Genomic DNA, 72,089 nt, shown 5'->3' on the forward strand with positions numbered 1-72,089 from the left:
CCCTGTGCTTTCTTTTGTACCTATTATGCAGTAGAAGTTTCTTTATAGCCTCTGAAAACCATGAAGAACCTATTCCATTATGAACTGTTCTATGGAGTACATACCCTTTCCCTATTGCTTGAACATACAGGCTGGTCCACACGGAACAGTTTGCCAGCTAAGATACCTGCAAAAAACATGTTTGCATGCAATAAATCACCACAAATCTCATGTGTCTACATGCCACACTTTTAGTCCACTGCTGGGCCACCATCTGTGGGTTTAGAAAACAAATATCAGTCGTCACTATAGAAATCACTGGCACTATACTCTAGCAAACATATTTCACTTCAGGACATTTATTCAGACATGAGAAAATTCTTCTGTGCCATGTATTAACATTAAAAAAAAAAGTGCAAACAAAGTGTCAGAGGCAGAGGGAATGACCTAAATGGTTTAGTACAACGCTCCTTAAAATGAGAGAAGCTTTCACATATTATTGTACTTTACAAGTTACTAAGGGGACACAGTGACTGACAAAATTTGCAAATGGACATGTTGATGTACAAATATCAATTCACACTCATAACTCATCACACAATATGGCCAAATACTTATTTGAGGAAAACACATTCATCCCGTGAGTGGTTAACAGCAACATTACAATTCCTGACAACAGGATGAAGATTTAGAGATGTACAATTTCTGACTGCAATGTCCATCAATCATTGACCTAAAACATGTGAATCCGTTTAAACCACTCTGACGAAATGTCTCATGCAAGCACCTCAATTATGTACTGTATCAGTTGACAAGTTACAGAAAACATTTTTACATTTTTAGACACACCTTCAGAGTGACAGATATTATAATATGTTATGAGAGGTATCAATAAGGCAGGTTTTACTTTGTTTCCGAGTATCTGGAGATTTTAAATTCTGTACCTCATGTCTACCAGCACACATAAAAGTATGCCTCCTTGTCGGTCATCCAAACTCCCCAGCAGGATGGTGAATAAACACCAGAGCTACTCTAAATTTTACAAAATATTGGATTCAGTTACAAATTTGGCCTCCACAAAAGGGCTGAATTTCGAACCCATCCCGAGAACCGCACAGAAACAGCATGTTATTAACCTCCGCGAAAGGGCTGAACTTCGCACCCACCCCAATCACCGTACGGAAACAGCATGTTATTAGCAGGATGGAGGAAACTATCAAAGGCCTGCCAAAGGAGGAAGTAGAGGAGATCCAGTAGGAAACTGTAGGGTCATCCACAAGTCCTGAATTTAAAAAGCGAACATGACTGCAGTGGGATGGGAAGCTAGCCACTTACTGAGAGACAATGCTGACACTATCTTTCTTCCAGCAGACAAAGGGAATGCAACAGTGTTGATAAGCACTGATGACTACCATCACAAAATTGGCTTGCTGATAAAGGATCTAGCCTACAGGAAGCTCAAGAAGGATCCATGATGACCAGGACAACCGTGGTTGTGCTGAAGAACCCAGGTCCACCAGAGGCAGTGAAGAAGGGGCTGGATCCTAAGCTGCCAGTGACACCATGCCTGAACAGACTACCGAAACTCTACAAGAAAGGGATGCCTCTGATGCCATTACTCAACCATCAATTCAGACAATTACAGACAGGCAAAATATCTGGCGGTGCTTCTACAACCACTTGTGGGGCACTGTAGTCATCAGGTTAAGAACTCAGCCAATTTTGTGAACATACTTAAGGACATGTAGTTACAAAGAGATGACATGGATGTGAGTTTTTATGTTACATCACTGTTTATGAAAGTACCTCTGCAAGACTCCTTGGTGCTGCTGACTCAACATTCCGAGCCAAATCCTTTGAACATGCAGTACATCTACTTCAAGTGCAAAGATGAGTGTTATGAACAGATGGAAGGAGTGAGTATGGGATCCCCACTGACTCCAGAGATTGCAAATCTCTAAATGGAGCACACTGAGGAGGTGGCACTCAAAATGGCTCGCCAGAAACCCAAGCACTTCATCTGTATCGACAATACTTCTGTGGTATGGGAGCATGGCAGACAGACACTGGTTGAATTTCTAGGCCAGCTTAACAGCATCCATCAGAATATTGCTTTCACCGTGGAAATGGAGCAGAATGGTTGTCTCCCTTTCCTGAACATGCTAATAAGGAAGAAACCAGGGGATACTAGGCCTTTCAGCATACAGGAAGAAGACACACACAGACATGTACCTGTGGGCAACAAGATGCCACTATTCAGTGCAACGGTAGACAGTGCTGACCACTCTGGTACATAGGGCATACATCATCTGTGATATAAAGTCTTTTGGGTAAACTACAACACTTTACGGAAGTATTCTGCAAAAATGGGTGCAGTGAAGCATATATTAGTAGGGCATTCAAGAAAAGTCCAGATTCTGTAAGCCAGGAAGATGAAGAAGAAGACAAGAGAGTCACTTCCCTTCTATACTTGGAACAACTCTGAGCCAAAATTGCAATGCTACATGAAAAATCCTACATGAAAATCATATTCCAACCATCACCGAAGATGAAAGACTGGTTCACTTTGCAAAAGACCCACTAAAAAGGAATGTACATGGAATATATAACATTGCTTGCTTATGTGGCCAACAGTAAATTGGGCAAACACAGTACTGTATTTTGAAACACTGCAAGAAGCACATTAGGCTCATGCATCTGGGGCAGACAGCTAGATCAGTGACACCAAATTGCTTTGCTGATTAACTGGCCGTTGGGACACTGCCCTAAGGGAATCCATTGAGATATGAGTTCATGAGGATTAGGTCAACAGAGACAGAGCACACCAACCAAGTGCGACATGGAATCCCAATATGACAAGAGTGTGCCCAGCACTACCAACTCGCAAGATGCTGCTGGAATGCCCATACAGGGATGGGCACACCCGCTACAACCGCCACTGCTACTTAACCCCCCCCCCCCCTCATCCCCCCCCCTCAAATACACACACCTTTTGCGAGGACAGTGCTCACCCACCCACAGCCAGGGGTTACAGCATTCACATATGTCGACATTTTGCCAGAAGAGGATGAGCATGACACTTGTTCAAACATCATGGTGTTTTAACACTGCTACCTGGTTGGAAGACCAAGAGCTTCTCACCAAGGGGTAGAATGTTTCAAAACTGTGATAACTTATATACAAGGTAGCATCATTAATATAAATTCCACATGCACAGAGCTGCTGCACCCTGTGAAAAGAGACAGAACAAAATATATTACCAGGTGCAGTAGGAAACATTGTGCCTCTAAGAAGTGTTACATAATTTGTGTTAATTTAGTATCTGGCAGTTTGCAAGAAATTATACAATTCCCTAGGCATGGCAGTGGTTTTTGCAGTGTTTTACAATCATGCCAGATGTGAACATTGATTGATAGCTTTTAATATTGCATTCTAGGTAAGTGGAGGTTGGGTTTTGTGCAACCTATGGTTTTCATCTGTCTACCGTACTGTGCATGTAACAAGGCGGGTAGTGGGGCAATGGACAGTAGCAAGGAAGTCAGTGGGAACTGAACACGTAACAATAATTTTTGCATTAGAGCATCTATGGCAAAGACCAGTTAGCCATTACAGTCTTGAGTATGGCTGACAAAAACAAACATGTAAGGAGAATCAGAAACAATGTTCTCACAGTGGTAAATCTTGCAGCACTGCCTGTTGAGACATCTGCTAAAGTGTGTGGTGTGGCAGAGGGACAGAGAGCACACTGGTGATGTGACAAAATATCCTCTTTTTCTCTGTGCACGACACATTTCATAGTCACGAATGCATATATCTGTCTAGCAGCAGGAAAGTTGACTGATGATGTGGATTTCCAAAGGCATAGATGCCTAAACTAATACATGATACTCAGTCACATGAAAAAGAGTTGGCTGTCATGAAAATTTTTAACAATACTTTTGCGTTGGCAACAACCCAGAACTTGTCATCAATCTTGTTATCACAGGTTGTATGGCTGGGGCAATATCTGTGTATGTGTGTGTGTGTGTTTTTTTTTTTTTTTTTTGGGGGGGGGGGGGGAGGGGGGTTATACAGAGGAAGCCTAATGTACATAGTGCCTGTGAATGATGGTTAGTACTGACAACACTACAATCAGCTCTGTCCTTGATAGTCACATCAGCTGCTGCCACTGATTTGGCCCATACTCCAGCTCACTGTCAACAGGACATCATCTAGCCAGCCTCAACAGCAGATTTACTGTGAGGCCAAATGGAGAAAGCACCACATTGGAAAAGTAGTAACAACATCAATCTGCACCATACAGTCAAAATCTGTGCTGCTCATCACCTTTCCAGGAAAAATTCTCAAGAGGCACCATGTTTGCAGCTACCTATCTTCAACAATAACACATTTATGCTCTCCAGTCACACCAAACAGGCACAACTTGATCACACACTCATCATTCCACTGCATACGCCAGTAACTTTTCTGGCTGGATGTGCTGATTTTGCGGATGAGAGATTGTGCATCCACATAAATTGAAGGATGAAACTGAATCGTCTGCTAATATTAAAGTTAAGGAATCAGGAAGACTCTTGCAGTTCAAGATGGCGATGCATATAGATGTGGTAGTAAATCAGTCAATAAATTGCGAGTATTTAGTGTCAATAAGGTGCAAGTTATGCGACAAAATCGTATCAAGTGGCATTAGAATTTCTTCAGTGTTGCATATTTGGTATCATTCGCAGTGCTTCGTGAAAATAAATCAAGAAAACGTTTCGTGTGCGTGTGGAACAAAGTGTAACGGACGTCTGGCAGCAAGTGAAACGTGCTGCACAAATTGTGAAATCATAGTACTCGAATCACTGCAGAAAGAACTGAAAGCCACAAGAAAACATGCTCTGTTGTTGGAAAACATTATTAAAAGTCTATCTGAACAATTACATAAAGAACTCTGTCAACTTCAGGAGTACAGTGAACCAAAGAAATGTGCAAAACCTAAATTTGCTTCCAGTGAGTTAAGAGTTCCGTTAAGAAATCAATTTCAACGTCTAATTACGGATTGTGAACTTAAAAATGTTGAAACAAGCAACTCACACCAAGACTACGAATTGGAATTGGTGGACAGGAAATTTACAAAGCGTAATAAGTCAGTGAAACGTAACTGTCTTGATGTTGCAAACAAAGTGACTCCTAAAAACTTTAGTAGGCCTACAGTTTTGCTTGCTGACAGCCATGAGAGAGGTATTGCAGGAATTCTTCATTTCCAGCAGGATCTCAATGTTACAAGTGTTGTGAAACCTGGAGCAGGCCTAAAAGAAGTTTTGAAAGACTATAAAAACACTAATCACATGACACAAAGTAAATGCATTGTAACATTGGGCGGCGCAAACGATGTATATAAGAATGAACTAATAGTAGCAAACAGAGTGCTAAGAGCTGTGCTATGTATAACAGAGGATCAAAATGTTGTTGTTGTAGGTATACCACACAGACATGACCTTACTGAATCTTCTTGTGTGAACAGAGAAGTCCGAAAAGCAAACAGGGTGTATAAAAAGATCTGCAAGACCACTTCAAATGCTTTTTTCCTCTTTATTGACAATCTTGAAAGACAGCACTTCACAACACATTGGTATGCATTTAAATAAATGGGGCAAATCGCTGCTCAGTCAAAAGAGCAAAATGTTAGTGGATAGTGTTTCTCCTAGATGTAAGAAAAGTGATCCTATTCCACTACCACTGGTAAAGGAAGCCTGCAAAGTATCTTCCCTACCATGTACTCCAGTTGCAGCAGTAACACAACATCAGGAATCACTGATTACAAAAGAATGTGCTGGGAGAGAAGAAGCTGTAACTAAAGTTACAACAGGTAGAATACCTGTTGTAACTACAGTTACAACAGGTAGAATACCTGTTGTAACTACAGTTACAACAGGTAGAATAGCTCATTCAGGAACTAAGATAACAGAAACAGCAAAAGTGGCAGCATATTCAGCAACAAGTGTACCAACAGGTGACCCAGCTGTCCATTCTGCAGCAACATTTGAACTACCTACAGTGGGAACCCAGCCACTTAGATCATGCCATGAACAAGAAGAAGTGGAGAGACCTCCAAGAGTAGAAGCAGTATCAAGTGTAACGGGCAAACGGAAAACTGTACCTCCATTATGTCTAAATGATTTTTTAGTAGAAGGCAGCAAGGCGAAGAAGCCCATCAGATAAATAGTGCCATAGATTTAATAGCCTCTCAGCAAAATAGTGCATCTGTAAAGAAAGACAGGTTTGATTTTATAATCTATTATCTTAACATTAAAGGAGTAAGGGATAAAGAATTTATTGTCAATGACTTTGGATTAGAAAATAAGTTTGGTATCTTTTGTTTAAGTGAACACTGGGCTAGTGAGAGTGAACTTACATTTATTAAATTTGATAATTATAATCTAGCCAGTAGCTACTGCAGAAAATTGCATTTAAGAGGTGGTGTGGCAATATATGTTAACAAGTCACTTAGCGGTACAGTCAATAGATTAGATCTAGATTTTCTGTGTGATGAACAGAACTTTGAAGCTGCTGGTATAGTAATAGACAGTTTTAAGTTGGTTGAAATTTCTCTGTACGGGTCACCTAAGGGTATAACCAATGTATTTTTAGAAAACCTGGACCTGTTGTTACATGTACTTACAGATACTAGATGGATACATTATGATATTGTGATAGGTGGAGATGTGAATGTTGAATTCGATGTTACAACACAAAAACGTACTGTCACTGAACACCAAAAACCTATTAAGACAGTGCAACTTACATTCAGTCAGTAACAAGCCTACAAGAGAACATGCATGTCTTGACAATATTTTTGTAAATTTTAAAACAACTGAAGAATCATGTTTTGTGACAGTATTTCCATACTCTGATCATGATTCAGTATCTTTAAATTATACAAGTAGGTTCCCTCTTGATAAGAGTAATGTAAATAAGCCTGTCCCAGAAGTTGTAGTCACTAGACAAGTCACAGATGACAAAATTGACAGGTTTCGTACGTCCCTTTCTAACAGAGATTGGTTTGGCCTGTGTTATGGTGAGACACATTACATTCTAAGCAATTATCTGCCAGCAAAGGTACTATTTGATAGGTTTCTCAAAGCATTTTTGGGACATTTTAATGACTGCATACCAATAAAGAAATGCAAAGTAACTGACAGAGTCCTAAAAGCAAAAGTTTCAAATAGACAAAGTACATGGTATACAAAACAGCTGTCTACTATGAAAAATCAAGTAGTGTTGTTGTACAATATTTATAAAAATCTGAAAACCAACCATGCTAAATTAGCCTGTGTTAGATCTAGGAATGAGTACAAAAAAACAATTGTGGAAGCCAAACAAAACAAATTAGTATCTCTCCCCAGGAATTTAATGACTTTTTTATTACATCAAACTAATTAATGGAAAATCTCATATAAAGATGTGAAACAATTACTAACAAAGAGATAGAGGGGCTGGCCAGTACTTACCTCAGCTCAGTACAGCCGATAGAGACACAAAAAACAACCGAAAATTTAAGCTCCTAGCTTTCGGAATAAATGTTCCTTCATCAGGGAGGAGAGAGGGGAAAGAAAGGGAAGAAGGGAAAGTGGATTTAGTTACTCACAACCCAGGTTATGAAGCAACAGGGAAAGGAAAACAGGGAAGGTAGCAAGGATGGAGGCATGGTTGTCAGAGGGAAGCCAAAGATATTCTACTGCAGGTACTGTGCCAGCTTCAAGCCAAAGAGGATGCATACAGAAGTAAAGAGGTGTATAGTATAAAGATGTAGGATGGAAAGATGCATGAATGGCTAAAGAGGAAAGGGAAAGAGGAGAAGACTGAAAAGTAAATGGGAGTGAGGTTGTTTAACGTAGGTTTAGTCCAGGGGGATGGCGGGATGAAAGGATGTGCTGGAGTGCAAGTTCCCATCTCCGCAGTTCAGAGGGACTGGTGTTGGGTGGGAGAAGCCAAATGGCACGTACAGTGTAGCAGGTTCCTAGGTCCCTAGAATTATGCTGGAGGGCATGCTCCGCTACTGGGTATTGGACATCTCCTAGGCGGACAGTTCGTCTGTGTCCGTTCATGCGCTCAGCCAGTTTAGTTGTTGTCATACCGATGTAAAAGGCTGTGCAGTGCAGGCATGTCAGCTGATAAATGACATGTGTAGTCTCACACGTGGCCCTTCCTTGAATTGTGTATGTTTTCCTAGTAGCGGGGCTGGAGTAGGTGGTTGTGGGAGGATGCATGGGGCAGGTTTTGCAGCGGGGGTCGGTTACAGGGGTAGGAACCGCTGGGTAGAGAAGGTAGTCTGGGAATATTGCAGGGTTTAACAAGGATGTTACGGAGGTTAGGGGGACGACGAAAGGCAACTCTGGGTGGTGTGGGGAGAATTTTGTCAAGGGATGATCTCATTTCAGGGGTTGACTTGAGAAAGTCATATCCCTGGCGGAGTAATTTATTGATGTATTCGAGGCCAGGATAATATTGGGTGACAAGGGGGATGCTTCTGTGTGGTCTGAGGCTAGGAATATTGTTGTTGGACGGGGAGGAATGTATTGCTCGGGAGATCTGTTTGTGGACAAGGTCTGCAGGATAGTTGCGGGAGAGGAAAGCACTGGTCAGGTTATTGGTGTAATTGTTGAGGGATTCGTCACTGGAGCAGATACGTTTGCCACGAATACCTAGGCTGTAGGGAAGGGAGCGTTTGATGTGGAATGGATGGCAGCTATCAAAGTGAAGGTACTGTTGTTTGTTGGTGGGTTTGATATGGACAGAGGTGTGGATGTGAGCTTCAACAAGATGAAGGTCAACATCCAGGAAGGTGGCTTTGGTTTTGGAGAAGGACCAGGTGAAATTCAGATTCGAAAAGGAGTTGAGGTTATGGAGAAAATTAAGGAGTGTTTCTTCACCATGAGTCCAGACCACAAAGATGTCATCTATAAACCTATACCAGGCCAGGGGAAGCAGCTGTTGGGTCTTCAGGAATGCCTCCTCCATGCGGCCCATGAAGAGGTTGGCATCGGATGGAGCCATCCTGGTTCCCATGGCAGTTCCCCTGATTTGTTTGTAGGTCTGGCCTTCAAAAGTGAAGTAATTATGGGTGAGGATGAAGTTGGTAAGTGTGATAAGGAACGAGGTTTTTGGAAGATCTTCGGGTGGGCGTTGGGAGAGGTAGTGCTCAAGGGCAGAGAGACCATGGGTGTGTGGGATGTTTGTGTAAAGGGATGTAGCATCTATGGTGACAAGAAAGGTTTCAGGTGGGAGAGGAGTGGGAATGGATTTGAGGCGTTCTAGGAAGTGGTTTGTGTCCTTGATGTAGGATGGGAGCCTGCAGGTGATAGGTTGACTTTCTCAAGTCAACCCCTGAAATGAGATCATCCCTTGACAAAATTCTCCCCACACCACCCAGAGTTGCCTTTCGTCGTCCCCCTAACCTCCGTAACATCCTTGTTAAACCCTGCAATATTCCCAGACTACCTTCTCTACCCAGCGGTTCCTACCCCTGTAACCGACCCCGCTGCAAAACCTGCCCCATGCATCCTCCCACAACCACCTACTCCAGCCCCGCTACTAGGAAAACATACACAATTCAAGGAAGGGCCACGTGTGAGACTACACATGTCATTTATCAGCTGACATGCCTGCACTGCACAGCCTTTTACATCGGTATGACAACAACTAAACTGGCTGAGCGCATGAACGGACACAGACGAACTGTCCGCCTAGGAGATGTCCAATACCCAGTAGCGGAGCATGCCCTCCAGCATAATTCTAGGGACCTAGGAACCTGCTACACTGTACGTGCCATTTGGCTTCTCCCACCCAACACCAGTCCCTCTGAACTGCGGAGATGGGAACTTGCACTCCAGCACATCCTTTCATCCCGCCATCCCCCTGGACTAAACCTACGTTAAACAACCTCACTCCCATTTACTTTTCAGTCTTCTCCTCTTTCCCTTTCCTCTTTAGCCATTCATGCATCTTTCCATCCTACATCTTTATACTATACACCTCTTTACTTCTGTATGCATCCTCTTTGGCTTGAAGCTGGCACAGTACCTGCAGTAGAATATCTTTGGCTTCCCTCTGACAACCATGCCTCCATCCTTGCTACCTTCCCTGTTTTCCTTTCCCTGTTGCTTCATAACCTGGGTTGTGAGTAACTAAATCCACTTTCCCTTCTTCCCTTTCTTTCCCCTCTCTCCTCCCTGATGAAGGAACATTTATTCCGAAAGCTAGGAGCTTAAATTTTCGGTTGTTTTTTGTGTCTCTATCGGCTGTACTGAGCTGAGGTAAGTACTGGCCAGCCCCTCTATCTCTTTGTTAGTTTTTATTACATCAGTTGAGGAAGTAGGAAGTGCTATAATTAAACCTGAAATCAGCTCATCACAGTTACTGTCAAAAAATATTGCTAGGTCATCAACAAACACAAGTACCTTTAATTTTTCTGAGGTCTCACCTGGTTTTGTGTTAAGAATAGTGAAGTAGTTAAAATCATCAGACAGTGTAGACATATATGACCTGTCTTGTAACATGCTGAAGAAAGTAATAGACTGTATAGTGTACACCCTAACATATTGTATAAACGAGTGTATACTGGAGGGTTTTTTTCCGTGATGAGCTTAAACTGTCTAGGGTAGTTCCAGTACATAAAAAATGAGATAAAAATTCTGTCTCAAGTTACAGGCCAATATCCATAGTCCCAATTTTTTCAAAAGTTCTAGAATGCATAATTTACCAACAATTATCTGTTTACTTTGATAACATAGGATTAATAAGTGGATTACAGTATGGCTTTAGGAAAAACCTGTCAACCATTGATGCCATAGACAATGTCGTTAAATACATCCATCAAGTATTTGAAGATGAATGCTTTGCTCAAGTAACTTTTTGTGACCTAAGCAAAGCCTTTGACTGTGTAGAACATACACTACTACTCGAAAAAATGGACTTTTATAGTGTTAAAGGTAAAAGCCTTAAGCTATTAAGATCATATTTACAAAATCGTAAGCAAGCCGTCTGTGTTGGGAAAGTAATGTCCAGTATAGAACAAGTTAAGGTAGGTCTTCCGCAGGGATCCGTGCGAGGCCCTTTCCTTTTCCTAATAATGATAAATGACCTGCCATCATTTATTAAATCCAGAACAGTACTCTATGCTGATGATAAAACGTTTCTGAACAGCAGTAATGATCTTAATAGCCTTAAAACATGTGTTACAGAGACAATTGAGCAAGCTTCACTCTCGTTTAAAGCAAATGCGTTCTTGCTTAATGAAAGCAAAACCCAGCAGATGGTATTTAGTTTAAAAGACAAGTTTCCATCAGATGATCATAGTTGTGTTAAATTTTTGGGGGTATATTTGGACGATAAACTTTCTTGGAATCCACATATTAAGTATATTAGTGGTAAGTTGACTAGGGTAATTTATTTGTTAAGGCGATTAATGCACTGTGTACCTAAAAATTATGTTAGAGTATCTTACTACTCATTTTTCCAAAGCATCATGTCCTATGGTATGGGGAAACTCCACTTGTGTGCATGACATACTATTGCTGCAAAAGAAAGCTATTAGGATAATTACAGGCTCACCATACAAGGCTCATTGTAAACCTTTGTTTACTCAACAAAAAATCATGACAGTAATAATCCTATATATTTATTATGTTTTAATCTACACAAACAAGAACTTACCTAAAGTAAAATGCAGGGCAAATATACATTGTTACAGCACTAGGACAAACAGCTCTATCTATACGCCCTATCACAGACTGTCAAAATCAGTTAACAGTTATGAACTTATGGGCCAAAAATTATTTAACAAACTTCCACAAGCTATACAAAATTTACCAGAGCAACAATACAAACAAACACTTTATGACTGGTTAGTTGTAAACCCATTCTACAATATGAAGGATTTCATGACCAGTAATATAAAACTGTAACGTTCTTAACAATTATGTTCTTTCATAGCATGTACTGTACTGTAGTATTGTATTATGTGTATGACTTTGTCTATTGCTGTAATGGCTTAAAGACAATAAAATTATTATTATTATTATACTTAACATGAAGGGCCAAATGAAGGGGACATTCTACCAATATATGAGACATTGTCAGTCTGGCTCCACAACTACATTGTGGGGGTGGGTTGTTACATAGGAGGAAACAAGGGATAAGCCGGGTATGACCAAAGCATAAATGGCACAAAACAGTGGACTCCTTCTGAGAGGAGTGGAAGGAAGAGCACCAAACTGCAGTGGACTCCTTCATTGTGTGGAGTTTATTACTATGAGCAGTAGCGCTCCAGATGGCATTCCACTTTTGGGCAAAGAGAGATTCGACATAGATCCGCAGCTGGAATCATGAAAGGAAATGAGGGGTAACTATGTGCTTCCCTAGCCAAACGGTCAGCCAGTTCATTCCCTGGGATGCCCACATGACTTGGGACCCACAGAAAAATGAATGAGCCGGCCAGTGTGGCCAAGCGTTTCTAGGCCTGGAACCGTGCGAGCGCTATGGTCGCAGGTTCGAATCGTGCCTCGGGCATGGATGTGTGTGATATCCTTAGGTTTCCATAGTTCTAAATTCTAGGGGACTGATGACCTCAGATGTTAAGTCCCATAGTGCTCAGAGCCTTTTGAAAGATGACTGAACAGGTGGCATGCTCAAGTGCATAGAGGAGGTCTTGGATAGCAGAGAGCAAAGGGTGACAGGAGTAGTATCAGTCGATAGCCTGCACGATGCTCATGGAATCTGAACAAATTAAAACACTGCGGAGGGAGGCCAGAGAAACAAAAAGGAGGCCCCTCTGAATGGCTAGAAGCTTTACTGTGAACACACTACATGATCCTGGCAGTAAGTGGTGTTCAAAGCCAGTAGAAAATATGAAAGCCTATCCACCTTATCGATTGTCTTAGAACCGTCAGTGTAAAAGATGGTGGCACCTTGGAACTCTGCCAGGATGGCACATACAAGACAGCAGTAAACCACAGGAATGACAGAGACCTTAGGATCCTGGAATAGACCAGTCCTAATCCGTGGTCCAGGCACCATTCAATGGGTGGGGGGGAATCACTGGGTGCAGTCCAGTGAGTGGAGATGGAGATCCTGACAGATGAAGTGAGAAGCATGCCAACTGGCAATCCCACCCGTGGGTGGGTGTTAGTACGAGACATCCCTCATTGGCAAAGAGCACAGGGTACACAGGATGGTCAGGGAATTGACAAAGGGCGATTGCTTAAGGCACAAGGAATTGGCTCTGTCAAATGTGTAGAGGGGGAATCCCTGCTTCTGTGAGGAGACAAAAGTGCAAAAGGCACCAATAGCAAGACGCACCCCACAATGATGGACAGGGTCAAGGAGCTTCAAAGTGGAAGGAGCTGCGGAACCATAAACCTGACCACCATAATCTAGTCTGAACAAGACCAGAGCAATGTAAAGATGGAGAGGAGTGGAACGTTCTGCACCTCGAAGGGAACGATCTATTGACACGTAATCAGCATGGCTTCAGAAAACATCGCTCTTGTGCAACGCAGCTAGCTCTTTATTCGCACGAAGTAATGGCAGCTATCGACAGGGGATCTCAAGTTGATTCCGTATTTCTAGATTTCCGGAAAGCTTTTGACACCGTTCCTCACAAGCGACTTCTAATCAAGCTGCGGAGCTATGGGGTATCGTCTCAGTTGTGCGACTGGATTCGTGATTTCCTGTCAGGAAGGTCGCAGTTCGTAGTAATAGACGGCAAATCATCAAGTAAAACTGAAGTGATATCAGGTGTTCCCCAGGGAAGCGTCCTGGGACCTCTACTGTTGCTGATCTATATAAATGACCTAGGTGACAACCTGAGCAGTTCCCTTTGACTGTTCGCAGATGATGCTGTAATTTACCGTCTAGTAAGGTCATCCGAAGACCAGTATCAGCTGCAAAGCGATTTAGAAAAGATTGCTGTATGGTGTGTCAGGTGGCAGTTGACGCTAAATAACGAAAATTGTGAGATGATCCACATGAGTTCCAAAAGAAATCCGTTGGAATTCGATTACTCGATAAATAGTACAATTCTCAAGGCTGTCAATTCAACTAAGTACCTGGGTGTTAAAATTACGAACAACTTCAGTTGGAAGGACCACATAGATAATATTGTCGGGAAGGCGAGCCAAAGGTTGCGTTTCATTGGCAGGACACTTAGAAGATGCAATAAGTCCACTAAAGAGACAGCTTACACTACACTCGTTCGTCCTCTGTTAGAATATTGCTGCGCGGTGTGGGATCCTTACCAGGTGGGATTGACGGAGGACATTGAAAGGGTGCAAAAAAGGGCAGCTCGTTTTGTATTATCGCGTTATAGGGGAGAGAGTGTGGCAGATATGATACACGAGTTGGGATGGAAGTCCATTACAGCATAGACGTTTTTCGTCGCGGCGAGACCTTTTTACGAAATTTCAGTCACCAACTTTCTCTTCCGAATGCGAAAATATTTTGTTGAGCCCAACCTACACAGGTAGGAATGATCATCAAAATAAAATAAGAGAAATCAGAGCTCGAACAGAAAGGTTTAGGTGTTCGTTTTTCCCGCTCGCTGTTCGGGAGTGGAATAGTAGAGAGATAGTATGATTGTGGTTCAATGAACCCTCTGCCAAGCACTTAAATGTGAATTGCAGAGTAGTCATGTAGATGTAGATGTAGATGTAGATGTAGATGTAGAAGATGTGTGGGCCAGGAGGTGGAGAGCATTATGCTTCTGCACACATGTAGTCTTTAGGTGGCGAATGTGGGGCAGCCAAGTCAGCTTTTTATCAAAAATAAGGCCCAAGAAACAGGCATGTGCATCAACATCGAGGAGCTGGTTGCCTAAATAAAGTTCTGGATCAGGTTGTACTGTGGGTCAATGACACAAATGCATAACCCGCATTTTGGAGGGGAAAACTGGGAGCCATGTGTGGTGGCCCACGCAGAGGCCTGTTGGATGGTGCCTTGAAGCTGGCGCTCACCAGATGATACTGAGTGGGAGCTGCATCAGATGCAAAAATTGTCAATGTACAATGCTGGGGTAACCAGAGGCCCAACAAAGGTCACAAGCCCATTGACAGCAATGAGGAAGAGTGTGACACTTAGCACAGAACCCTTTGGGATACCATTCTCCTGAATCTGAGAGACACTGAGTGAAAGGCCAACTCAAAGCCGGAAGAGCTGGTGAGATAAAAAAGCGCAGACAGGAATCTGAAGATGGACCATGGTTGCCCCAGTCATGGAGGTTAACTAAAACGTGATGGCGCCACGACATGCCATACGCCTTATGTAGGTCAAAGAAGACAGCAACATGGTGCCAGCGGTGAGTAAACGCCTGTCAAATGGCTGATTGCAATCTGAGTAAATGGTCAGTTGGACATCACCATGCCCGGAAGCCACACTGATACAGGGATAGAAGGCCCTGAGATTCGAGTACCCAATACAATCTGAAGCTGACCAGCCTTTCAAGCAGTTTACAAAGTACATTTGTCAGGCTAACTGGGCAGTAGCCGTCTAGAGACGTTGGATTTTTCCCAGGCTGAAGGACGGGGATAACTATACTGTCTCACCATTGTGACAAAAGCACCCATGAGCCAAGCTATCTCTGGGGAACATCCAAGTGTTGGATCATCTGGCTGTGGATGAAATCCAGACCTGGGACTGTATCTCGTGAAGAGCTAAAAGCCTGCACCAATTCCCATTCAATGAAGGGCTCAACATGATGCGGGATGAAATAAAAGGGGGTCTGGACAACTCTGCATTTCTGCTGGGGAAAGGTAGTAGGGTAGGAAGAGGACAACAGTGTGTCGCGATGTGTTCTGTGAGGTCCAATGGATCAGTGTACAGAGCACCTTGGAGGTTCAGACCCTGGACAGTTGACTGTTTCTGACAGCCCAGAGCTTGGACCATGCCTTCAATGAAGAGGCATACATCCCCAGGGAGGAAACATACTACTCCCAGCATTCCATTTTACTCCGCTTAATAAGGTAACGGGGCTTAGCATGGATACGCTTAAAAGTGAGGGGGTTGGTCTGTGAAGGGTGTTGCTTAAAGCACTGCAGCACCAATCCGCAGTCCCGGACAGTGACTGTGACATTCTTGGTCCACCACAGTGCCAATCGACGATGGAGGGGGACGGGGGGAGCACCTGTGCATAAGGGGCAGCAGTGCCAGCAGCATGAAGAATAGTGGCAAAGATGCCTTGCGTGACTACATCAATTGAATTCGAGAGGGAGGTGTCAAAGTTAACGGCAGACGTATATAAAGGCCAATTGGCCCTGTGGAATGCCAAACGTGGGGGCTTGTCTGCCTGGTGGCAACAGAGGTATGATAGAATCACCAGAAAGTGGACACTGTCACAAAGGTCATCATGGGATGACCAATACAGGGAAGCCACAATGGCAGGGGAGGAGATCGTGAGATAGATAGCAGAGAAGGTGCCATGAGCTGCACTGAAGTGGGTAGGGGAACCATCATTGAGGAGACACAAATCGAGGTCCATGATAGGTTGGTCAATTAGGATACCCCTACCCATTGAAGTGACGCTCCCCCCACAGTGGATGGGGACACTGAGGTTCCCAAAGAGGAGAAACTGGGGCGGGAGTTGTTTGATTAAGGTAGACAGTGCAACATAAGGAAGTGGTCTACCTGGAGGAAGGTAGACATTGCAAATGGTGATTGCCAGGGTCATTTGCACTCAAACCATTATCGCCTCCAAGTCGGTACATAGAGGGATCCAGTCACATATGACATTGGAGTGAACCAAAGTGCAGACCCCACCAGATGCTACTGCAGGGCCAGCATGGTTCTGACAGAATTCCCGATGACCACGAAATGTTGGATAGTGGTCATCATGGAAATGCGTTTCTTGAAGAATAAGACAAAATGCAGAATAGGAGACAAGACATTGCATTTCCAGTAGGTGATGTTAGTATCCATTGCAATTCCACCAGATGATAGTGTGGTGAGAGTACAAGGTAGACAAGAAGAAGCCGAGGGGGAGGTCAGGTAACTTGGTCAGTAGTCATCATCGACATGGATGGGCTGACATCCATAAATAAGTTGTCAGACTCAACTTGCGAGGGGGGGAGATGGTACCTACTGGGCACCGGAGGTGCCTTGTCTTGGGATTTATGTTTCTTCTTCTTCTCTTTCTGAGGTGGAGGGGGCCACAGGGGGAGTAGAGACTTCTGCAAGATCTGGAACCGAAAGAGAACGGGCGACCTTGGGGTGAAAAGCTGGTGCACCTCATCACTGAGTGATGGTAAGAGTCTTCTGGCCTGAGAGACGCTGGGGTCCCAGGAGGGAGCCCGTTCACCGGCACATGCCCAAGAAGGGGGGCACTACTTCGGCTGGGGAGGGGGAGCAGCTCCCTGACGGGACGTTGTGGGAACTGCAGGGGAGGGGGAGGAGAGAGAGGGATGGGGCTGGGGTAAGGATGAGGGAGGAGGAAGAGGAAATGAAGTAACAGAGGTAAAAGTTGAAGACAGTGACACTGGATGGAGTCTCTCATACTTTTGGCGAGCCTCTGCATAAGACAGGTGATCCAGGGACTCGTATTCTTGGATCTTCTTTTCTCTCTTGTAAGTCAGGCAATCCATCCCAAGACGGCCAGCCTGGCCCTCCTCCCATGGTGTAGCCGGGGAAGGTAAGGTTGCCGGGTCATGTAAAGCAGCATTCAGTGATCCTTCACAATTCAAAGAGTCAGCCGTTTGAGAATTTTTGCAGCTTGATACGATACACTTTATGCACCAAGCTTCTGCCCTGATACCACCCACTCCGAACAGGCACTCTCCCCATGGGTGCTACCCAGATACAGCAGGGGTTGCCTGGCACGGCAGCCGTTGCCGAGAATTCCGATGCTCTAAGAAGATAAGCAACCACTCCTCAGCATACACGGGGAGGGAACAGCTCAGGTATCAGTAGTGTGATCCCTGTGTTGTCAGGGGGCTCAGCCATACAGGTACATAACAGCCCCACCACACGGACTGGCTACATGTGCTTGTGACGTAACTGGGCAGAAGGGAGCTACAGTGGGGAATGGAGAGGGGAAGGAAGGGAGAAGAGAAATCCACACCGTAGATGATAGGAAGGGAGTTCTTTCCCATATGGCTCACACTAAAAACAGGACATTTTGAAGTGGAGGTCAAACCCCAAGTGGGGACCTAAATGCCAAAAAGGATTAAAGGGCAGCCAAAAGGAACAAAATTGCAACCAAGTCAGGAAACCAGGTGGATAGCCAGGTTGACATAAATCAGAACACCGAGAGAGGGGAAGGAAATGGCAATGGGGAGGGAGCAAGGATAGGGAGGAAGGGCAGGATGAAGGAAATGCAACCAGGGAAGGAAGAATTGGCTGCAATAGCTCAGTGCCCCAAGTGTGCCACGCACAAACTCACGAAAGAACTGTGAGCCCCCTGGGGGGCATCCTTTGCTCCTGTAATCCTCCTAGCCTCAATCTCTGCCTACCCCCTGCACCTACTACTCTACCCAAAGTCTCCTCCTCCCCCTGTCCTGCATCCCCTCCCAATTCACTTCTTCATGTCATTGTCATCTTGTGCTGCACAAACTCATTGGCTCCAGCACCTGTGTGTAGCATCGCTATCTTGTACACCTGGGTCATTCCACATGAAGTGTCCTAGGGCTCCCAGCTCAACCATCTTCAATTTTGTACAGTATGAGCCTGAGGGCCCTACATGAACTTATGCAAAGTCTCAGGCTCGCCTGTAACTTGGTTGAGGTGCTAGAGCCACAGCCACTTTTGTGAAGACGACTGTTACCGAGACTGAGAAGAAATCTTCAAGTTTGGCATTCCACTATTGCTAATGTAAAAGAGATAGAACTTGCTTCTGGGTATAATGGTACAACGTTTTGTGCTCAAATGATGGAAGTAGAGTTCAGAAAGCAATGCATTGATATAATCTCAGTTCAAAGTGGGCAACTAATCATGCCGCAAGAAATTTGTCCCATACTTTAACAAGACATAAGTAGTGGAGAAAGTGTGCTATTGACCTGGTCTTTTACCAAACTACTGTCTGGGTGTTTGGTACATCACAGATTTGGGCCTGGCTTGTGTGTTTAATTCCTGTGCTACCATCCTGTAAATTTGATAAAAAACATGAATGTATCAAAATATACCCATGTTCAAAGTCATGTGTCTCAAAATTAACATCAACCGCACTACGTTCATTAACACCATTCAACAGAGCACATTTCATTCTATTAGAAAAACTTGTTTTCATTTTTGTGTCTCTTTGGGTAAGGTGCAAAACTTGCACCTAAACTGTTGAAATTTTTTGTAATTCGAGAAAAATCCTTGCGTTTGTCCATGGTCGCTATGCCACTACCAATCTCAGTTACTAGTAGCCCCATCGCCAAGGCGCCACGCCTGATAGCCATGCAAAGTCAACCACAGGTGCGTTTCTTTACTGCACGTTCCCAAGCCTGAATGTGGGTATCCAACAGGTTCTCAAGCCTTGTTTGAATCTTTTTGTGGTCCCAAGACATAATGCAGAATTCTTCAGTTGTTAAATGCTTTAAATTTGTTGCTGATGTCCAAAACTATTTCTTCTGCCAAACTGTATTGCCACACCATCACTGAAGCAGCTGGAACTGGTACGACTGCAATTATCTGTTGCCGCGCGGTCTGAGATGCCATGCCACAGTTTATGCAGCTTCCCCCATATCGGAGATTTGAGTCCTCTCTAGGGCATGAGTGTGTGTATGTTGTCCTTAGTGTAAGTTAGTTTTTAAGTTAGATAAAGTAGAGGTTAAACCTAGGGACCGATGACCTTAGCAGTTTGGTCCCATAGGAAATTAAAAAAATTATCTGTTGTTCTGGAATCCATCATATGTCTCTTCTAGCTGGCCAGTGAAATGACTGAGCAGCTCCATGAGGATGCATGAAATTAAACAAGGCATCTTTTTCTTCACATGAAGATTTTACAGATGTTTCCTATCCTCCATTTTCCATCATAAATGCAACCAACATACTGGCAAGGCTGTAGTTCAGTAATGGCCATATGTTTAGTAGGAACTTTAGCATATCGGTTAACATTTTCTATAGAGGACAATGTATCATTTGACACTCTATGAATCTGAAGACGCTTTTGATCAATTGGCACAAAATGGTTATGGTCTCTTGTATCAGACACTGTACACCCATCCTCAAAACGTTTTTCTTGATCAATTTTTGCATCTTCAATAATTTCTTTTTTAATATAGATCAATTCAATGCCATGCACATTTTTTGCCAATATTCAAACAGATCACTTGGTGTCAAAGATTTGATTGTCAATTGGGCACTTAATCCTAGCTCTTACTCCTCAACACTTAACTGTGCCCCCAATTCCATCACATGGTGATTTCCTATAGCTTGTTCCGAAAAAAATTCCATTCTGCAGTAATGCCAAAATCTTTTTATGATGCCAAAGATTTAGGAAGTTCTTGAAATTTTTGTACTGTGCAGCAGAACCATCACTAAAATAATGAATATGCTTAATTTCTTTAAAAATGCACTTAAGGGATTTGATCAAGTATGTTAAAACACACATGCACTGCAACTGTGTCATATCGGAGGCAATCACTGATTATGCAGCAGCTGACACTCTTTAGGTCTTCATTACCTTTGCAATAAATGACAAATGAATGTATTGTAGCTTAACTATTTTCCCAATGGAATCCTTGAACTGCGCCTTGGACAATAAAGAAATAATTTTCAGCAAAATAAATTCATGTAAACAATTCTACTGGTTTGACACCTTCTTTAGTGATCTGCAAATGCTTGCTCTGATGCTTTGCACTGTAGCGACGAGTAGAAAGGACCAAAAGTTTTGTAACTTAATAGTTCAATGAATTCAACTGTCATTTCTCTGGTTTCAAGCGTATCTCTGTCAGTGTGAGTCCATTGTTTGAACTGAATTTTATCCTCAGGATCAATATCTACAAAAGCACTTCCCAAATATTCCTTTAGAGCTTTTGTTCCTGGACATACTTCATAGCGATGAAACATGCAATCCATTGTTTCCAAATTACAGACAATTTTGCTCAGTAATATTTTATAATCTTATTTTATTGGGCTATGTTCCAACATTAGTTTCACATTTTCATGTATAGTGCAGACACAAACTGAATGTGAACCAGCTGGGCGTACTGTCACAGACCATTTTCAACTTAATTCACAAAATTGGAAAAATACAATTTACAGTCCATTTTTTATTGCAGTGTGCAACAAACATTTCTTTTAAGTTGCTCAGTAATTTTTGTTTTTGAACCCTTTCTCCATCAATCCAAACAGAAAACAGTCCTCTTTTCCTGGACAAATCAGACTAAACTCTTCATCATAAAAATGTTCATTGACTCTTGCCTTCACAGCCTCAGAAAGCTTTTTTCCACATTTAGCTTTGGGCTTTGCCAATATTCCCTGTTCATCTTTTAACTTTCTAGCCTTCCTTACCATTCTTTCTGAAACACTAAATTCTTCCATAGTCTTTTTGATAGACCAGCTTTGGAGAACTAAGATCAAAATTTGAATTTTCTCATTATGATTTGATATATGTAAGTTGTCTTTCAATTCTTGGATCAGCTGACTGTAATCTGAACAAGTCAATCATTGTTTGCTTGTGGATGGTTGCTCCAGTTCACTGGGATAAAGTCCTCCCACTTCTGCAATTTACTTAATAACTGAACCTTCAACTTGATGTATTTCGGGCTTTGCATATCCTTTTGTATCCCTTGCACCAGTTTGTTGAAATTTTAATGGTGATATTCCAACAGCTGTTAAGCTCATATTCAAATTGTGAACATCATTTGTCTCACCATCTTCATCTGACTGAGATGTTAACTTCCATTTGTGAATATTTCAGTGTATCATATTCTTTTCGACAGGAAGGCTACATTTTTTGGCCTGGTTTAATATCAGACACAGTTATCCTTTTTAGTAGGTCAGCTGTTTCTATGTTGACTGAGCATAATATTTTTTGTGCAGTATGGTATCTCTTGCCAAATGGATTGCAGCATGATCTTTGCAAAAATTCAAATCTTTGTAGGAGTAAACCTTCATGATGGAAGCATAGTTGAGCATTTTCAGTAGAGTGTGAACCACTCCATCTAGTAAATAAATCTTGTTCTTCTAAGGAAAGATCCTTTTCAGCTTTTACTCCTTTTAAGGCACTGTATTTCGTTAAATGGCATGGGGAATCAGTCTTTCAAAAACTGCATCACTAACTTGATCTTGTTTTTCCATGTTGGCAACAACTAGATATGCTTCGGGTACTAAAATCAAATTATCAAGTCCTAAATAAAGAAAAGAAATAAAATTAATAAGCATTTATGTTCACAAAAATTATGTATCAGTCTCTAGTACAGTTAAATTTAGCAATGAACCAGCCACAAACAGGTTTAAAATCACCAAATATAGAGCAAAATTAATATTTAAACACTGCAGACATTATCAACAAAATTTCAAATTTAAGGTACAAGTTTTGCACCTTACCCAAAGAGACACCAAAATGAAAATATATTTTTCTAGTAGAATGAAATGTGCTCTGTTGAATGGTGTTAATGAATGTAGTGTGGTAGGTGTCCATTTTGAGACACACGACTTTGAATGCAGTTATATTTTGATACATTCATGTTTTTTAGGAAATGTACAGGATGGTAGCACAGTTATTAAATACAAAAGCCAAGCCCAAATTTGTGATAAACTAAACACCCAGACGGACAATAGTTTGGCAAAAGACCAAGTCCTTTAGCACACTTTCTCCACTACTTATGCCTCATTAAAGTATGGGACAAATTTCTCGTGACATGATTTGCTGCCCACTTTGAACTGAAATTATGCCAAATGCATTGCTTTCTGAACTCTACTTCCATAATTTGTGTGAAGAGCAGAAAACGTTGTACCACTATACCCAGAAGCAAGAGTCTAGCTCTTTTACATTAGGAACAGTGAAGGGTCAAACTTAAAAGATTTCTTCGCAACTTTTTGGTATCGATAAATGTGGTCTTCACGAAAGTGGCTCCAGTACCTCAACCAAGTTACATGTGAGCCTGAAACTTTGCATATGTTCATGTAGGGCCCTCAGGTACATACTGTACAAATTTCATTACAACTGATGATGGCTGAGCTGGATGCATCTTCTAAACTGGGACACTTGACATGGAATGACCCACCTATTACCTCTTCCTCTTGCATTCCTATCCCACATATCTGCTGCCTCTCGCCAAGTCTTAAGTTTCCCCTCCCCAACCCTTCCTCCCACAACTTTTCCCCCCCTCAACCCACCCCAGTAGAAACAAGCTGTCGAACTGTAGTTGAGTATTCAAGCCAGAATGATGTAGCACCACATAGGTGTGTGTGTGTGTGTGTGTGTACGTACTCTACATCGTTAAAGGATTCATTCAAAGCCCAGCAAAGTTTTCATTCATTTTTTGGTGCCTGTCACTGACTCAATGCTTCTTCTATCAGGTGAGTTGTCTCCCCAGCTCCTAAATTATGAGTGTGTGCTGAAAAGTAAAGCACACATGCTTGTAAAACATGAAAAAAGCAATTAGGAAGATCAGGCAGAAAGTTTATTAACATATAATTTTTAAGCTTCAAAATCATATATTTATTTTTCAACATAGTCATTGTTGGGACTAACATATTTCTCCCAACATGTAACAAGTTTTTTTCATTCCATCACTGAAAAATTCTTCAGACTTTTCTCGAATCCACAACTTGATAGCTGTCTTCATCTCGTTATCTGAAATGTAATGATTACTCTTGAGCTCTCTCTTGGAGGGTAAAAAAATAAAAATCACGATTTTTTTTTGGGGGGGGGGGGGGGGGGGGGGATTGGAGAGTGTGGAATCGGGTTTCATAGGGCCTCATCAGTAGCCTGTGAGGTGTGTGGATGAGCATTATCATGTTGCAAGATTATTGGTGCCAGGCTACCTCTAGCAAGACAAACTCGACTTCAGAGGTGTTTTTGAGTCTCTATGTACTCAGAAGAATTTACCATTGCCTCTCATACCAGACAATCAGTTACATAAATTCTGTGAGCCTGTCTTTTCTCTTCTTGGTCATAATGATGTACCCATGACTCCTACCCTATCACAATAATCGAAAGGAGGCCATCTCCTTCGTCACATTAACACTGCAAAAGTTGGTCACAGTTTCCCGATCAATGCTGTTTGTTCTCATGTGAGAGACTGCGTGGTACCCATTGTGCACAAATTTTACGATATCCTAATCATTCAATAATGAAACTGACATGTTCCTTGGATATTCCAATGTGGTTTTCACTACACTTTTGAGTGATCTGGTAGTCATTTTGAATCAAAATGATGTTGACGAGTTTACAATGTTTATCGTCTGTAGCAGTGATGGACATCCACTGCAAGTTTCGTAAACATTTATAGTTTTCCCAGGCCTGCAATACAGAAATTTTCTTACCCCCTGATTTACAGTAGACCTATCAACAGTTTTGTCACCATAAATGCCTTCAAACAATGATGAACCTCACTAGGAGTCAACTTCTCAGCAGTTAAACATTCAAACAGTTTGCTTTTTAACAAGAGTAATTTCAGGAGTGTCCCAGGGCAGCATAATAGGTCCTCTGCTTTTTATGATTTACATAAACGACCTGGTTGATAGTACTGACAGCAGCCTCAGACTGTTTGCCATTGATGCTGTAGTCTACAGGAAAGTAGTATCACATGAAAGTTGTGAACAAATCAATGAGAATTTGCAGAAAATAAATGTGTGGTGTAATGACTGGCAGTTATCTCTCAATATTAGTAAGTGTAACCTACAGTATATAACAAGGCGAAAATCCCATTAATGTATGAGTACAAAATAAATGATCAGTCTTTGGAAGCGGTAACATCAGTCAAGTATCTGGGTGTGACTATTCGAAATGATCTCAAATGGAATGATCAGATTACACAAGTAACGAGTAAGGTGAACTCTAGATTGAGGTTTATCGGTAGAATCCTGAAGCGATGCAGTCCTTCAACAAAGGAAATAGCTTACAATACGGTAGTTCGTCCAGCCTTGGAGTACTGTTTGTCTGTATGGGACCCTTACCAGTTGGGTCTGATTTAAGAGATTGAGAAGGTCCAAAGAAGAGAGGCAAGATTCATGACTGGTACATTTAGTCATCGCGAGAGTTATACAAATCTCATAGAAAGTTTGAAGCGGGACACACTTGCAGACAGATGACGTGCTAAACAAAAGGGGCTGCTCACTAAATTGTGAAATCCGATCTTCGCCGAGGATGTAGAGCATATATTATTACCACCAACTTTCAAATCGTGCAATGATCATCACTCAAAGATAAGGGAAATAAGAGCTCATACTGAGGCATTCAGACAGTCGTTTTTCCCTCGCGCGATCCGCGAGTGGAACAGAGAGAGGGAGGGGGGAGGGGAGGGGAGGGGAGGGGGGAGGGGAGGGGAGGGGGGAGGGGTGGGGAGGGGAGGGGGAGAGGGAGGGGTGAGGGGAGGGTGGAGGGGGGGAAGTGGGGGGGGTGCCCTCCGCCACACACCACTTGGTGGCTAATGGAGTATATATGTAGATGTAGAAAGCACTAGCACACATCTCCATACTTCCACAATTCAAAATACACTGGACGAACACAATGCATTCAAATTGTGCATGTGTATATACGGGGAAATTACCGTTCACATGCCACTTGGCACATTTCTCAAGGCCATTTAGGTCACGTTCTACAAGCAAGTGTGCATTACTTTTCAGCTTACCCCCATATTTACATTGCCGTTTAACATAGACATACAAAATTCCACCATATAGATAAGCCTGCCAGTAAAGAATAATGACAACAGTCTATAAAAGTGGAAGAACAAATTTTTTGAAACATATTGGAACTAATGACATACAGTGAATAAAAAATGTTAATTGTATTAAAATCTTTATTATTTTGAAAATGTGAAGAATATTAATTCTCAACGTCTGTCACTGAGATACAATCAATTCTTTTGACTATGTATATACACTGTAAGGTAACAATAAATGTATGCAAGTTCTGTGTCCTGTTAATAATAAAATTATTCTCAGAGTCTTTTTGAGATAACCAAAACAGGAATGTTATGTCAAGTTTAAGCAATCTTAGGAGGGGGAGGAGGAATTATAGATACAGATTTAGGTGGAGGTGGAGGCACCGGATTGAAAACAGGAGGAGCAGGGGGCATCCCCGGCGGAGGCACGAGATTTCGAGGTGGCGGCGGCGGCTGAACGACAGGTGGAGGAGGTGGGACTGGAGGTGGCACCAAGTTGGGAGGTGGGTGCACAGCCAGCATCCCCACACCCACTCCAGACACTGGGGGCGGCGGGCCTGGCACAGCAGGCACTGGGACTTTAGCCACCGGCTTTTGCTCATTTTTAAATGCAAACTGCAAAAAGAACTGTTTTGTGTCTTTATTCCAGTGTGTCCAGAATTTTCCCTCTGTCTTTTCCACTTCACGGCTTGGGACCTGTAAAAGACAAAGAGAAAGTGGGACGATTGTACCAATTATTATTTTTTTATAAGATACTAGACACAGGAAATTATGTTTATTATAAACAATGTTCTAATACTATTTTTCTTATTTGGTATTTACATTATTTTTATTTCTGTTATGTGAAGAATATTAATGTTAGGATCACTAATTACATACATATAAGGAACTTTATATAATGTATCAAATTTTAAAATAAAATACACAGATTGGAATTTAACAAATTTTTAAAATATAGAAAAAATAAATAAAAACAAAGCCACAGCATTCTGCTGATTATAACTATAGATTATTATTAGAATAAATATTTTCAGTTACCATTTGGAATAGAAATTTCTGGTTTAGAAGACCGAGATGATGAAAACACCTGCAAGACTTTAAACAGCAGTAGTGGAAGAAACCAAAGATGTGAGTGAGGACCCTGCACTCCCCTCCTCAACTGCCACGGCCTCAGCCATGCACATGATCAGAAACAGATGGAGTGCGAGTCAAATGTTGCGGGTTGCACACTTTACACAACGAGGTGTCGCTGTTACATCAGTCCTGTAACACCTGCCTTCCTTCCTCCCTTCTGTAGTTTCATGAGTATGACAAGACTGAGAACTGTGGCACTGCAGTCCACTCGTTCTCTCTTACTGAAATGTGTAGGAGTGAAGGCTAATTGTGACTTAGAATGGAAGTTGAGTACACTATCTTGCTGTTGTAAAGTAGTAGTGACAAGGCGAAATGACCAACTGTCGTGATCAGATGGCACTCAATGAAGCTGCGCTTTGTTAGTGTGTGGAGGGTGTAAGACAAAATTGAAGTGATCCAGTGTATACAATTGCAAATATGTTTATTACAAGAGAAGTGATGTGTAAGTGTACACTTCAGATGAAAAACATACAAATGTTGTCTAATGCAAACAGTGTGGTTGTATTCTTGTTTATTCCACCTCCACCATAAGTTATTTTATATTTTACAATGAAACATGGCTTTGTGTTGGTATAGCCTAATGAAGTTCCATTATCTGACAATGCACTGTGAAATTTTGCCCAACCATGCAGTGCCGAATTCCTTTGCTATCTGCAACCTTAAGCATACACATAGATTATGTAAATTAAATGCTAAAATGCAAAAGAACGTAAACTATCATACCTTAAATGCTATTGTTTCATATGGTTCAGCTGCAAATAGAAGATATTGCCACTTTCTGTCTGGGGGTTCAACCTTCTGTTCATATGCAGACATGAAACGATGCCGAGGAAGAACACCTTCTGCAATTTCAGGATAATCTATTTGAAACAGTAAACTCTGCTGCCCTGTTTCGGGATCCCGTTGCTTTGTCACACGGTAACCAGGACGACCAATCTTCACAAACTTCTTGGGTTCAACTCTTGGTTTTTCAGGTGCAGGCTAGAACATTGTGTACAAATACTATTAATTTCTGTTTCACTTTTCCTGCTAACCATATATTTCTCAAAACATGAAAAATCAAAGCTAAGCAGAAAAGTGAGAATGGAGCGACAGGTATTATAATTTGGCAACTGAGAACTTCTAAGCAACATATTGACAAGCTTTGAATAAAAAAGAGAATGATCATTATTTTGACATGGTGTTAGTTTAAAGAGAGTATTTTATTAAGTACTACTTGCTGGTTTCAAGCAAGTGCTCATTCTCGAGTGCACAAATGGATGTTAACATATCATTCTTGTAAATACATAATAAAATCATATGACAAGCACAGTTATGTATAAAATGTGATTTTTGTTATACGCATTGATTCAGCTGCCCTAGTGCTGGGTTTTATGCAACCTACACCACTTCAAATACCATGAACAAGAAATTCTTTCACTTGCTACACCCTAACTGTTAGTCCTACAGAAAAAGTGAACAGGACCTTTTTGTAGGAAATTTAATGTAGTTTCTTCTAGAGGCTATATTTTTCAAAAAAACTCCACACACACATTTTTCTCGAATAACTCAACAGTGGCCTCCTGCGAAAATGCATCCCAGTACAAAATTTCATTGCATTAAATTTCTGACAAAAAGGTCCTATCTAATTCTTCGATAGGACTAACAGTTTTCACATAGCAGTGAGAGAACATGAAAATCTAGAGCATGTTTTTTGAAGGCATTGTAGGTTACATAAAACCGATTGGTAAGGGCACCTGACTCGCTCTGTATACAGTAAGTGCTATAAGTTTCAAATAATAGCATGAAACAACACGAGCTTACGACATACACTACTTATTTTATAACTTCAATTTTAAGATCAAACTACATGACAACTTGCAATGCAAAACAAACAAAACCTTTGTAACAGTGTATACATTATTATAAAGAAGGCAAAACCTACATATACAAAAATGCAACTAGTATTTACATTAGAACATACAGACCTCTGTGTTTTACTGCTGAATAGAATAAATATAATGAAGCTGACACTAACGCAAACTATGAATGGTGTCTCTCACCTTCATTAGCAGATTAAGGAGGGATAGGAAAGAGGAAGTGGAGCAGAATAACAGTTTAGCGGGACTGTCACTCTTTATCACTGGTTTAAGAAACAGACACAGAAAAGTATATCATCATCTTCATCATATCTTCGTTTCCCCTACTATGCTATTTATTGCCTGTTATGGGCCCCCCCTCTTTTCTTTTGCCTGGCGTGACATCTTTCTCGCTCTGACTTCAATTTTAAAACTTGCCAATCACTCTGGATCCATTCTCTGCAGGTGTTTCTTCCATCTTCAGTTCTCTTAGAACTTTTCTTGTACACCACCCACTTGTTTTTTTCCTCTCTAATGACCTTATTTCTGATTCTGTTGGTACTTTATATCCTTTAGTAGCTACTAAAAATTTCATTTCAGCATTGCAATTTATTTTTCTTGTTTCGTATTTAAATCCCATTACCCACTTTCACACAGCAATGTTAGGAGAGCAACATTTATTTCTTTCTTTTTGTTTTAGCTTTTATGTGCTTGTTTATTGTTCTATATAACACGTTTTTCTTGTGTACTTTATTCATAGCCATAAGGCAAATAACAACCAAAGTAATTAAAGGAAGGTATCTGGCAGTAAAGCCTAAACTTAGGGGTAGCACATTTAATGTAACGTAGGTTCTTCGGTACCATATTTGCTGCAACTAATTAGTCAAAGGGTAGTATATAATACACCACAGGAATGCAGCTGCAACTGACTAGTAGGTTATGTGCTGCCACTGCTACTTTTTGGCATAGCTCAGTAAACATCACTGCCACAGCTAATGCAAGAGGCCATGGAAACGTGTCAGGTCAGAGCTGGTCAGACACAGTTACAACAGGAGCTACCTGATGATATGGCAAGTACTGTCTCCAAAGCGTTGGGCTGATCACTACAAGCTGCAACTGAGCAGAAGCACCAGAGGTGCACCAATGCAGCAGAAAGGCAGAGCCACAGTGAGCTGGATGACCTAGTTGCTTCACATCTGAGCTGTGGTATGTCATGACTTATTTGACAGACACCGATGCTGTAGCAAAGCAAGAACACACGAAGTTAGTATACATACTCATCATTCTTAGACAAATGTATCATAGTCTGTCAGTCACCAGTTCTGAGGGAGGACCTGGATCAACAAATCACAACCTATGGACTCTGCCGCAGCTATCTGCGGCGCTGCTGCTTTTGCCAAGTCTGATGTAGTGAACTTGGTGCCCTCCAACTGTCAGGCCACCCTTGAGGACCTACTATGGCTGCTGCCGACCTCCTATCCCATGAGACCATTTGGGCCCTGGGCCAGGCAGCCACCATCACTTGGGCAGGCAAACATGTTGCTGCATACCACGGTTCACATGGGCAGACCCTGATGCTACTACAAGCCGTCTTGTCCATGCTGGATAGCCTTTAATCTGCAGTGTGGGCAAACTGCTTGTTGTCCCTGCTGCAGTGAGCATCCCTGTGGGGTAGCTGTCATCATCACTCTACCGACTGCACAAGAGTGCCGAGGGTCGCACCTCTTCAACACAGTTTTCATGTTGATATGTCAGAACAACCTGGCATCCACACACCGTTACATTGCTATCCTGTGCAGAGTGATGTATAACCGTCTTCCTGATAGTAACAACTCATTTCCACCATCCACTATAGTGGATGTCACTCCCAGCCATTCTAATTGGTATCAGACATGGGACTGATGATTACAGTTGCCCCTGTTTACTGCCTGAAGAGGAATATTACCTGCCAAATAACTGCATTGTATAAAAGTAGAAAAATCAGTAATGCTAGAATCACTTCAGTACTGAAAAAGATGTAAAACTCTCTTTACTATGCTATTTTTCATATCATTCAGCTACAGAGATTTAAGGAAACCATGAAAAACCTCTGTGGTCTTTACTGTATAGACCACAACAATGAAAAACCTAAATGGTGATACAAAAAACAGACTTTAAATCCCATTTTTCCTGATAAATAGGCCAGTTTGCCCCAGTGTACCTCTTGCCACAATTAGTTTTAAGACTATACAAGAATTTAATTCCTGTTTTATTTCTCTTCCTTTTGGAACCTAAAAATTTTTGCCACCCGCAGAAAGGGAAACAGATGTTTAATACTGTTCCAACACAATTTTCATTCATGAAAGGCAATTTCTGAAGCACTATTTTGACATTTTCAGACAGATAAAAAATGAATACTATACACATCATAAGTAATTCATGAAACTCAGTTTGAACAAAAATCAAAGATGCTTGCTCATTATTGTAAGCTCTGTGATAGAAAAAACTATCAGCAGTTAAATCATAAGATATTGGATAAAATGACATACAACCTTTGGACATTAAGTGAATGACTAATTACGATGTTTTATTTGTTATATTTTTAGCCACAGTCAAATGATCACTTCACAATGCCACACTGTGGAATGCTGAATGTTGATTGTGTTGTAAAAATACAAAAAATTAAATAGTGAGAAAAAGTCATTGCTAAAAACTCCAAACAGGTAACTAGAAATAAAAATTGTTGTAGCAGATCATGTTGAATAGACAGTGCAGATCATTTTTTGACAATAAATTATCACTTTTGAAACACCAAGCTTCTCAGCGTGTGATAAAAGAGCTCAACTGACACACTTTCTACTCAATGTTATTTCAGTTACAACTGGCTTTTCTGTTACATTGGCATACTGACAGAAGTTGGTGTTATGAAGGAATAAGCATCCTTGAAGTGGATTGTGAGGATTTTCAAATTACCACTCACTACAGAGCACAATCCCTGGTCCTTTTCAGCTGATATGGAATTGGCATCTTAAGCCTCCCTGCAATCCTGCAATGTTACATGGCGTAAAGTTGTATGGCCTGGCTTGCCGTGGACACATCCTTGGATGTGAAAATAGAAGGGCATTTGCATCATAGGATAACATAAGTGTAAAACAGCTAACTTAGCTATAATATCCTTAGTGTAATTTTAAATGTATCTTGTTATGATATTAGACACAATTCCAGCAACCAAATTAGAAGTGTGCAGCCAACAAATATAATGATTAGTGAAGGAGTAAGGGGTGTGTGTTGTACCTAGTTATCCACCACAGTAATTAGAGAATGACTGGGTGCCAGTTTCAGCTCTGGTGACAAGAAGGATGAAGAAAGTCACCAGGAATATTAGAGCAGGCAAGGCAAGTGATATTATTTTCAACAAGAGAAGGAAAATGAAGTTTCTGATGTTACCAATGATATGGTAGGAATGCACATAGATAGGCAGAAAGTTCAAAAATGGTTCAAATGGCTCTGAGAACTATGGGACTTGACTTCTGAGGTCATCAGTCCCCTAGAACTTAGAACTACTTAAACCTAACTACCCTAAGGACATCACACACATCCATGCCCGAGGTAGGATTCGAACCTGCGACCGTAGCGATCGCATGGTTCCAGGCTGTAGCGCCTAGGCCGGCTAGGCAGAAAGGCCCATTATTGTATGATTACACGATTGCAGACCTATCAATGGAAGCAGTCATGTCCATATGCTTATGATGCCATCTAAAGTGGAATAACTACATAAAACAAATTGTAGGTAAGGCAGTTGCCAGACAGAGATTCACTGGAAGAATGTGCACGAAATTTTGTCCATCTACAATGGAGGTAGCTTACAAAATCTTTGTTTGATCAATACTTGAATAATTCCCATCAGTCTGGGATCCATTCCAGATAAGACTGATAGAGGAAATAGAGAAGATCCAAATAAGAGCAACTAATTTCATTACAGGTTCATTTAGTAAGCGTGCAAGTGCCACACAGATCCTCAGCCAAATCCACTGGTACACACTGCAGGAGAGGTGGTTTGCTTTACAGTTAAAGTTCTGAGCATGTATATTCTTCGAAAAATATCTTGCAAAAAGACCATTAAAGCAAAATTAAAGTCATCTGGGCTTATGTGGAGGCTTGCCAGCAATCATTGTACCTGCAGACCATGCACAACTGGAACAAGGAAAGGGGAAAAATCCAGTGGTACACAAATTACTCTCCACCACACACCCTAAGGTTGTTTTTGGAGTACAGAAGGAGATATATAAAGGTAGTCTATTGGAAAAAGAACAAGGTAACACAAAATATACTGCATAGTTACAATGGCTTAACTGAATAGTAACAATCACACTATTTTTTACACTGCTACTAATGGCTTCAACATAAGTGGCAGCTTTTTATTGTCTTCTTCATTGATTTCACAATCATTCATCATGGCAGCATACAGATTATTAGCAAAGCAGTCTAAGGTCAGTGGCAAAAAGAGCTAATTCAGGGCTAGTAACCTTGGTAACATCCCTATAGTATTTTTGTGTAGCCACCAAAGACGTATAAAAAAAAAGTCTCCTCCCACTCCACCCCCCCCCCCCTCTTTCTCCTCCAGCCCACTGGGGTGAGTGCTGACACGAAGCAACTCCACTGCAAGCGTGCTCTGAATGTAGGCATCTGAGTCTGCTGATACCAGGACACATTACAAATTGCATGTAGGTTCAACTTAATTTCATGTAAGCTAATTAAAATTTGTATCTTGGAGCCTTATAGTAATACAGTATGCAAAAAGAGAGAGACTGTATTATGAAACTGCAACATACTTTTCTTTTTCATGTAATAATTATCATGGTTTGTCACAGCCACTAGACAGCTAACCTTACATATGATAGCAAATAAATAAAAAACTCAGTCTCATTTTCATTCACATTCTTGAAGGAATATAAATGTATGCATGCATTTACTGAAACAAAGGAAGTCTTCCTTACAAGGTATTTTACAGTTACTATTTTCCATGGATAGAAACTAACTAGTTTTTAGAGAATGTGTGACAATGTCAAAGTTTGGGAGAGTGAAGAGAACTGTCCCTCTGGTTCAGAACTGCAGGACAGAGCACACCCTCACCCACCACTTCTTCCATTGTCAACACAGTCTGTCATTATGGCCTCCCATGTTGGCGGCTTAACACAACAGTCAGAAAAAGTGGAGAAGGCTTTTTTTTGCTGGAACTGATAGTATCTGCATAAATAAAAGGGCAAATGTGACTGGTCAATGAAGTTACTGAGATTCATCTGACAATCATTGCCCTCCCAGGCATGGCCATAGAGACATGATGTACATGACATCTTTCTTCATCTAGCAAGAGAGCTGTAAACAAACCTCAAACCATACGATATGCTGCTTGTGTGAAAAAATGTTCTCAAAGTAATCCCGTGGCCATAAAATTTCATTCTGATGTGATGAATTCCAAACAGGCACTGAGAGTAGTGGTTCAGGGCCTGTCTATATAGTCACAGAATGTAGCACAAAGCTAAATGCAGAGGATTTTGTATTAACGTATGCACGCAAGTTGTCAAGGCTATTCCCTGCAGGAGGAGGCGGCACAGCAGAATCAGACAAGCTGATTTTACACTAAAGCTTAATTATTTCCACAAATGCTCACTTGGGCAGGGGACTGGGAAAAAGCCCTACCTAGCACCATCTCCTCTCCAACTACCTCTACGAGCAGAGCCAGAGGTCATCCTGCCCCCAACAAACAATCTTTCACTTGAACATGATTCAAGGATAAAAATTATTAACTGACAGGAGACCTTACGGACAGACTTTCTTCGATTGTCTTCAGAGGATTTGAAGGCCAGTGCCCAGATATCAATATCCTAAAACAGTATGACACATTTATCAAAATAAATGAATAAATAAAAATAAAATAAATTGTCTGTGAACATTAGAATATCTCTGAGTGCTGTTAAGTACAAAACATTTTGAGCTTATTAACATAACTGCTGGTAACTGAACACATAGCAACAAATCACTATAATAGTTTTGTCAGTACATAATCAGTCATCTCAGCACTGACCCTATCCCAAACGGGTCTCTCGAAACTTCTCTTTTGTAGAGAATCAACCATACCTGTAATATGCTATTTCTACAATGGCGGTCACCACTGCCAAAGGTATTCTACCATGTCCCTTCCCCTTTACTATGATTCTAATGTAATCGCTTAGTCAAATGTGAGACATGTTACAAAACCATGTCCCCGCAATATTCCTTCTTTCAGTAGTGCTAGTTCTGCAAGGTTCGCAGGAGAGCTTCTGTAAAGTTTGGAAGGTAGGAGATGAGGTACTGGCGGAATTAAAGCTGTGAGAATGGGGCGTGAGTCATGCTCGGGTAGCTCAGTTGGTAGAGCACTTGCCTGCGAAAGGCAAAGGTCCCGAGTTCGAGTCTCGGTCCGGCACACAGTTTTAATCTGCCAGGAAGTTTCACGTTACAAAGTGTTTGGACATTGTGTTCCTGAGGTGGGACGTGGGAACCAGCCTGGTATTCATGTAAACAACATGCTGGCCCTCCACATTAATCCATAAGTCGGATTCGATCCAGCGCCAGCACACCTCCACATGTCCCAGAAATGCTCACTTTAATGTGCTCATCTACCCAGGCAGGTGTAACTAAGCAGTGAAGTGATCATAAGGAAACAGTGTGCTCGCTCGCACACGCACGCATGTGCGTGGCGGGGAGGGGGGACGACAGAGGAATTGTGAGACTTAGATATAATGAAAAGTTGGCATTCTCTTCCTGCTAAAATGAAACACACATGACAACAAACTGCATATGGAATTATTTAATGTTTATTACATCAGCATTATGGTAATTCAATATCATGCCAATATCATTTAATGATATCTTTTAATTGAAGAATCTAAATATGGTGGAAACACTTTTGCTTTGTAAATTGCATAACAAGAACACTCATGAATAAAGTTAAACTAATAGTTACAGGGACTTTCATGACAAGCAACGATATATATATTTTGCAGCATGAAAGAATTAAAAAAGTAGATCCTATATTTTTTCAATAGGAGTGGTGAGAAATAACTCATTGGACACTTCTTAATGTACAGAAAGAATATGAATACACAACAATAGCTTAATATATCAAACACCCTGATGGGCAAAAACATAATGCCCACAGCCCTATGTGAGATTGAAAGCTATATGGTGGTACTTTGGGCACACAATACAGTAATGAAAGTATACAAGTGGAGCAGAAATGGAAGGGGAATCAACCCAGTTATTGTTCAGGGTGCAAATAGGGAAATCCAGGGCATAAGCAACTTTTACAACAGCAGAGCATTATGGCCTGGCACCTGGAAATGAGCACCTTAGAAACAGCAAAGCTGGTTGGCTGTTTGTTTGCTATTGTTGTGATGAACTACGTAAAGTGCTCGAAGGACAGTAAAAAAACGGAGTACGTGATGGACAGCCATAGTACGTTATAGGATGTGGAGGTCGGAGGCTTGACACTCTTTGAATCATGAAGTGACAATTTGTGGTAGATGTGACTACAGAGTACGATGCTGATGTATGCACAAGTGTGCTGGAGCACACCATTCAGCAAACATTACTGAACATGGGACACCACAATAAATGATCACCAAGTGTTACCATGCTGGCCTAACATCAGTAATTACGAATGCAATGAACATGGGGTCACTGAAATTGGACTGTGAATCCATCGAAATATGTCACATTGTTGGCTGAATCGCGTTTCTTGCTACACCAGCTCAAAGGTCATGTATAGGTATACCATCTTAAGGATGTCTCAAAAACATGCACTCGCGTCACGGACAAAGGCTGCTGGGACACTATTATGCTATTATAGGACAGTAATGAAAGACACGATGACAACTGTTCTATGTCAACACTGCTGAGGATCACTTGCATCCCTTTACACTTGAGGTCCTCCCTGATGGTAATGGCTATTCCGGCATGATAACTGCTTATATCACAAGGCCAGAATCACAATACATTTGTTTGAGGAGCACAATAGAGAAATCACATTGATGTCTTCGCCACCAAATTCACCTGATCTGAATCTAACTGAGCACATATGGGATGCTATCAGGCACCAACTCCGTTCCCACAAGCCACATGTGCGTACACATCTGGTGCCACATACCTCTGGAAACCTACCAAGGAATTGTTGAACCCATGCTATACAGAACTGCAGCTTTAGTACATTCTAACACGCTATTCAGCAAGTGGTGATCATGTTGTGCCTCATCAGTGTATGTACGAAAGTGTCTACCAATATATTAAGGAACAGCAATTGTGTTTCTAATTGTGTTGTGACAATTTAACTTACGAGCCAGGTACTGACTCGAAGTTGGATTTCCTGCTTTTTGCAAGCAGTGGCCTTAACCTTTAGGCTGTCTGAGAATGCCAAAACCTACATTATAACTGATTTTTCCACCTACAACTTTTGAACACAACTACCGGTGCTTCTCTCATGAGGGTGACATGGGAGCAGCACCACTCTGAGAGACCAGAGCTGGTGGAGCACATGACTTTTCCTGCCATAAGGGATATGTATGAAATGAAGTGAATGCTTGCGAGTACAGAGAGAGCTATGGCAAACACTTAAACAGAGAACTGTAGGAAATTTGAGCTGCAAGTACAGACCTGTTGTGGTGACTCCTTTGCTTCTTTAGCAGCACGACGAGCCAAATTTGCCTGATGCTTCTTTCCTTGTGTGTGTGCCAAATAGCTCCCTTCATTGTTATGTAGTGTGAGGCAAAGTTTACACTCATATGACCCTGGAAGAGAATAAAAGAAAAATAATTATTATGGTTGTCTCACAAAAGAGTAAATTTTATCACAGACAATGGGTTAGTTCTTGTGGACAAGCTGATGAAGGCAGGAATCAGCTGCAGCCTTGTCCAAAAACAAACTGCGGCACTGATGTTCCAAAAATTCAATGAGCAGTGGGCCCTTTCAGTCAAAGAAAAATGTCATCGTGACTTTCCTGGAACTGGCTTGCACAACTTTGGATTTTTGCGGTAGAGGTGGTTCCATGTGCTTCCAATGTTGGCCCTGATGCTTGCTCTCCAGCTCAACGCGATGACATAGTATTTCATCTTGCATGACAATATGAGACAGGTAACAATAGTCTTCATTGTGATATTGTACCAGGTGGTGCAGTGATGGCAACATTCCGTTGAACTTCTGCACATCCATCACATTGTGTAGAACCCACTGTGCACAGAATTTTTGGAACTTCAGATGCTATGTCATGATGGCATGAGCGGTACCATAACTGCTGCCCAACATGAGCTGAATGTCTTCCTCCTTTCACCATCAGTCATTTCTCATGACAGCATCCACTGCAGCAATGACAAAGGGGGTAATAATACAATGACTGTCTTTCAAGGATACGCGATCTTCTCAAAATCATTTATTCCATACAAACATGCATGCACATAACATACTGTGTTTACCACACACAGCAGACATTTAGGCATGAATTTCACTCCCTGATAACTATTATGGGGTCAAAAACTGCACTACACCTTGCTGTTCCTCTTTCTTGTCCTTAATACATGGTGACTTTTTTCCACATGTACAAACTCTAGGGATTGATTGATAAGAGGATATGGAGCAAAATAGGTCTAATGAACTTATGTCCGGAAATGCTAGAGACCATTTACTCAATCATCCACTGTTACACAGACTGTGGTCTGATAAGCACAGTACCATGCAGCCACAGTTACAACATGTACTGAAAATGATTTCCATGATCCTCAACACAAGCATGTACACTCGGTAGCATGTTCTGACTCATACGTTCACATAAGCCAGGCTACATCCAAACAGTGTCAAAAGACAGCATGAATACACAGCTCCAGCATCTCCACATCTGGAACGGGCTCTGCATACACGATCCTTTTGAGATGCTCCCACAACCAGAAACGCTTGGGTTGAGATCCGGTGAACAAGCAGGCTATGCAACTGGATCTCCTTGTCCAGTCCATCAAGTAGAAGATACGACTGAGATGCATCTGAATATTAATGGAGAAGTGGGCTGGAGCACCATCACATAGCAGCCACAAAACCCTTTGAATCATTAATGCTACTTCTTCCAGCAGGTGGCCAAAGTTGTCCACAATAAACACTGATAATTCCAGCCAATTAGGCGACATGGAAGGGAGACTGGTCCCAAAATATTGTCGCCAATTATCCCAGCCCACACATTCCAGATGCACCGATGCTAACGATTTGTTGCCCCCATACCATGGGGGTTCTGCATACAATCCCACATATGACTGTTATGAAAGTTGAAGACTCCATTCTGCGTAAAGGTGGCATCATCTGTGAACAGGATGGACGACACAGATCCCGGAATCGTGGTTACCTGGTGAAGAAACCAGTGAAAAAACTGCTCCCAATGTCGAAAGTCTTTTGCTAGTAAGCACTGCATATGCTGTAAGTGATAAGGGTTGTGACAATTGTCATGGAGAATGTTCTGCATGCTCTTCTGGCTTACCGTGTACTGGTGAGCCAAGTGCCTGGACTGACATGGCGGTCCAAAAATTTCAAATACATCCTTCAGGATTTCCTGTTTCTTGAAATGACCCTGTCTCAGACAAACAGTGAGACACTGTTGCAAACATTGAATGCTGTGGTTGCTGCCGGTGGGGATTGGTCTCCTGATACAACCTTGCTGCCCACCGCCCGTTGCCATTTCCTCTCTATAAGTAAACACCATGTTGGCAAGCTCTCGATCTGAATACAGGTACAATACTGTATCACATCCACTACAAGGCAAGTCAGCAAGAGAAGTCAATCAGTCACAACATTACCAATTACTATGGCAGGAGAGGGCACCAGGGCACAATGTATAAGGAAGAGTACCTCTCTCTATGAGGAAACCATGCATACTGTAACAGTGATTGCATGCTACAGTGTCTCTGTAACAAAGTATAATTGAACAATTGTTGTCTAGCTTGGAAACGATGCATTTCCAGATATGAGTTCATTAGAACTTTTTTGTTCCGTAACCCCTCAGTCAATCTCTAGAATTTGTACACGATGGAAAAAATCACCCTGAAGCGAAGTCACACGCACACATGACTCACATAATGCCGAGCACTTGTAACAGACAAATGGTAGAGGGCTGAACATTTGCACTGTTCCTTCCTGAGTCCCATAAAAGGCACTGCTATACATACCAACAAATCTGCCGTGCTCATTACACATGGTGATTCAGCTGCTCCTACTGCTGTCGTTTTATGCAACCCTTAATGTTATAGCTGGGCTTAATAAATAATGCAAGACTGTCATATTCTCTCGCTCACTACACACGAACTGTTAGTCATACAGAAAAAAATGAACAGAACCTCTTTGCAGGAAACGTAATATAGTTAAATTCTGTACATGCATATGTTTTTGCTACATGCCATAGTTTTCGAATTATTCAAGAGAAATGTACAAAAGTGACCTTCAAGCACAATCTCACACCCACACTCAGCCTCCACTTGTCAGGAGTTTTAGTATGATGCTCATGCCCAGCATAAAACAAGCAATTACATTGCTGCATTCGTCAGGCCTTATACCTATGAAACTACTTTGATTGTATGGATTCAGTTTGGAGCGAACTCTCAATGCAATTAGTTTTAGTAAAATATTTACAAAAGTCATTTCTCATTAATTACCCCCATGGGCACATTTAAATTAATGATGTTAACAAAGCAGCTGACTGTGCTGGTGGCATAATAGCTTGATCAAGAAAGTTCAAGAAAAGTCAAATATCAGAAATAGTTTATGTAGTTGGAAATTTTTGTACAGTAGCAGTAGGAGGGAACATCACAAACATCGTACTAGAAATCATGACTAGTGAGGGATGAGTGTGTGGTGGAGCTGCATTTGAAGGTCACTTTTGTACATTTTTCTTGAGTAACTCGAAAACCGTTGCCTCCAGCAAAAATGTATCCCTGTACAAAGTTTAACTATAGTAAATTTCCTACAGAAAAGTCCTGCTGGTCTTTTCTGCAGGACTAATAATTTGCACACAGCGAGCAAGAGAATATGAAAATCCCACATGGGGCTTGTGAAGGCCAGCAATAACATTCCGAGTTGCTTAAAACGACAGCAGTAGTGGCTGCTGAATCACCCTGTATAGTCTCCCTCATTTTCATTTGACTGTCCCTCATATTATAAGCTACTGGCCTAAGTCCTTCATCCGACAGACAAAACAAACATTCACACAAGTGTAAAAGAGCCCCCCCCCCCCTAACACACACACGGTTACTGTCATTTCCAGGTGCTCCAGCTTGACAGTGACTGCATCTTATGTGAACATGTATCTTTGCTGGAGTGGGTAGTGGGTGGGAGGGGAGAGGGGACAGAAGGGTTGTGTGGGCAGGAGGGGAGGGAAGATGCAACTGCTGCCAGTGGGACTGTGCAAGTACATGGTGGGCACAGTACAGTGGGCTGCTAGGACTGAAGTAGATAGTGGTGGGAGGATGTATGGGACAGTTTTTGCATTTAGGTCTACATCAGCTATGTGAGCCATGGGGCAAGAAGTTAGGAGTAAGTGCAGAATAGGGACCGACAAGGATATTGCAATGGTTGGGTGGTCACTGGAATATCACTGTGGGAAGGGTGAGGAGGATATTTCTCATCTCACAACACAACGAGGGGTAGTAAGAACACTGGTAGACAATGTGATTCAGTCGTTCCAGTCCTGCTGCATGGTACTGAGTCATGGAGGGGGGGGAGATACATCTCTGTGGTCTGACAGTGGCTGTATAAGACTAGTGAGTGACTGGGGAGACAAGACACGGGAGATCAGTTTCTGGAAAAGTAAGGAGGGTAACTTCTGCCTGTGAAGGCCTCATTGAGACCATCTGCATATTTGTATGTGACTAATTGCTGTGGAAAGGATGACAGTGGTCTAAGAGGAGGTACTGTTAGTGGTTGGTACAATAGATGTGGATGAGGTTACTAATGCAGCCATCCTTGAAGTGGAGGTTGACATTGAGGAAAGTGGATCGTTGGGCTGAGAATCAGGTAAAGTGAATGGGTGAAAAGGTGTTGAGGTTTTGGAGGAAAGTGGATGGAGTGTCCTCACTCTCAGTCAGTGTCATGATGTCGTCAATATGTCTGAACCAAATGAAGGTTCTGGGATTCTAGGTGTCTGGGAAGAATTCCTTTACATTAGGATTTCCCAAACTGTGTTCTGCATGAAGTAATCACTGAATAAAACAAGTTTTCCTCCCTTTTAAAAAATGTTATTGAAATAAACATGGTGTTTCTCAAAGTATTCTGTGAGAGGAAAAGTTTGGGAACCCCTACTACAAATGGCCAGTGAACAGGTCGACATAGGATAGTGCCATGCGGGTATCCAAGGCTTACAATGGATTTGTTTCTGGGTGATACCTTCAACGGAGAAGTATCCTGTCATTTATGTGCTGAGAAAGGGAATGTTAAATAGCACCAATGCCCTGGCCACTGGGGATGTTAGTGGAGAGAGAGCTGGTATCAACACTGAAATGAAATGTGTCAGGTGGCAAGGGAATAGGAAGAATGGAGAGTCGGTAGAGGAAAAGATTAGTGTCCTTTATATAGAAAAGAAGGTTACATGTAACAGGCTGAAAGTGTTGGTCCACAGCATCAAAGATTCTCTCTGTGGATGAACAGTAACCAACCACAATGGAGTGTCCTGGGTTTATTTACCTTAGGTAGAGTCTCTCCACCAGATAACCCCTCCAGTTCATAACCACAATGGTGGAGCCTTCTTCATCAGGTAGAATTATAACATCAGGATCAATTTTTAAGTGGTGGATTGCAGTTCTTTCTGTGGATGCGAGGTTGCTTTCCATGGTGAGGCATTGGTGAATGACGGTGAGGCAAGGCTCGAGGTCAGGAAATTCTGCAAAGTTAACAATGGACAACATGAGGACAATGGGGATGGTTCACAGTTAGAAAAAAATAATAAACTGAGTAATGCAAGTTACAAGTTGGCTATAGATCAGTTTTAATTGGTAGGATTACTGGCAAAAAGTGTTTGCATGTAGGAATCACGAGGAGGAGAGAAGGTCTTTAATAAGACCAGCATGACCGAATTTGGGAGTGAGGCAAAATATTGGGCCTTTGGGAAAGTCTGGTACTTCCGTGGGGCTGAAGCTTTTGGAGAACAGGTTCATGACTGTATTGTAGGCCTATTTGTTCTCTGTGTTCTATAGTGTGTCAGGAGAGAGTTTCTGTGGGTATAAGAAAAGTAGTATAACTACAACAAAAGTTTGGCAGATATGAGAAGATGCAGAGACGGTTTGATGGAGGCTCTTTTGCTTGGGTCAATAGTTGTAGTCTAGTGCAGGAGTATGAGATGAGTAGGCAGAATGGCTTTCTTGGTAGTTTGTTTGTTTTGTTTGAGGGTGCAAAAACAGCTAGGGTCATGACAAAACTGTAGAACATGAAGACAAAGAGATGCATCAAAAACAACTACACATTAATCCCAATCAACGGAAAACAAGACAACTAAAAAAAGGGACATGGAGAAAGGTCTAGAAAATACGCCATAGACAAATAGAGGTCCTGAACTAAAAATTAAATGGCTTTTGCCATATTGCTACGATGGATAAAAAGTAAAACATGGTTGACAACCTGCATGTCATTTGCTAAAATGACCAGTAATTCAGACAGCAAACACAAACGAGAATGTAAGTGGTAAAAAAAAGGGCACTCCATCAGGAAATGGTGGACCATCAAAGGTCAAACGCAATGAATACAAAGTAGTGGGGGAGCACCACTTAATAAATGGCGATGGCTAGAAAGACAGTGCTCGATACACAACCTAGCTCAAATGATCTCCTCACGACAAGAGGGCCAAGAGGAGGTCATTCAACCCATGAAGGGAGGACCAGTGGTGATGCCAAAGTGACACCACCTGCTGACACATGACAACACAGAGATCATCGAAGGGAATGTAAGAACTAGCGGGGGGAGACGCGAGGACTGCAGTCTTGGCAGCAGCCTCGTTTCCCGTCAGACTGATGTGACCAGGAACTCACATAAATATCACAGTATCTCCATCAAGAGAGCAAGTGACAGCTTTCCTGGACCTGTTGTACTAAGGGATGGATGGTGTACAGCACACAGAGGGCACTGAGAGAGTTGGAGGCAATGACGCAATTGAAAAGCCTATGTTGCCGGATGTACTGCATGGCCTGAAACAGGGCGAAGAGCTCTGCTATAAACACTGAGCAGTGTTCTGGAAGCTGATACCAAAACATGTCGGTGCCAATGATGAAGGCACACCTGACATCATAGTCAGTCTGAGAGCCACCAGTGTACACAAAGGTACTAGTGCAAAGTTCCATGCAAAGGTTGTGAAACTGCAGGCAACAGAGTGAGGCTGGAGTAGTGTCCTTAGGAAGCGAATAAAGGTCAAGGTGAACACGGGCTGCCACATGAAGCCAAGATGATGAAGGGTTTACACCCACCGGGAAAGTTGCATGTAGCGCGAAGTTAAGCAATAGCAGAAAACGAACTCCAGGAGGTTACAGAAAAGAGGGACGAACCACATACTGCCCATCAAAGGAGTCATTTAAGAAGAAGGCATAGGATGGGTGACCACTCATGGCAGACAAATGCCATGCATATGCGCCGAGGAGAAAGTCACAGCAACAGGACAGTGGATTTTCAGCAGCTTCTGCATTCAGACTCTCAATTAGGCTAGTGGAAAAGGCGCCAGTGGCCAAATGGATGCCACAATGGTGGACAGTATTGAGATGGCATATGAGGTACAGTGGTGCAGATGCATAAACAAAACACCCATAGTCTAGTTCCAAACGGACAAGGGAGCGGCAGGCACAGAGTAAGGTGGTTTGATCTGCTCCGCAGAAAACACCACTGAGGATATGTAGGACACTGAGGGACCGCATACAGTGGGCTGCCGGGTAAGACACATGGGAGGACCAAGAAAGTTTCCTATTTAGCGTGAGCCCCAGGAAGTTTGTAGTTTCAATGAACGGAAGACCAACAGGTTGGTTGGTTGGTTTGTGGGATTAAAGGGACCAGACTGCTACGGTCATTGGTCCCTTTTTCCAGAACTGCAAACTCCCACACAGAATAAAAATGATGAACGGAGACAACAGATGACACAGGACAAGAAAGACGAAGACAGAGATCAGACAAAACGAATTAAAATCACACAGAGTGTGATAGTGGTTGACCGACCATAGAGATAAAAAAAGAAAAGCCAACCACCGAGAAACACACTAAAACTCAGTCTAAAATCATAGGCCAAAGGCAAGACTCAAAACAAGAAGGACATAACAAACATAATTAGGATGCCCGGGCAAGCTACAAACATGCGTAGCATAAGCGGCCAGTAAACGGTGGCGCCGTAACTGCAGTGGAGGGACACCTGCCTCCACAAGTATGACCACAGGGCTTGTCCGGAAAGCACCAATCGCAAGGCGGATCCCGCTGTGAAGGATTGGGTCCAGCACACGCAGCACAGATGGGGATGCTGAACCATAAGCCAGGCCCCCATAATCCAAATGGGACTGGATTAACGCCTGGTAGAGCCGTAAGAGGGTAGAGCGGTCGGCGCCCCAGCTGGTGTAGCTCAAGCATCGCAGAGCATTAAGATGCCGCCAAGCTGCCGGGCATCAAAAACCACATCCAAAAAACGATGGGTCTCCACCACAGCAAGAAGTTCGCCGGCAAGTAAAGCCGCAGCTCAGGGTGAACTGTTCGTCGCCGGCAGAAATGCATAATGCAGGTCTTGGAAGCCAAAAACTGGAGTCATGCACTACACCCCAAGACTGTGCCTTGTGGATAGGGCCCTGCAGCTGATGTTCAGCAGCTGCAATGCCAGTGGAGCTATAGTAAAGGCAGAAGCTGTCAGCATATAAGAAAGCTGGGACAGACGTTCCCCCTGCCGCAGCGACTCCGTTAATTGCAATTAAAAACAGGCAGACACTTAAAACAGATTCCTGTGGTACCCCGTTCTCCTGAACTTGGGAGGAACAATGGGAGGCCACGACTTGCACGCGGGAGGTACGGTGCGACAGAAAATTTCGTATGAAAATTGGCAGCGGACCCCGAAGACCCCAATCATGAAGTGTAGAGAGGATGTGATGGCGCCATGTCGTATCGTATGCCTTCCGCATGTCAAAAAAGACAGCGATGAGGTGCTGACAGCGGGCAAAGGCCGTACGGATGGCTGTCTCCAGGCTCACCAGATTGTCGGCAGCAGATCGGCCTTTACGGAACCCACCCTGAGATGGAGCCAGGAGGCCCTGAGACTCCGGGTACCCAACTCAACTGCCGGCTCACTAGCCGTTCAAGCAACTTGCAAAGAACGTTGGTGAGGCTAATAGGGCGGTAGCTGTCCATCTCCAAAGGGTTCTTGCCAGGTTTCAAAATGGGGATAACAATGCTTTTCCACAATTGCAATGGAAACTCACCCTCGACACAGAGACGGTTGTAAAGGTCGAGGAGACGTCACTGGCAGTCCACTGAAAGGTGTTTCAGCATCTGACAGTGGATGCGATCTGGCCCAGGAGCTGTATCAGGGCAAGCGGCCAGGGCACTGTGAAATTCCCACTCACTGAATGGGACATTGTAGGATTCAGGATGGTGGGTACGAAATGAAAGGCTTCGATGTTCCAACCGCTCTTTAATGGAGCGGAAAGCCAGTGGGCAATTCACAGATGCAGAATTGAGAGCAAAATGGTCTGCTAAGCGGTTGGCAATGATGTCGGAGTCAATACAAATTGCCCCATTGTGAGAGCGCAGGGACGCTGACCGGGGTCCGACAGCCATAGAGGCGTCTAATCTTTGCCCAGACCTGCAATGGAGAGACATGGAGACCAATGGTGGAAACATACTGTTCCCAGCACCCCTGCTTACGTTGGAGGATAAGGCGGCAGGCCTGCGCACGCAGCCGTTTGCAGGCGATGAGGTGTTCTATGGAAGGATGTAGCTTGTGACGCTGGAGCGACTGCCGGTGACCTTTAATCGCCTCAGCTATCTCAGGTGACCACCAAAGCACAGTCCTCCGCCGAGGGGACCCAGAAGAATGGGGAATGGCAGATTCTGCGGTAGTAACGAGGCCGGTGGTGACCGAGTGAACCACCGCATCAACAGCTGCATTAGAAAGAGGCACAATAGTGGCCATGGAAGAGAACAAGTCCCAGTCAGCCTTTTTCATAGCCCATCTGCAAGGGCGCCCAGGAGAGTGACGCTGTGGCAGTGACAGAAAGATCGGAAAGTGGTCATTACCGCACAGGTCGTCATGCACACTCCATTGGACAGAAGGTAAGAGGTTAGGGCTGCAGATTGAAAGGTCGATGGTGGAGTACGTGCCGTGTGCCACACTAAAATGTGTGAAGGCACCATCATTTAAAATGGAAAGGTCGAGCTGTGAATACATTCTCAACGGTGGCGCCTCGACCTGTTGCCACTGACCCACCCCACAGTGGGTTATGGGCATTGAAGTCACCCAGTAACAAGAAAGATGGCGGCAATTGGGCTATCAGCGCAGCCAGTACATGCTGTGGGACATCGCCATCCGTTGAAAGATACAGACTGCAGACAGTAACACCCAAACAGTGACAGCCTCTAAAGGTGTTTGTACAGGGATAGACTTGCTGTGAAGAGAGTGAAGGACATAGATGCAGACGCCACCAGATAACCTTTCATAAGCTGCCCGGTTCTTATAATAACCCCGATATCCACAGAGGGCAGGGGTTCGCATAGCTGGAAACCAAGTTTCCTGAAGAGCAACGCAGAAGAAAGGGTGAAGGCTGATAAGTTGTCGGAGCTCAGCTAGATGGTGGAAGAAACCGCTGCAGTTCCACTGGAGGATGGTATTGTCCATGGCTGAGAAAGGCGGACGCAAGAATCTAGCGGACGCAAGAATCTCCACCTCATCCTCAGACGCAGAGCTTGTAGGTAGCGATGGAGCAGGTGCCACCGCAGGTGCCTTGGTCTTACGAGTCTTCAATGTCGTTTTCTTTCGCTGTTCCTTTGGTTGCCATTGCTGGAAGGGCTTATTGGAGTCAGTCTCCAGGACCGAAGACGATCGCGAAGCTCGACGTCCAGTGACCTGTGGCTTCTTCAGCCACTGGTGGGTGTCTGCTGTGCCGCTGGTAGGAACCTGGGAAGGGAGTGACCCAAGGGATCCCTTCCGAGCGAGAGAAGCCGAAGAAGACTTACGCTTCTCCGGCTTAGAAGTGGGGACTGGTGTCCACGGTGGTGGAAAGGGTGCTGTTCCCGAGGTAGGTGGTGTGGGAGCAACAGTGAGAGAAGTGGCCCCCACCGTCAAGGGGGCAGGTGAGGTCCTCTGACTCTGAGAGCTGACTGTATGTGGTACAGCTGATGTAGCTGGAGCAGGAGTGACAGTGGCGGCATAAGATGACATCGTGCGCATGGGATGAAGCTGTTCAAATTTCCGCTTAGCCTCAGTGTAGGTCAGTCTATCCAGGGTCTTGTATTCCATTATTTTCCATTCCTTCTGTAGGATCTTAAAGTCTGGCGAGCAAGGGGAATGGTGCTCTCCGCAGTTGACACAGATGGGAAGCAGGGCACATGGAGTATCAGGATGGGATGGTCATCCACAACCGCGACATATGAGTATGGAAGCACAGCAAGAAGACATATGGCCGAACTTCCAACACTTGAAGCACCGCATCGGGGAAGGGATATATGGCTTGACACCACAACGGTACACCATCACCTTGAATTTCTCAGGTAATGTGTCACCCTCAAAGGCCAAGATGAAGGCACCGGTGGTAACTTGATGATCCCTTGGACCTGGGCGGACGCACAGGACGAAATGGACACCTTGTCGCTCTAAGTTGGCGCGCAGCTCGTCATCGGACTGTAAAAGAAGATCTCTATGGAAAATAATGCCCTGGACCATACTTAAGCTCTTATGTGGGGTGATAGTAACAGAAACATCCTCCAGCTTTGTACAAACGAGCAAGGCTCATGACTGGGCAGAGGATACTGTTTTGATTAAGACTGGCCCTGACCGCATTTTGGACAAGACCTCCACCTCCCTGAACTTGTCCTCTAAATGTTCTACAAAGAACTGAGGCTTCACGGACACAAAGGATTCTCCGTCAGCTCTGGTACAGACGAGATACCAGGGTGAATACCTTTCGCTGTCATTCATAGCCTTTTGTTCCTCCCATGGTGTGGCCAGGGAGGGGAACGATTTGGGGTCATACACATTAGCCTTAAAGTGAGCTTTTGAACGCTCAGAGACTGCTGGTGGCTGACCACCAGCAAGAGAAGATGTGCCACACTTCATTGCGTGTCATCCACCCTGAAGCCACCTACTCTAACCAAGGGCCCTCCCCACGGGCATCACCCAGTCCGTTGTGGTGAGGCTGCCAAGTATCCTGTTGATTATAGCCCCCTGACAACACAGGGATCACTCTACTGATGCCTGGACCGTTAACTCCCCACGTATGCCAAGGAGTAGGTGCCCATCTTCCTGGGGCATTGGGACTCCCGGCAATGGCCATCATGCCAGGTGGCCTTTGCCGTGGCTGGGTGGTGCCCGTGGGGAGGGCCCTTGGTCAGAGTAGGTGGCTTCAGAGTGGATGACACACAATGAAGTGTGGCACATCATCTCTTGCTGGTGGTCAGCCACCAGCAGTCTCTAAGCGTTCAAAAGCTCACTTTAAGGCTAATGTGTATGACCCCAAATCGTTCCCCTCCCTGGCCACACCATGGGAGGAACAAAAGGCTATGAATGACAGCAAAAGGTATTCACCCCTCCATAGGCCTGGCCTGCAACATGGGGAGGGGGGGCTATGTGCGAACCCTACCTGCCGACCTGAGGCTGGGAATTACATGTTACCCAGTCACCGGTTAGGTGTCATAGGTGTGGGCTGGCCTTCAGGATTGCACAGTGAGGAAGAAGAAAAAGAGGAAAAGCCATTATGGACCAACACAAGTTTGTGCGAATGTATATGTTTTTAACCTAATAAAAAAAGAAGTTTATTTGTTCTTAAACACAATGTTTCAAAAATAAAACATTATTTCTTATCAAACACCGTGAACTTTTTTTAATGATGCCAAGAAAAATGATTTGAGCAACCCCTTCTGTGATATGGCCTCTTGAGAGTGAGCCAAATTTCACCAATAATATTTTTGAGTAGACCCTGAACTTTGATAACACAGTTATTATTTGAGCAATCAAGGTGCCACCTGCAAAGTTTTCCGACATGCTACAGGTGACTAAAGAATCTGCTTCAGTAAGTTATTCTTTCAATAGATACATGCTGATAAAGTATAGCACAAATTTGTTATGACAGGATTTATGAGCCACTGTGACAGCAGATTATGATAAATTTACCACAAATTGGGCTTTTGTTATACAATCAAACTACTGTACCGAAAAAGTTCAAGAAGATCACTAAGTATCAGCATGGCAGGTCCCTTAGATCATGAGCAATGATAAAATGAAGTTGATGAGTTATTCACTTAAGTCACGATGCCAAACAAGTAGGTCCCACAAAAAGGCCAACAGTGGCCCAAACATACAGCTCATGGAGTTGTAATTTGTTAAGGGGGCATCCAAGACCTGAACGTATATAATGTAAAAAATTTCAACAAAAATTAAGATGGTCAGGCTGGGAGCTTGTGTAAATGTAGACTACTTGACATGAAATTACCTCACTGCAGTCCTTTTGTACCGTTTAAATTACGAGGCTCTAATTCACATGGCATTAAAATTTCTGAATTATATATGTGTTAATACTCCTTGGTCTGTTAGTAAACAATGGGACCATTTCTAATAAAGGTCAATTGACATGGAGTGTAGACTTTTTTATGTTATTACACAAAGCCCACACATCAATCGACACAAAAAGATGGTCCTTAAAATTAAGATATTTAAATCAGAAACGATACAATAACTTCTACTAACCAAGATGATTTTTCATAAAATAAGGATCCTTATTGAGATCAATGGTCTCAAGGGCCAACTGACGAAGCCTTTCACGACGGTCACGATTACTTTCTGACCATGATGCTTGACCACCTCCTCCAGTCTTCCCACCGGGTCGGTTCTGGAAATCCATCTTCTACCTATCAAAATTGAAACAAAATTTGGTTATGTCACATAATGATACCGAAAGGAATAACTGTTAATATAAGGCTTTCGAGGGGCGATCTTTCAAAGCAACAAAGTACATCTATGAATATTACAAGTATGATTTATACTAAAAGTATGAGAGAAAGCGGCTTTCACGTTACTATACGAGAAGAATACGAAAGAGTTTGACATTACTAAACACGGGTATAAAAAAGTAAGACTGTAAAATTTATCTATGTAATAATAGCAACTTTCAGGTAACTGCCACTTCAAAAGTGTTACAAAACTTTAGAAGTACTAACTGTTTAATCCGAACTTCCGATAAGTAAACAAAAAGCATCAACACGCATTCATCTTCGACACACACCCGTAAACAACAAAACACTAATCAGAATTGCAGATAGTAGACACTGAAATGAACCAAAGACACTACAACCAACTGTTGCCAAAGTATATCATTGAAACGAACAAAGCAGTGATCTCTATACTGGATCAGGGCCACCCAGGAAATATTGTAACCACCTTGGAAGCCACAAAACCTCACCTAAAGACGTGCGTTTATTTACATAACTCTTTATATGTTCTGGTGTATGCGGTGGTAATTATTTATTTAGATCCCATAAATCGAACACAGCGAGACAATCACATGGATGTAGGACGTGTCACATTACTACAAATTATACAAAAGGAACAAAAAAACCTCTAGCAAGAGGAGATATTGTTATAAGACAAATTAAAAATTACTAAATATAGACAAAAGTACGCTTAAAAAATTAAAATAAAGGTAGATCTTTTAGGTTAGATGGCCTCGGGCAAGTACAGAAAGGGCAACAGCCTCAAAGGCTGCGGGGCAGAGTCAGGACATGCGGGGACCAAGCAGCAATCGGTATTGTAACTGTAAACTGTCGAAGCTGCATTGGTAAAGTACCCGAACTTCAAGCGCTGATAGAAAGCACCGAAGCTGAAATCGTTATAGGTACAAAAAGCTGGCTGAAGCCAGAGATAAATTCAGCCGAAATTTTTACAAAGGCACAGACTGTGTTTAGAAAGGATAGATTGCATGCAACCGGTGGTGGCGTGTTTGTCGCTGTTAGTAGTAGATTATCCTGTAGTGAAGTAGAAGTGGATAGTTCATGTGAAATATTATGGGTGGAGGTTACACTCAACAACCGAGCTAGGTTAATAATTGGCTCCTTTTACCGACCTCCCGATTCAGCAGCATTAGTGGCAGAACAGCTGCGAGAAAATTTGGAATACATTGCACATCGATTTTCTCAGCATATTATAGTCTTAGGTGGAGATTTCAATTTACCAGATATAGACTGGGACACTCAGATCTTTAGGACGGGTAATAGGGACAGACCATCGAATGACATTATACTGAGTGTACTATCCGAAAATTACCTCGACTAATTAAACAGAGAACCGACTCGTGGAGTTAACACCTTGGACCTACTGATAACAAACAGACCCGAATTTTTCGACTCTGTAAGTGCAGAACAGGGAATCAGTGATCACAAGGCCGTAGCAGAATCCCTGAATATGGAAGTTAATAGGAATATAAAAAAAGGGAGAAAAGTTTATCTGTTTAGCAAGGGTAATAGAAGGCAGATTTCAGACTACCTAACAGATAAAAACGAAAATTTCTGTTCCGACACTGACAATGTTGAGTGTTTATGCAAAAAGTTTAAGGCAATTGTAAAATGCGTTTTAGACAGGTACGTGCCGAGTAAAACTGTGTGGGACGGGAAAAACCCACCGTGGTTCAACAACAAGTTAGGAAACTACTGCGGAAGCAAAGAGAGCTTCACTCCAAGTTTAAACGCAGCCACAACCTCTCAGACAAACAGAACCTAAACGATGTCAAAGTTAGCGTAAGGATGGCTATGCGTGAAGCGTTCAGTGAATTCGAAAGTAAAATTCTATGTACCGACTTGATAGAGAATCCTAGGAAGTTCTGGTCTTACGTTAAATCAGTAAGTGGCTCGAAACAGCATATCCAGACACTCCGGGATGATGATGGCTTTGAAACAGAGAATGACACGCGTAAAGCTGAAATACTAAACACCTTTTTCCAAAGCTGTTTCACAGAGGAAGACCGCACTGCAGTTCCTTCTCTAAATCCTCGCACAAACGAAAAAATGACTGACACCGAAATAAGTGTCCAAGGAATGGAAAAGCAACTGAAATTACTCAACAGAGGAAAGTCCACTGGACCTGACGGAATACCAATTCGATTCTACACAGAGTACGCGAAAGAACTTGCCCCCTTCTAACAGCCGTGTACCGCAAGTCTCTAGAGGAACGGAAGGTTCCAAATGATTGGAAAAGAGCACAGGTAGTCCCAGTCTTCAAGAAGGGTCGTCGAGCAGATTCGCAGAACTATAGACCTATACCTCTGACGTTGATCTGTAGTAGAATTTTAGAACATGTTTTTTGCTCGAGTATCATGTCGTTTTTGGAAACCCAGAATCTACTCTGTAGGAATCAACATGGATTCCGGAAACAGCGATCGTGTGAGACCCAACTCGCTTTATTTGTTCATGAGACCCAGAAATTATTAGATACAGGCTCCCAGGTAGATGCTATTTTCCTAGACTTCCAGAAGGCGTTCGATAGAGTTCCGCACTGTCGCCTGATAAACAAAGTAAGAGCCTACAGAATATCAGACCAGCTGTGTAGCTGGATTGAAGAGTTTTTAGCAAACAGAACACAGCATGTTGTTATCAATGGAGAGACGTCTACAGACGTTAAAGTAACCTCTGGCGTGCCACAGGGGAGTGTTATGGGACCATTGCTTTTCACAATATATATAAATGACCTAGTAGATAGAGTCGGAAGTTCCATGCGGCTTTTCGCGGATGATGCTGTAGTATACAGAGAAGTTGCAGCATTACAAAATTGTCGCGAAATGCAGGAAGATCTGCAGCGGATAGGCACTTGGTGTAGGGAGTGGCAACTGACCTTTAACATAGACAAAATTTGAAGTGGAATGATCATATAAAATTAATTGTTGGTAAGCGGGTGCCAGGTTGAGATTCATTGGGAGAGTCCTCAGAAAATGTAGTCCATCAACAAAGGAGGTGGCTTACAAAACACTCGTTCGACCTATACTTGAGTATTGCTCATCAGTGTGGGATGCGTATCAGATCGGGTTGACGGAGGAGATAGAGAAGATCCAAAGAAGAGCGGCGCGTTTCGTCACAGGGTTATTTGGTAACCGTGATAGCGTTGCGGAGATGTTTAGCAAACTCAAGTGGCAGACTCTGCAAGAGAGGCGCTCTGCATCGCGTTGCAGCTTGCTCGCCAGGTATCGAGAGGGTGCGTTTCTGGATGAGGTATCGAGTATACTGGTTCCCTCTACTTATACCTCCCGTGGAGATCACGAATGTAAAATTAGAGAGATTCGAGCGCGCACGGAGGCTTTCAGACAGTCGTTCTTCCCGCGAACCATACACGACTGGAACAGAAAAGGGAGGTAATGACAGTGCCACGTAAAGTGCCCTCCGCCACACACCGTTGCGTGGCTTGTGGAGTATGAATGTAGTAGATGTAGATGTAGAAAATGACAGTGTGTATATTATTACAGACTGTGGTAAATTTTGAGTTGTTATCGTCAGCAAAGTGTTGTTCATGTGACATTAAAGTGGAGAAAGGTATTAGAAGGTGTTCATTAACGCATAAATGGTACCACGCAAGCTGTTTTTTGAAATTAAACTTTGATACAATCTCGCGCGACTGTAGTCAACTGTGTAACGGTATCCAAGCAGCAACGGAACTGTGCATTGCCGGAATCGAACTCAATGTGTTACATGAGCTTTACTGTGATATAAATGCAGCTAGAAATACGTCGAATTTCTGGAGAATTTAAAGCAAGTATTGAGGGGTGCACGTGTAAACAAAAATTATGAAATAGAAATTGTGTAGAGCAGGCCTAAGCCTAAAAAGCTATCGAACAATTTCTAGACAGTGGAAAAGCAAACGAGTAAAACTTTAATGATACTGATTGCGATCTAACAGACACTGCCGATATACGAAAATATAGCAATAACATAGCCCCAAAAGGCAGTAATGGTAGAAACATATATCCTATGCAATCCAAGTTGTTTATTCAGACAGTCATGGCTGCGATCTCATAAAAATATTGCAAAACGAACATAATCTTAGAGCTACCAGCTATGTAATACCTGGGGCCCCTATACACAAAGTGTGATAATGCTACACAAGAAACTCGGTTTTTGGTCATAATTGGTGGTGCAAACTATGTCTACTGCAATAAACTAAAAAGCTCCTTCCGCGACTTGAGGAAAGCCCTAAACTCAGTAAACAATGAAAGTGTTCTAGTGACTGGAATACCGCACAGATATGACCTAATAGAAACGTCATGTGTGAACCAGGGAGTTATTAAGGTGAACACGTAATTTCGTAAAATATGCGAAGCGTGCAGGAACACAAACTTCCTAGATGTTCAATTCCTTGGAAGAAAACATTTAACTAGAAATAGTATTCATTTAAATGTTCATGAAAAAAAAGTTCATAGGTTCTAGAATGAATGAGATGGTGAAACGATGGGGACAAATAACAACATCATGCCTATTATTGTACCAACTCCTAATGGAGAACCTATCTCATCACAGGTGATAACACCAACAAAAATAACAGCAGAAGAACAAACACAACCAATTGCAGTAACACCAAACGCAGCAGTACACACAATAATCGGAGCAGAAATACCAACAACAGCACCACCGTCAACCGCAGCATCACAGACAACAGTAACAACACTAATCCAGCTATAGTTGGAGCAGCAGCAGACATGGAAACAACCATCCAGGGAGCAGCAAGTAGAAGGAAAAGAATACGTCCTTCCCGTCTGAAGGAGTTTTTAACTGCAGGTATGATGAAAATGAAGCCACCAAGATAAGTAACATTATATGTCTAACGAAACTCCACCAAAATATTCAGAGTGTAAAAAGCAAAGCGCTACAGTTGGAAGTCGAGTAAAAATTCTTAGACTGCTCGGATATCTGTATCACAGAGCACTGGTGCAAAGAAAGTGAAATCTTATATATTAATTTATTCTCGAATATTCGTGCATGTTCTTACTGCAGAAACACAGTGAAAGGATGAGGATCATGTATTTATGTTATCAATGGCAACAATAGCATTGAATTTAAATCCGAAATGGGATTATCTTGTTAAGTGGAGACAAAGACTTTGAACTGTCAGCAATAGAGATAGTTGCTATAGATACACCCAAGAAACTAAAGTTAGTTCTATATTATATGTATACCATTCTCCCAGTGGTAATTTAGTGATTTTTTTCAAAACTTATACAAAGCCTAAAACTAGCAATGACTCTGGAAAACAATATCTTTTTGTGTGGAGATTTTAACGTAAATATAGCTAAAACAGATGACACCAGTAACACATTTCTGAATATCGTATGTAGTTTTGGCATATCATCACTAGTCAGCTGTGCAACAGTGATCATGTAGCTACAGATGAAGACACAGAAAACTGTGTTGCACATGTTAAAAATCTGGGACTGTCAGGCCATCTACATTAGATTATAAAAGTAAAAGCTTGTGTAGAAAAAGAATCCAAGCTGCATGTATATAGAAGAGTCAACTCTCAATCAGTTTTGTAAGTATTTTCCTTACAGTTACCACATGAAAGTCGTGAAGGAGTTTATACAAAAACTAAAGTGTGTAGGAAATTCTCCAATTACACGTCTGAGATTAAAATAAAATTTGGAAAAAAAATCCCCAAAGCATTAATTCCTATTGGAAGTCCCACCAAAAATAACTGGATTACTAAAGGAATTAGGAAGTCTGCTCAAACTTGTAAATATATAAACTCCATTAAAAGGGACAATAGTGTTCCAGATTTTTTGCACTACTACAAAAACTACAAAAGGATCTACAAGAATACTGCAAAAAATCAGACAGTGATAGACTGATGAACTTAGCCAATTATAACAGTAAACCTACATGGGATGTAGGAAACAAGAAAAAGGAAATGTGAAGCAGATGTTTACAGACCTGCAAATCAACAGCAGGAAAACCTTGGCAAGTAACTTGAAAGAATTATCAAATTTGTGAATACCAACCTTAGCAGCATTGCAAAGTTTTCTGTAACTTACAGAAAATTTTTCCAAAAAGTGTTAATCAACCAATACAGCAGCATATTGCTAACTCAATGGTATTGCTTCCAACTACTGAGGAGGAAGTGTGGGATGTTGTAAGGTAATTAAAGAACAAAAACTCAGCAGGTTTAGATGATATACCAGTGTGTGTGCTAAAAAATGCATAAATGGTAACAAAGCTCCACTAACAGAAATCATAAATGAATCCTTCAAAACTGGTTGCTTCTCTGACTATCTGAAGCATGAAAAAATTTTACCACTTCACAATAAAGGTAATGTAGAAAATATTGAGAACTACAGACCAATAGCCCTATTGTCACCCTTTTCCAAAGTGATAGACACAATAATGAAAAACAGATTTATCAGCTATCTAAGCAAATCCAACCTACTGCGCAATGACCTGTATGGTTTCAGGCCTCGCAGAGGCACAGCATCCGCAATAGCACTACTCACAAAAACAGTTTTAGTAGCACTATATGAGAACAAACGTAACTGGCCTTTTCCTAGACCTAGACCTGTCTAAGGCATCTGGTACAGTTGACGACCAGAAACTGTTGCATAAGTTAGAGGCACTATGAGTGGTTAACAAATAGTTTCGTTCATATCTAGAAAACAGAGCACAGTCAGCAGAGCACACATGTCTCCAGCCATCAAAGTACATTGAGAAACATATGTCGGATCCACAATATATATCAATACTGAGATCCCTCAAGGAAGTGTTCTGGGCCTGGTATTGCATCTGGTGTATATAAAGGATTTCCCACAACATACCAGCCATGGAGAGAAGATGTTTGCTAATGACAGCACCTTATTAATCACCAGGAAGGCACAAGCTGAAATGCTGGAAAATTGTACTGATGTGTTGAGGGATATTTACAAATGGTCACAGGGAAACAAAATAACCCTTGACATAAAGAAAACAAATACAATATGCTTTAGAATGAATAGGAAACATAGTTCCTTAAATTTAAAACTAGATAACTTCTCCATAGATGAGGAAACTACAACAAAATCTTAGTTTTGCACATTGGCAGCCAAATGAAGTGAAATGAACATGCTATGGAACTCATCTACATCTACATCTACATCTACATCTACATCACTACTCTGCAATTCACATTTAAGTGCTTGGCAGAGGGTTCATCGAACCACAATCATACTGTCTCTCTACTATTCCACTCCCGAACAGCGAGCGGGAAAAACGAACACCTAAACCTTTCTGTTCGAGCTCTGATTTCTCTTATTTTATTTTGATGATCATTCCTACCTATGTAGGTTGGGCTCAACAAAATATTTTCGCATTCGGAAGAGAAAGTTGGTGACTGAAATTTCGTAAAAAGGTCTCGCCGCGACGAAAAACGTCTATGCTGTAATGACTTCCATCCCAACTCGTGTATCATATCTGCCACACTCTCTCCCCTATAACGCGATAATACAAAACGAGCTGCCCTTCTTTGCACCCTCTCGATGTCCTCCGTCAATCCCACCTGGTAAGGATCCCACACCGCGCAGCAATATTCTAACAGAGGACGAACGAGTGTAGTGTAAGCTGTCTCTTTAGTGGACTTGTTGCATCTTCTAAGTGTCCTGCCAATGAAACGCAACCTTTGGCTCTCCTTCCCGACAATATTATCTATGTGGTCCTTCCAACTGAAGTTGTTCGTAATTTTAACACCCAGGTACTTAGTTGAATTGACAGCCTTGAGAATTGTACTATTTATCGAGTAATCGAATTCCAACGGATTTCTTTTGGAACTCATGTGGATCATCTCACACTTTTCGTTATTTAGCGTCAACTGCCACCTGACACACCATACAGCAATCTTTTCTAAATCGCTTTGCAGCTGATACTGGTCTTCGGATGACCTTACTAGACGGTAAATTACAGCATCATCTGCGAACAACCTAAGAGAACTGCTCAGATTGTCACCCTTGAGAAAGATATCCACAACACGTTATGCACTTAGAGTACTTGCATCCACCTGCAGTGATGAACGCCTGAGAACTGTACACTTTCGTTATGTTCATTCAGTAATCAGTTATGGTATAATTTTCTGGGGAAACAGTGCTCAGAATTTACAAACAGTATTTAAAATGCAAAAGAGAGCAATAATAATTATACTGAAAAGCAGTAATTGGGCCCATTGCAGAGAACTTTTCAAAATGTTAGAAATTTTGTTCTTTGTGAATTTATGTTCCAAATCATAATATATAGCAAGAAAATTATAGTACAAATAGCAGTTTTCATAATTATAGTAAAAGAACAAGCCACTGTCTTCACCTAGACAGGAAAAATAAACATAAGACTCAAAATAGTATCTTCATAATAAACTGCCGCAGAAAATAATAGAAACAGATAACATGTATGCTTTAGGAAAATCTTAAATTTTATTTGCAGGAACACTGTTTGTACATAGTAACTGAATTCCTTTTTTGTCTCACACTGTTAAACTATATGTAATGTTATGATAGGAGCAAAAATGATTGTAATTAACGTATGTATCACAGTGTTTAACTTCCTGTAATGGAAAACTTTATAAATATGTGAATGTACACCAACTGACAACATCCATACATTTTAAAATGTCTACATATAGCTAAATTAATAAATAAAAGACATAGTAATGTTAACAATGATCTAACTAGCGTAATGCATGAGTATATCAGAGTTAATTAGAAGAAAAAATTAACTAGAGTTATCTTCAACCAAATAAAGGGAATTATCTATTAGATTGTGTTCGAGCTGCTGTTTGGTTTTGGGAACTTCGTGGACAAGTGATTTCAGTCATGGGGGGGGGAGCATTGAACACCATGTAGCTCATGTAATGGACTCGTTTTTGTACAATTACTAGGTTTTTTAAAATTCATAATGGAGGTCCACCTTCCACCTGGTATTGTGGGTGTGTTATGAATCATTGGTTTTGTATAGTTGCTCATTTTTACCAATGAAATGTAAGATGTAGTTGTCAGTATCACTAATTTTTTGAAAAGGTTTCTACAAGGATGTATAGGCTGGACTTCGCTCATTATCCTAATAACTCTCTTTTGGGCAATGAACAGTTTTTTGGAAAGCGGTTGATTACCCCAGAAAACTGTGACATGCAACAACAGTGCATGGAAGTAACTAAAATAATCAGTTTTGTATTGTATTGGCCACAGACAGTGGAAATAATATGAATAGCGAATGTTGCTGAGCTCAGTTTTTTGAGAAGTTGTAAAATATGTTCAGACCATTTGAAATTGCTGTCAACGTGAACACCCAGGAGTTTGTATGACCCAAGTTGTACTAACTCACTACCATTACATCTAATACTTAATTGATCCTCCTCTTTTTTACATACTTGGAAATCAGTAAAGTGGGTCTTGTTACCGTTTAACAATAACCCATTATTTTCAAACCAAATTAGAGCTTCGTTTAAGACAATATTGCCCGATTCCTCAAGATTGTGGTTGAGAGTTTTCTTGATGAGGATGGATGTGTCATCAGCGAAAACAGTAAAATGAGTTTTAAAGCTAGAACCAAGAGAATGTAATTGATAAAGATTAAGATGAGAAGGGGGTCAAGCACAGAGCCCTGAGGAACACCACAGTAAATACAGCTCCAACTAGATAACACAGAGGCCCCCCTCACTGTTGTTCAGGATGATATTCTGCATTCTTCTAGTTAGGTAGGATCTAATCTATGAGCCAGCTGATCCACTTACTCCATAATATTCAGGCTTTGCTAAGAGGGTTTCATGGTTAACATTATGGAAGGCCTTAGAAGGGTCACAGACTGTACCAACAGGAGATAATTTATTATTAAAAGATTCTAAGATTTGATAAGTGAAGGAGATAATAGCTTGTTCTTTTGATATACCCTGTTGAAATCAAATGGGCTACTGTTTAATACCTTATAATGAATGAGGTAGTCAATAAGTCTTCTGTGAATCAATCCCCCAAGAATTTTAGATAAGGTTGTTAAAATGGAGATAGGCCAATAGTTGGTAATATCTGTTTTATCCCCTTTTTTAGAGAGAGGTTTGAGAATAGCATACTTTAATCTCTCAGGAACAAACCCATGCAGAATGAATTCATTGAATATAAGGCACAGTATTTCGCTTATTGACTTATAGCAGTCCTTCAATACTCTTGAAGACATACCATCACTGCCAATGGAATTCTACCTTTTTATCTCACTAATTATATTTTCAATTTCATGCACAGTGACAGGAGACATTTTAATCTGCTTGGTGTTTTTTTAAAGGGATAACATGGCTTCATTAACAGAACATGCTTTTGCGGATTAGGCTGCTGACCAAAAAGTGTCTGTTCTAAATGTCAGTAATTATTTCAAAATTTTCATGATGCATCATTTGTTTCAATTCTTGTGATGTTTTCAGTAGCAGAGATTTTACCTGTTTCCCTTTTTTATTATGTCCCATATTGTTTCTATTTTATTATTAGACATTAATTGCTGATTTTATAGAAATATTCTATGTCCTCCTTAGTACTTTTTTAAGGATAAAGCAGTATAGTTAGTAATGTTTTTCCTTTTATAGACTATAACTGGATTTAAATGCTGAAAATGCCATGTGGCTAGGGCCTCCTATCAGGTAGACCATTCGCCTTGTGCAAGTTGATGCCTCCTCGGCGACTTGCGTATCAGTGGGAATGAAATGATGATGATAATGACAACACAACACCCAGTCCCTGAGAAAATATCCGACTCATCCAGGAATCGAATCAGGGCCGTTAGGTATGGCATCCTGTCAAGCTGACCACTCAGCTGCCAGGGGCGGACACATTATTTGAGTGAGGCATACTGATTCCTTTCCCTTCTGCAGCAGGTTTTGATGCCCAAAGTTAAACAGTTTTTATTAGAATAGTATTCACGATTGAATTTGGCAGTTCCTTTAGGAAAGGACACTTTGAATAGGCAGATAAATTCCTTTAAAAAGGCACTATATTGGTCAATGGTTAAATAAAAATTACGTCACTCATCATATTTCTTTTAATTAGCCCGAAGCACTAGCAGACCACTGTTTACTGTATCAGAATGATCAAGTGAAGGATAAACAAATTTTGAATACTATAGGATGCCAATATTTTAAAGAAGATGCCCTTGGCTATTTCTGTCATGTGCCTGCCACAACTGTTTTAAATACTAAAAATTACAGTACTTACATGAATAACATAGTGTCAAGAATTTAATTTCGAATGTTTTTCTGTTCTTGAATGCTTATTTGCCCTAGTCAGCTGAATTACAGTTGTAATAATATTATTCTTAAATCATTGTAAATATTTGTGTGTGATTTAAAAATGTGTATTGTAAATTAAAGTGACTTGTTTGATATCATACTTTATACCTTGTACAGCAAATAATTAAAAGGACCAATAAAAATGAAATAATATGACTTATTTGGCCTCACTAATACAACTTGTTTTTCGTTGAGATATTTCGAATAACTAAGAATAGGAGGAAGTGATGTGAAAAGTATGCTTCTGCAATCTGTTCATTACCACAATTGATGTATTTGTATCGATAACAAATGATGCTGGAACCACAGTCTAACATAACAGTCGTGACACTCACTGCTGCAAAAGTTGTTACCTTCTGACAGCGGGAGCAATACTAGAACTCCAAGTGGCGAGCAAGGAGAGCCTCAGAAGCGTCGTAAGCATATTGTTTGTTTTGCATCCCTTCCCTACATGATTTACGAAATATTTGAATTATTATTTTTTTGCCTCCAAGAGTCAGTGTAATATCAGAAGACATAGAAGTTTATAAAAATGATTCTAAAATAAGTGCAAGTAGGGATAAAAGTCATGAGTGTAAACCCCAAGTCCTCAAAGCCAAAAACACTGTTAGGAGTGCTGTCATACGTTAAATTTGCAATCAGACACTTCTCATTCAATGATATATGCACTAGTTTATCAGTACTGGAGATATGCTGTACCTTGTGCTTCGAAAAGTGGAACACATTGTCACTTATCCCACATTTTATTTGTAGGCCTTCCACATACCTCTGTAATGTACACACTGATGAGAACATAAAACATTCTGACAAAACCTGTATGAGTGAGTGCTGTAATATAATAAATTTAGAGCGAACAGCTTATTTTTGTCTTTCCAGCTTGCTGATGGCATGCTTATCTGGTTTAACAAGAAGCCAAGGGAATCTTTTTTAAAATATTGGGATCCTATAGTCTTCAGAATTAGTTTATCCTTCTTCATTTGATCCTTCCGATACAGTTTCTGTTTATGTCTGTACTTAAAATGATAGGCACTTTCCTTTTTCCATAACAGTTTTGCACAAAGTCTAACCATCTGCACATTTTGATACTCCACACGTTTTTCTAAATATGAGTAACTGCACCTAATTTTACCACTTGATCGTCACAGCAGGTCTGTGTTGACGATTCAGATGAATCTGGCAGTGATATGTGGAGGGTTGAATTGGCTGCTTTGTGCTATAGGAGTGTTTTACAGCTTTAGACGGATTTTCGAAACTCTGTGGCAGTCTCCTCTTCAACATCAGTTGAGGTGGCGTATTTGAAATGTCAAACAGTGTGGTTAACTGCGTTCCACACGAGTTTATTATTGTCTGCATTCATGAACTGATTATGCTCGACGTGTAGTGGGCAAAACTTAATAGTGTTATAAAGGTAAATAAGGTCTTTTTTCATAAGACCTTCTCACTTGCTATTCACTAGCCATTTTCTACTCCTAAAACGAAACATTAATCATCAATATACAGGGTGTCCCATTCAAACCTGCCTGATTTCAAATGCCCAGGAAAAAAAAAACGGACACAACAATGAAAAATGTACCACATTGTAGAGCGCCTCAAAGAATTTATTTATTTATCATCAATATACCTTTACATGTGAGCCATTTGTAGCATGGAGAATATCGAGTCTACACTCAATTTCTTGCCAAGTTCTTTGTAACATTTCCTCTGTTATTGTTGCAAACGCACTAGTGATATGATGTTGGCACGTAGGATTATCGTCCACTTTTGTCGCATACACGTGGTCCTTCACGAATTCCCTTATGAAGAAATCAAGCAGTGTAATGTCAGGCGAATGTGGTGGCCAGGCAATGGGTTCTACACATCCGATCCAATGATTGGGAAATTTCTTAACCTTAACTGTGAAAGTTCATTAAGCAAATTCTCTTCATTCGACTCCGTATGTGCCCTGTGCACTCATGGTTTGGGATGGTTGGTGGCAACTTGAAGAATGTAAGTACAAATCAGTGTGAGTGGGCTTACAATATACAGAATGTCTCACCAAGCTATCACTCTTCCGTTCAACCAAAGGAACTTACACATTTAAGGACGGTGTTCAGAGACAATTCATTCTCCACCAGAAAAATTAACAGGGCCTTCTCAACTAGAGCCAGGAACCGGGAACCAGGAAGTGGATAAAGAGGTGAACGTGCCAACCAAGTACCTAGCTTTTCTTCCCTTCATTGGAAATTTCTTCTTCAAGATAGCAAGGATTCTTAATAATTTTCACATTAAAGTGGTTTTTGGTCCACCTTCTAAGATTTCGGATTTGCTGGGTTCGGTGAAGGATGACTTGTTACTGCGGAAGGCGGGAATTTACAAAATACCGTGTCAGTGTTGTATAGCCTATATAGGACAGACAACACGTACAGTGGAAGAGCATTGTGCGGAAACAACGTTACAAGCGCCTACTGCAACCCAGTAAGTCTGCAGTTGCAGAACATTGTATTTCCAATGGACATTCAATGGAGTACGACAAAACTTCGATTTTGGCCACAACAACAACTTTTTGGGACTCCATTATCAAAGAATCCGTTGAAATACGCATCACAGGAAATCTGATGAACCATGACAGGTTACCAATGCATAACGCGTGGAATCACGTCATCTCCGAAATTTGCTTGAGACCGAGACGCCAGAAGACTTCGATAGGTGCGGCCAGCGACAATCCCGACGCCTCTGAGCCTTGCAGTTCCACCAGTGAGGGCGCTGTCGCTGGGTGGTGTGGCCCTTCTGTCTCCGCGACTGCAACGCATGCGCGATAGTACCATCAGCGCACTATATAATATGTAGTAGAGAACATCTTCGTCAAAGTTCCTGATGATCAGGAAGCCCGGGAAAGACCACTCCCTTCCACAAAATTACCGACCCATCAGTACACTGTGCTCGCTCAGCAAGATTGTTGAGAAGGTAATATTAAAATGTATCACTAGGTATCGCCAATAAAACCCTAAGACCCGAGCAATTCGGCTTTAGGAATCACCACTCGACAACACAACTCCTCCACTTAGTTGAACTTACAACACACGGCCACAACATGAACAAATCCACAGGGGCCGTGTTCCTGGACATCGAAAAAGCTTTCGACCATCTCTGGCACAACGGCCTCATATGCAAACTAAGCGAGCTGGTTTCCTGGACGTCTCATACACGAGTATCTCACGAACAGGTGTTTCAACACCGACGTGCAGGACAAACAATCAGCACAACATGGTATCCAAGCTGGAGTACCCCAAGGAGGCATCCTAGGGCCCATCTTCTTCAATCTGTACATTAACGTCTTCTCAGCAACACAAATCACGACCTTAGCCATCTATGTGGAAGACACAGCCATCCTTGCGCAAGACTGGAAACCGTCGAACATTAATTGACGAATGCAGACAGCACTCAGAACTGCCGAGTCTTGGTTGGAATGATGTCGTATTAAAGTAAACGTCGAGAAGTACGAAGCAGTTCTGTTTACACGCAGACCGAAACTACTGCGCAAACATCAACACAGTTGACAGATAACACTACATACACGCCTAATACGTTTCTGAGAGAAAGCTAGATATCTTGGTGTCTGGCTGGACCGAAAACGTACATGAGGGAATCACATCAAGTACGTTGCCAACAGAGCTCACATGAGGCTCAGACAGCTCTACCCAATGCTCAACAGAGAAAGCACACGGAATAAGAGGGCATCGAGGTCCATTTACATGACACTGATTAGACCTCTGATGAAGTACACAGCTCCCGTCTGGGGATATGCAGCACCTAAAGGACTGCGTCGCCTACAGGTCATTCATAACAAAGTGCTACAAATCATTAACAGCGCTCCACGCTACACACGCACCACGGATCTTCACCAAGAATATCGCCTCGAAACCCTCAAGGAAGCATTCACACAAAACACACCACACGACTATACAGGAACGCGAGGCACTAGAACAATCCTTTCATCCTCACTCTGGGAAACTATGATCACAACCATAGGTGGAAGCACAAGCGGCCAAAGACACTACTAGCTAGGGCATAGCCACCTATGGTAAGCTAACATACACTGACAAGTGACAAACGTCGGCAAGCCTCTGCATATCAGTAACACTGACTGGAAATTACCAGCTGCTATTAGAGCCGACCAGCAGGCCACAGCAGGGACACCGACGAGCTCGCCCTCTGACGCACAAACAATTCGCCAACATCACCCTACACTGTGCAACCAATATATGACCTATCGGACACAAAACGATGATAAAACTAACTGTTGCAAGTTGCTGACGCTGATCGAGAGTTCACACCGGCACCCAGCGGCAGCCGCCGAGCATCAGCACAGCACAGCACAACGTCAAAGGTATCGACATGTATGATACCCACTACTAACAAACCCTACCCTTGCACGACCTATCACAGGCAGCATGATACCTGCTGCTGCTCTTACCACCCGACCTAACTATCGCAGAGGTTTTCTTCCCTTGGCACTTTTTTTCCTATACCCTTCAAACCGCTACCCTTAGTTCGACTTCGACTCAATCTATCTCCAGATGAGCGCGTATTAATGGTTAACCTTAACCAGACGTACACAAGCATCGCAGTACCCACATCCTGCGACACCTCACTTTAGTGAAAACTAATCCTTATGCAGAGATGGTAGTAGACCTTTTGGGTTGGCCATCATGCCGGTTTGGTCGTGGAGAGGTTCCACCTGTGTTTAAAAAGGAAAAAAAGTATTAATCAGATCTCGCGCAGCTTACCTGAAGGTGGCTGGCAGTTGCCCAGCCGAAATATCGTGCAATGAAGTTTACGACGACTGGATGCAAGCCCGACATCTTTTTGAACAATAGTTAGTTTCATGTTTGGTGTATAATTTGCACGATAAATCGTAATGATATGGAACGATTCATTATACTTTGACATCAATATATTTTTAATATGCCTCAACGCTGATCAAATATTAGTTTTCACTTGTCTTAATTAAAGACTGACTGATGTTAGTATTCCTGCCCATCACCATTTACACTTTACAGTATTAGATAATATTCCGGAGAATGGCAGGAGCTATCAAACGGAAACGTTTTCAGTTTAGCTTCAAACTTTGCTTTGCTGTGTGTCAGGCATTTTATATCAATGGGTATGTGGTAAAAACTTTTGGTTGCAGCGTTGTGAACCCCTGTTTATGCTACAGACAACCAAAATGCGACGTAATGGACGTATTTTTTTTTTTCTTCTGGTGTTGTAATTGTGTACATCATTGTTGCTGTTGATGTGAAGTTGATTATTTACAACAAAATTTACGATGAAATAAGATAGATTGCTACTCACACGCCGAGCACAAGGCAGGCATGACGAAAAGTGTGTTCACATAAATTTTTAGCCAAAGGCTGCTTGAGAAAGGATGCACAACACACACACCCATTCATACAATCATACACACAAAACTCACATACACATGATCACTGTCTCCCGCTGTTCTAGTCAGAATTTTTTTTAAAGGGGGAGAAAACGCGAACAATAAATAATAATTATCGGCAATTGGAATTTAGGACATCAGATGCTGCCCCAACAACCAGGGCCATTTCGTAGCCGTGTATCGTGCGGGGCCGAGACCTTTGATATGGCGTGTCTCCGATTTGGGAAGTACGGTAAAACGTTGGAAAGTAAAGAAAAAACAGACACTGAGTGAAGTAAGGCAAATCTAATCCTTTGCTGCAGAAATTAACAGTGCAACAGTAATTCGTGTACACAAAAGAAAATTTTGCTTGAATTGCTCTACTTACGAGTGAAATGTGATTTCTTTAATCTTTAGATTACGACCGGATCGATTAGAACACCCGAACACAATGCACGCCGGCATTTCCGATGAAGCAACTATGTCTCCACAAAATCAAAGCACCCAACGCGGTATAAACGGCTTCATTTTGGCGTTCATATTGTAATTCTCGGTGTACCAAGTCTGGGAGAATGGCAGCGAGTTCGTCTTCATTGTTGTGTTTTATTTCAAGGATAGCTGCAGGATGTGTGTGGTACACATTGCTTCTAAGATGCCTCCACAGGTAGAAATTGCATACTCCGAGTTCAAGGGATTCTGTGGGCCGAGGTATATTACCGTTAAGTCAAATGACACGTTTTCGAAACGGTTGCCTAATGACTTCCAGGCGAAATACCCTCAGACTTCAAAAAGAATATAATAATTCCAATCCCAAAGAAAGCAGGTGTTGACAGATGTGAAAATTACCGAACTATCAGTTTAATAAGTCACAGCTGCAAAATACTAACGCGAATTCTTTACAGACGAATGGAAAAACTAGTAGACACCGACCTTGGGGAAGATCAGTTTGGATTCCATAGAGATGTTGGAACACGTGAGGAAATACTGACCTAACGACTTATCTTAGAAGAAAGATTAAGAAAAGGCAAACCTACGTTTCTAGCATTTGTAGACTTAGAGAAAGCTTTTGACAATGTTGACTGGAATACTCTCTTTCAAATTCTAAAGGTGGCAGGGGTAAAATACAGGGAGCGAAAGGCTATTTACAATTTGTACAGAAACCAGATGGCAGTTATAAGAATCGAGGGACATGAAAGGGAAGCAGTGGTTGGGAAGGGAGTGAGACAGGGTTGTAGTCTCTCCCCGATGTTATTCAATCCGTATATTGAGCAAGCAGTAAGGGAAACAGAAGAAAAATTTGGAGTAGGTATTAAAATCCATGGAGAAGAAATAAAAACTTTGAGGTTCGCCAATGACATCGTAATGGATAGTGTCTTGAAAGGAGGATATAAGATGAACATCAACAAAAGCAAAACAAGGATAATGGAATGAAGTAGAATTAAATAGGGTGACGCTGAGAGAATTAGATTAGGAAATGAGACAAAGTAGTAAAGCAGTTTTGCTATTTGGGGAGCAAAATAACTGATGATGGTCAAAGTAGAGAGGATATAAAATGTAGACTGGCAATGGCAAGGAAAACGTTTCTGAAGAAGAGAAATTTGTTAACATCGAGTATAGATTTAAGTGTCAGGAAGTCATTTCTGAAAGTATTTGTATGGAGTGTAGCCATGTATGGAAGTGAAACATGGACGATAAATAGTTTGGACAAGAAGAGAATAGAAGCTTTCGAAATGTGATGCTACAGGAGAATGCTGAAGATTAGATGGGTAGATCACATAACTAATGAGGAAGTATTGAATAGAATTGAGGAGAAGTTTGTGGCACAACTTGACCAGAAGAAGGGATCGATTGGTAGGACATGTTCTGAGGCATCGAGGGATCACCAATTTAGTATTGGAGGGCAGCGTAGAGGGTAAACACCGTAAAGGGAGACCAAGAGATGAATGCACTAAGCAGATTCAGAAGGATGTAGGCTGAAGTAGGTACTGGGAGATGAAGAAGCTTGCACAGGATAGAGCAGCATGGAGAGCTGCATCAAAGCAGTCTCAGGACTTAAGACAACAACAACAACAACAACAACAACAACAACAACAACACCACCACCACCAACGACAACAACTTCCATTGATTGTCGAACACTATATGACAGTGCTCAGTCCTACTGAAAACATTTTTTCGGTGCTAAGATTATACATGTTCATGGAACTCATAAGGTTTTTTCTGTGCCCAGTAATGGAAATTAAGTTTGTTAACGTATCCACTAAGGTGGAAGTGTACTTTGTACAACATCCATATATTGTCAAGGAAACTGTCATCCTTGTTGATTTTAGCCAACACTCATTTGCTGAACTCCCGTTACAACACAGGGTCTCGTGGATCAATTGCTGCACAATCTGCAATTTATAGGGGAGAAACTTTAATTCCTGCAGTATCCTTTGTACGCTTTGTCACCCAATTTCTAGCACAGATACAGTTCATCAAACAGAGCGGCAAGGACTCTTGTCAATGGAAACTAACAGCTTTGACGTACTCTGGGATACATATTGTTCGACAGTCAGCTCAAGACTACTACTTTTTTTTTTTTTTTTTTTAAATCTGAAACAGTTTCTTCAAAATTGCGCATCCACATTGTGTTCACATGGGCAGATGAGACGAGTCCATAACATCCCAGCTGGTAATGCCATTGAAATACCCTTTGCGCAGCAGTGACTTATCACCCTGCTTATAAAATGCTCTCTGGCCGGTCGGTGTGGCCGTGCGGTTCGAGGCGCTTCAGTCTGGAACCGCGTGACCACTACGGTCGCAGGTTTGAATCCTGCCTCGGGCATGGATGTGTGTGATGTCCTTAGGTTAGTTAGGTTTAAGTAGTTCTAAGTTCTAGGTATCAGATAGATTATATAATGGTAAGACAGAGATTTAGGAATCAGGTTTTAAATTGTAGGACATTTCCAGGGGCAGATGTGGACTCTGACCACAATCTATTGGTTATGACCTGTAGGTTAAAACTGAAGAAACTGCAAAAAGGTAGGAATTTAAGGACATGGGATCTGGATAAGCTGAAAGAACCAGAGGTCTTACAGAGTTTCAAGGAGAGCATAAGGGAACAATTGGCAGCAATGGGGGAAAGAAACACAGTTGAAGAAGAATGGGTAGCTCTGAGGGATGAAGTAGTGAAGGCGGCAGAGGATAAAGTAGGTAAAAAGACGAGGGCTGCTAGAAATCCTTGGGTAACAGGAGAAATATTGAATTTAATTGATGAAAGGAGAAAATATAAAAATTCAGTAAATGAAGCAGGCAAAAAGGAATACAAACGTCTGAAAAATGAGATCGACAGGAAGTGCAAAATGGCTAAGCAGGGATGGCTAGAGGACAAATGTAAGGATGTAGAAGCTTATCTCTCTAGGGGTAAGATAGATACTGCCTACAGGAAAATTAGAGAGACCTTTGGAGAGAAGAGAACCACGTGTATGAATATCAAGAGCTCAGATGGCAACCCAGTTCTAAGCAAAGAAGGGAAGGCAGAAAGGTGGAAGGAGTATATATAAGGTTTATACAAGGGCGATGTACTTGAGGACAATATTATGGAAATGGAAGAGGATGTAGATGAAGATGAAATGGGAGATACAATACTGCGTGAAGAGTTTGACAGAGCACTGAAAGACCTGAGTTGAAACGAGGCCCCCGGAGTAGACAACATTCCATTAGAACTACTGACGGCCTAGGGAGAGCCAGTCATGACAAAACTCTACCAGTTGGTGAGCAAGATGTATGAGACAGGCGAAATACCCTCACACTTCAAGAAGAATATAATAATTCCAATCCCAAAGAAAGCAGGTGCTGACAGATGTGAAAATTACCGAACTATCAGTTTAATAAGTCACAGCTGCAAAATACTAACGCGAATTCTTTACAGATGAATGGAAAAACTGGTAGATGCGGACCTCGGGGAGGATCAGTTTGGATTCCGTAGGAATGTTGGAACACGTGAGGCAATACTGACCTTACGACTTATCTTAGAAGAAAGATTAAGAAAAGGCAAACCTACATTTCTAGCATTTGTAGACTTAGAGAAAGCTTTTGACAATGTTGACTGGAATACTCTCTTTCAAATTCTGAAGGTGGCGGGGGTAAAATACAGGGAGCGAAAGGCTATTTACAATTTGTACAGAAACCAGATGGCAGTTATAAGAGTCGAGGGGCATGAAAGGGAAACAGTGGTTGGGAAAGGAGTGAGACAGGGTTGTAGCCTCTCCCCGATGTTATTCAATCTGTATATTGAGCAAGAGGTAAAGGAAACAAAAGAAAAATTTGGAGTAGGTATTAAAATTCATGGAGAAGAAATAAAAACTTTGAGGTTCGCCGATGACATTGTAATTCTGTCAGAGACGGCAAAGGACTTGGAAGAGCAGTTGAACGGAATGGACAGTGTCTTGAAAAGAGGATATAAGATG

The 72,089-nt window shown here is 41.9% G+C and overlaps 1 protein-coding gene across 1 annotated transcript; it reads right to left on the bottom strand.

Moving 5' to 3' along the window:
- Window positions 1-23,809: 23,809 nt before the first annotated feature.
- On the bottom strand, window positions 23,810-51,427 carry LOC126281845 (splicing factor 3A subunit 2). Its single transcript, XM_049981094.1, has 5 exons — window positions 51,152-51,427; window positions 50,682-50,842; window positions 37,409-37,542; window positions 27,627-27,884; window positions 23,810-26,465 (listed from the first exon to the last, which is right to left on the bottom strand). The coding sequence occupies exons 2-5, from the start codon at window positions 50,833-50,835 to the stop codon at window positions 26,091-26,093; spliced, it is 921 nt and encodes a 306-aa protein (XP_049837051.1). The 5' UTR covers window positions 50,836-50,842; window positions 51,152-51,427; the 3' UTR covers window positions 23,810-26,090.
- Window positions 51,428-72,089: the final 20,662 nt, after the last annotated feature.

The sequence above is a fragment of the Schistocerca gregaria genome, chromosome 7 (genome assembly GCF_023897955.1).
Source record: "Schistocerca gregaria isolate iqSchGreg1 chromosome 7, iqSchGreg1.2, whole genome shotgun sequence".
Classification (NCBI taxonomy): Eukaryota; Metazoa; Arthropoda; class Insecta; order Orthoptera; family Acrididae; genus Schistocerca; species Schistocerca gregaria.

What these genes read in the sequence shown, in the direction of transcription:
- LOC126281845 (XM_049981094.1), bottom strand. Translation starts at nt 50,835, where the DNA reads ATGGATTTCCAGAACCGACCCGGTGGGAAGACTGGAGGAGGTGGTCAA. An exon ending in CAAAGGAGTCACCACAACAG is followed by an intron (nt 27,885 to 37,408) that starts GTCTGTACTTGC and finishes ACAATGTTCTAG; the next exon opens with CCTGCACCTGAAAAACCAAG. An exon ending in ATGAAACAATAGCATTTAAG is followed by an intron (nt 26,466 to 27,626) that starts GTATGATAGTTT and finishes TGTCTTTTACAG; the next exon opens with GTCCCAAGCCGTGAAGTGGA.